General features: G+C 33.0%; 10 protein-coding genes and 2 long non-coding RNA genes across 16 annotated transcripts in view; 7 read left to right on the top strand and 5 right to left on the bottom strand.

Moving 5' to 3' along the window:
* Positions 1-4,128, top strand: part of LOC121119357 (uncharacterized) — a 6,787-nt gene extending 2,659 nt beyond the window's left edge. The window contains 4 exon segments of the mRNA XM_040714009.2: positions 1-994; positions 1,053-1,324; positions 1,326-1,655; positions 1,657-4,128. The exon segment at positions 1-994 is cut by the window's left edge and continues 1,230 nt beyond it. Coding sequence (XP_040569943.1) covers positions 1-994; positions 1,053-1,324; positions 1,326-1,655; positions 1,657-3,648 — 3,588 coding nt within the window. The 3' untranslated portion in view covers positions 3,649-4,128.
* A 754-nt stretch (positions 4,129-4,882) lies between these two features.
* On the top strand, positions 4,883-11,033 carry LOC121119376 (uncharacterized). The gene is made up of 4 exons (XM_071888646.1): positions 4,883-5,144; positions 6,418-6,558; positions 6,630-6,870; positions 10,596-11,033. The coding sequence occupies exons 1-4, from the start codon at positions 4,977-4,979 to the stop codon at positions 10,895-10,897; spliced, it is 852 nt and encodes a 283-aa protein (XP_071744747.1). The 5' UTR covers positions 4,883-4,976; the 3' UTR covers positions 10,898-11,033.
* LOC121119367 (tubulinyl-Tyr carboxypeptidase 2) lies at positions 10,945-12,562 on the bottom strand. Its single transcript, XM_040714019.2, has 3 exons — positions 11,909-12,562; positions 11,433-11,777; positions 10,945-11,368 (listed from the first exon to the last, which is right to left on the bottom strand). The coding sequence occupies exons 1-3, from the start codon at positions 12,065-12,067 to the stop codon at positions 11,039-11,041; spliced, it is 834 nt and encodes a 277-aa protein (XP_040569953.1). The 5' UTR covers positions 12,068-12,562; the 3' UTR covers positions 10,945-11,038.
* Positions 12,563-18,986: 6,424 nt separating this feature from the next.
* LOC121119338 (uncharacterized) lies at positions 18,987-20,329 on the top strand. Its single transcript, XM_040713981.2, has 2 exons — positions 18,987-19,349; positions 19,434-20,329. The coding sequence occupies exons 1-2, from the start codon at positions 19,037-19,039 to the stop codon at positions 20,195-20,197; spliced, it is 1,077 nt and encodes a 358-aa protein (XP_040569915.1). The 5' UTR covers positions 18,987-19,036; the 3' UTR covers positions 20,198-20,329.
* LOC121119345 (uncharacterized) lies at positions 20,270-25,184 on the bottom strand. Its single transcript, XM_040713992.2, has 3 exons — positions 24,775-25,184; positions 22,937-23,086; positions 20,270-20,489 (listed from the first exon to the last, which is right to left on the bottom strand). The coding sequence occupies exons 1-3, from the start codon at positions 24,914-24,916 to the stop codon at positions 20,374-20,376; spliced, it is 408 nt and encodes a 135-aa protein (XP_040569926.1). The 5' UTR covers positions 24,917-25,184; the 3' UTR covers positions 20,270-20,373.
* Positions 25,185-28,111: 2,927 nt separating this feature from the next.
* LOC121119321 (uncharacterized) lies at positions 28,112-31,531 on the top strand. Of its 2 annotated transcripts, none has more exons than XM_040713958.2 (3): positions 28,112-28,331; positions 29,075-29,911; positions 29,983-31,531. In XM_040713958.2, the coding sequence occupies exons 2-3, from the start codon at positions 29,102-29,104 to the stop codon at positions 31,159-31,161; spliced, it is 1,989 nt and encodes a 662-aa protein (XP_040569892.1). In that variant the 5' UTR covers positions 28,112-28,331; positions 29,075-29,101; the 3' UTR covers positions 31,162-31,531. The 2 variants fall into 2 exon arrangements, with proteins under 2 accessions (XP_040569892.1, XP_071744724.1); XM_071888623.1 differs by having other exon boundaries at positions 28,143-28,331; positions 28,436-29,911.
* A 3,563-nt stretch (positions 31,532-35,094) lies between these two features.
* Positions 35,095-36,536, top strand: LOC121119331 (NFU1 iron-sulfur cluster scaffold homolog, mitochondrial). The gene is made up of 5 exons (XM_040713969.2): positions 35,095-35,519; positions 35,584-35,704; positions 35,780-35,856; positions 36,167-36,310; positions 36,362-36,536. Exons 1-5 carry the CDS (start codon positions 35,235-35,237, stop codon positions 36,449-36,451), a joined length of 717 nt encoding a protein of 238 aa, XP_040569903.1. The 5' UTR covers positions 35,095-35,234; the 3' UTR covers positions 36,452-36,536.
* A 347-nt stretch (positions 36,537-36,883) lies between these two features.
* LOC121119312 (spartin) lies at positions 36,884-38,390 on the top strand. Its single transcript, XM_040713947.2, has 2 exons — positions 36,884-37,032; positions 37,105-38,390. Exons 1-2 carry the CDS (start codon positions 37,016-37,018, stop codon positions 38,216-38,218), a joined length of 1,131 nt encoding a protein of 376 aa, XP_040569881.1. The 5' UTR covers positions 36,884-37,015; the 3' UTR covers positions 38,219-38,390.
* LOC121119301 (uncharacterized) lies at positions 38,300-40,540 on the bottom strand. The gene is made up of 4 exons (XM_040713936.2): positions 40,266-40,540; positions 39,962-40,204; positions 39,761-39,892; positions 38,300-39,623 (listed from the first exon to the last, which is right to left on the bottom strand). The coding sequence occupies exons 1-4, from the start codon at positions 40,508-40,510 to the stop codon at positions 38,546-38,548; spliced, it is 1,698 nt and encodes a 565-aa protein (XP_040569870.1). The 5' UTR covers positions 40,511-40,540; the 3' UTR covers positions 38,300-38,545.
* A 4,410-nt stretch (positions 40,541-44,950) lies between these two features.
* Positions 44,951-50,378, bottom strand: LOC121119295 (uncharacterized). 3 transcript variants are annotated; one of them, XR_011780188.1, is made up of 3 exons: positions 48,973-49,729; positions 47,874-48,912; positions 44,951-47,809 (listed from the first exon to the last, which is right to left on the bottom strand). It is a non-coding gene; the product is annotated as an uncharacterized lncRNA (long non-coding RNA). The 3 variants fall into 3 exon arrangements; XR_011780189.1 differs by having other exon boundaries at positions 44,958-48,032; positions 48,082-48,912; positions 48,973-49,372; XR_005864730.2 differs by lacking the exon at positions 44,951-47,809 and having other exon boundaries at positions 48,319-48,912; positions 48,973-50,378.
* A 5,636-nt stretch (positions 50,379-56,014) lies between these two features.
* On the bottom strand, positions 56,015-59,296 carry LOC121119287 (uncharacterized). Its single transcript, XR_005864729.2, has 3 exons — positions 58,529-59,296; positions 57,494-58,384; positions 56,015-57,356 (listed from the first exon to the last, which is right to left on the bottom strand). It is a non-coding gene; the product is annotated as an uncharacterized lncRNA (long non-coding RNA).
* A 3,522-nt stretch (positions 59,297-62,818) lies between these two features.
* tzn (tenzing norgay) lies at positions 62,819-64,400 on the top strand. 2 transcript variants are annotated; one of them, XM_040713914.2, is made up of 4 exons: positions 62,819-62,923; positions 63,094-63,267; positions 63,458-63,875; positions 64,201-64,400. In XM_040713914.2, exons 1-4 carry the CDS (start codon positions 62,831-62,833, stop codon positions 64,323-64,325), a joined length of 810 nt encoding a protein of 269 aa, XP_040569848.1. In that variant the 5' UTR covers positions 62,819-62,830; the 3' UTR covers positions 64,326-64,400. The 2 variants fall into 2 exon arrangements, with proteins under 2 accessions (XP_040569848.1, XP_040569841.1); XM_040713907.2 differs by having other exon boundaries at positions 63,455-63,875.
* The last annotated feature ends 5,910 nt before the right edge of the window (positions 64,401-70,310 follow it).

Here is a 70,310-nt window from a genome sequence, read left to right as displayed (position 1 = left end):
CAACGTGTATCATTGGTTGCACGTCAAACTATAAAAAATCCATCTAGTTTAAAAACAAACGTTGAAAAACACACGCTAAAAAATCGTTCTGGACCCGTACGTTCCATTTCCAATCTTGTTCGTCCAACTTCGAGTTTTCGTAGAAATGCTCCATCCTTCGGATCTAATTCATCTGTTCATTCCTCTAGTTCCATTAGGAGTTGGGCGGAGACTGTAAAAGGATCACAAGAACCCGTAACGGGATCAGTTGATAACTTGACGGGTGAAGCTAAAGTAAAAAAATCAGCGAGTGAGGAGGAATATGGTTGGAAAACTGTCAAATCTAAGAGTCGATCCCGAAATTCATTGATGTGTTCTTCTCAAAATGCTCCCTTAGACAAAAAAGTCAGCTCCTATAATGCCAAATCACGCTTTAGATTACCATCTTCTGCAGCTTCTTTACCCTGTTTACTCTCTGAAGAGCCAGAAGATGATGAAAAGGAAAACAAAGCGGTTAATAATGTCAAAATCAAGAAAGCCAATTCCTTTAATAGAAAACCCGTTGTCTCGAAAGTGAATTCTTCAAACAAAGACAAATTAATGTCTTCTAATTCCTTAGGAAAAGTAAATGAAGGAAGTTTCTCGAATGAAAATGGTTGTGGAAAAACTATAGATAAAATTCAGATCAAGCAGTTAACTGAGGAATCTGTAAGAGCTCATAATGAGAGCCTCAATGTTGCTATTGCAAGGAAAGAAGTTGCAATAGCTGAAGCTGAGCAAGAAGAGGAATATTTGGTTCGAGAAATAATTGAAACAGAAAAGGCTGAATTGACTGAAGATACAGATGGAGATACAGATGTGGACAAGAGATCAGATTCTGCATCTTCGACGAATGAAGTTGTTTCTTCATCCATGACTGCAGCTTCTACCAATACTCCGCCTATTTCTTTCGAAGGTCTATCATGGGTTGAACAGATTGAATTAGAAGATCAAATGGAGTCTGCACGATATCCTGGTAAGTTATTTAATCATGTCTAGCATACATTTCATACTAATTTATATATTCACATTAGGCCGAGCTATTCAACTCCATGAGAAGTTATCTAGTCCTGCTCGAAAAAAAGAACCTCATGAGGCTTTCAAAGCACACCAAGAGAAACAAATTCGGGCTCAAGCTCGACGTTCAAAGTTTCAAGAAGAAAAAGCAGCTAAATTGTCAGCTTTAAATGATCGTATTCTAGAAGTGATGGCAAAAAAAGAACAGTTGATCAATGAGCGTTTGGAAATGATATTGGATAAAATGAAAAAAGCTGAAGTAAAAAGACAGGAGCATATCGAAGGGATAAGAAAAAAAAGCGCATGAAGAAGATGCAAAGCTGAAAGAAATTGCTTTTATCAATGAACTTCAAGCTCAAAATGCACGAATTGAAGTTATGGCTCATAATCAAACATCTGATGAGAAATGTGAGGGGCGCTTAGCTGAATTGGCTGAGGAAAGAGCTAAAAAAGCTGAGCAAAGGGAGGCAAAAGAGGCTCGAGCCGAGGAAAAAAGAAGAAAAATAGAACTCAAACGTATAAAGGATGTGGAAAGACTGAAAGAAAGGATACGTACTCGAGAAGAACGAATTGAGGTAGAGCAAAAGCAACTTCGTAAAGACAGAATCGAGGCAGCGAGGGGAAAAGGCACGGGATAGAGAGGAACGACTTAGCACAGTCAGAGCAGCTGAGCAAGATATGAAGGAAGAACTTCAAGAAAAGATTGCTTTGAAACAAGAAATAGTAGCTAAACGCCATAAAGAAAGACTTGAACTCATTCGGACCAAAGCCTTTGAATTGTCAGTTCAACGTGGACTCAAGGATGATGACTCATCTGTACCACGTCTTCAGCCGTATGACCCTAAGAAGAAATGCGAGATTTGCAGCGTTCTTATTCTAAATGAAGTGCAGTTACAATCTCATATTAGGGGGAAATTGCATACAGAAAATGTTAATAAGACAAATGAAGGTAGACTCTTATCAAAGGAAGAGATCCAAAACTGTAATATAACCCGAATTGTTGATGCTGGAGATAACGAGCTGGATCCCAAAATATATTTAAAGAAAGAAAGATCTAAATCAATGAAGAAAAAGGCTAAAAAGATTAAAAATCGGCTCTTGACAAGAGGTATTGAGTGTGAGAAGAATTTCAATAAAAACTCATCTTTTACTGCATCCTCTTCATCATCTCCTAATAGAGCAAAAATAGGTCGTGCACTAAAGGAAATTGAGAAACTCTTAAATTCTCAAGGAAAAGGCTCCTGGCCTAATAGTTCTTTATCGGGTCTCGACCGGTCTTTAGGGGAAATATCCAGGTCATTTGAAAAAAGAGACGCTTCTGATCAGTCAGCTTTTTATCATTTTCAAGGATTTTCATACCTAACAAAAATATTTAATTGTCTTGCAGAACAAAAAAACTCCTGCTTTATCCCACTTAAATCTATTTGTTGTGTGGCTAAAATATGGTCTGAGGCCTGTGTTGAGCATGATTCTAATACTGAATATGTTCTCATGTCCAATAGTTTAATTCTTATAGTGGAAATATTGAGAGAAAGGTTGGATCTTCTTATGCCCGAGGGCCTGGTAAAAAATGATGACATTGACAATGACTTTCATCATTTGCCTGATTGGCCAATTGTTGAGCCAGTAGCTCAGTCAATTTTAGATTTGTTAACGAGCTGTCTAAATGAATTGACACCTTTGGCCAAGCGTCGTCAGGGTGACAAGACTGAATGGATTGCCCGAATCCAAGATCAAATAACTTATATCATTAATATAGGTATTGTAGATCAACTCGCCGGATATTTTCACAAAGTTCAAGACTCCATTGATAATAAACCCGAAGTAGGTGAATTCATATTGTCAACACTAAGATTTTTATCTTCACTCATATCTGTCGTGGAAGAAGTTATTTTCCCTGACAATCCCACTGCGATTATTGAGGATCCTACTTGTTTATTTACTTCTCTACGATACACAGATTTAGTCGGCCTTGTATCTATGTTATATGGAATCTTGCTTCATCAGGATCGTCCTCCAAGAGATACTTCTGATCCCGTAATAAAACTTCCAGAGCATATCCTAAAAGTTGCCTTTGCAGCATCTCGTCTCCTTCATCGAATGGTTAGAACAAATTTAGAAATGGTTCAGGTTGTTCTTGGATCTGAAGGAATCTCCCTAGAATTCCGCCATATTGCAAGTTACTTACTATGGTACTGTTTGGCTCAAGAGGATCAAGTTGTTTTGTTACACGAAATCATTATTTTAGTTGGTTATTTTGCAGCAAGACATAAGGATAATCAATTGATTGTCAAATCAGGGAATCAGCCTTCGATTTTGCAACAGTTATGCATCCTTCCTTTTCCTTACTTTTGTCAACCATCCCTCAAGAGGATTTTATTTCCATCTCTTCTTGCTTGTTGCTATGAGAACAAGGAAAATCTCGGGATACTCGCAGAAGAATTAAATTGGGGGTTTATAGAGGATTTTATCAAAATCTCAGGAGGGAAAAACCACTTAGTTCAAATAGTTTTATGTAATCCCCTTCCATCGTCCCCTCCCTCTCTTCAACAGCACAAAAAATCACCTAGTCATACAAATGGGAATAGTAATATTTGTGCTGTTCAGGAATGAGCTGTTGAGTGAGTGAGTCTATTGTGCCTCTACTGTAAATAATTACCTAATAACTCATCATCAGCGTCTATTTAAAACATATGTAATTCGTACTTTTCTAATTTAATTCATGGGTTTTCTTTCTTTTTGTTCACATTTATTTTACCTCAATGAACTACTAACATTCCGAGGAAATATTAATTCGAGTCATTATGGCGGGTCGTTTCATAATTTACAATTTTGAGGCATTATTATTATTATTACTATTTCTACTACTCTATTTTTCTAGAAAATAAAAGAAAATATTATTCGGGGTAATTCATACGGATTCCATTATAATTATAATTTAATAAAATCTATCATGAATATATCTACTATTTTAATTATTAGTTATGAAACTTTAGATATCTTTATTTTATAATTAATTGTTTCTTTATGTTATATGTTACTATTATAATCATCCTCTATAGTTGTGGTTAAAATAAATCGATCATAATTCCATCGTTTTTAATTTTTTCTACTCTCTGTATTTTTTTATCCCCGTAAATAGCATCCCCATTACTCGGATCCGAAGTTAGAAAATCAAACATACTGCCTGCGTCATCATTTGTATCCTCTTTGTCCTTGTGAGAAGTCCATTTGGCACATTTAATGTTTCTTAAAGATGAGGATGATAGGAACCAATGATGACAATTGAGTTCTAGCTCTCGAATAACTTCTTTGCGAAACTCTCTCTCAGTTGACTCATTTGTCCAGAAAATGATTTTCCTACGTTGAATGGGTACTCTAGGTATGTGCAAAGAGTAAATAAGAATTGTACTTTTTAATTACATGATCAATATATAATATATACATATTTCTTCGAAATCGAGTTGAGCGTTCATATTTTTTAAATGTGGTTGCCTGGAGGAGTGAGGAGGACTTGGGCACATCTGCAATTTGTTTAAACACTTGTTGAAGGGATAAAGTATTATTTTTAAGTGTGAGTAAAAAACAAATAACTGTGCTGAATCGAAAGAGCATTTCAAATATTGACTGAAAAGCGCTTCCAAAGATAATATAAGTATGAATTTATTGAAAATGATAGCATTGTATAATGTAATTTAATATCGAAGGAAATAAATGTTTATCTTTCTGAGATGAGAAGTATCATTTAAGCCATTGTATGTGCTATTTTAATATTGAAATGTGTATGCGCTTACATGTTATACATACATAATATACCTACTATTAATTTCAACATGACATCTTTAAGGTATAAACCACCACAATCACAAAAAAGGCTTTCCTTTCATAAATCCTTAATTAATTATTAAGTTCAATTCATCTAGAAGAATCAAATATATAAAATGGATGAAAAAACACTTCGTAGATTTCGAAATTTGGTCTTAACTATGCCTAATAGCAGAGTAAAGTGGAGCCATTGGATTCAAAATTCAGATCCAGAGGAAACTCAACAGATTAAAACTGCTCTAAGGGATTTTTTATATTTGTTGTCTGGTGGGGAAACGAACAAGGTAATTAACCATCCCCTTTCGGGATAATGAAGTACTCACTGTAAGTTGCATAATATATCATCATTCTATTTAAGGTTTGAATTATAATATCTACTTTTTAATTTTAATCGTTTCATATTATAATTTAGATCTATTAATCTTTAGAATACACAAAAATTAAGTGTATAACTCTAAAAGAAGCACTCATTAAAATTAAAAGAAAAACAATAAACTCTACAGAGCGTTTTCACATGACGTCAGCATTGTTGATTTTGCCCCTTTTGGGGCTTAAACAACCAGTTTTTATAACAATGAAATCCCTTTTTCTATAATATTGAGAATAAATAAATGAACTTAAATCTTAACGTCTATAATTTTTTATGAATCGAATACTTAGTTTTATTATATATCTTAAAATACTTTAAAATGTATAAATAATATGTTAATGCACTCTTATTTCCGTGTTGTAGATAAAAATTAACGATTACAATGGAAATATATTACTCTCTAATTATCCACCTTTTCTCGTTCCGAAATCGATTTAAAGAAATTGTACAAATTTCCCTATTTTTAGTGCATACTACTTTATTTAATTCAAATATCAGTGTTTATCCTTTGCATCAAGTAGTTCTCATTACAAATGTTAAGTCTTTTTTTATTTATACAGCCATTTATGAAGATTTACTGGAAATTTGTCCATTTTATGTATTCAAAATATCAACTTTGAGCCACCAAAATGACTTCAATTATGATGCAACTTATAACGTCAGTAAAAATGCTCTATTATCTTATAAAATGAGCGTATGATCTAACATCGCTATAGCTTAAAATAATTATGAAGGAGAACTGTAGGTCACAAAATATCAAAATTTTAATGATTGGTTTATGAATTCATTATACATTTTCTTCCCCTTGTTAGTGCTCTGAATGTTGAATTAGTAATTGCTCTTTTGCAATAATCTGTTTCTTATTAGTTTATATAAAACTCAACAAATATTAAAGTTTTTCTTTGAATGAACAAAGTTTCGAACTTCATTTTAATAATTAAGTAAACTTGACCTTGGAAAAATGACATTTTTGATTGTGTTGCATGAGTAAATGATAATTTTACACCTACTCACTTGTAATTGTAATTTTAATATTTCTTAAACATGCTATATACATAAATGCACTTAGACACATACATGCAGTAGCTAAAAATTAAAACAATTGTTTTACTACAGACACCATCAAAAAACTAATTATAGCTCATTCCCTTTCGTGTATATTAAAGAGTTTCTTAATTAAATAATAGATGCTAGAAGATATTTTAAATGATGGAGAGAAAGAGGATCTTCCCATGGGAAATGGTAAAAAAAAGCTCGAAAAATTAAATGCAGTCATACGTCACTCGCCCTCTCTTAAAGCCTGGATTCATCGAGGATTAACGGACAAAGTAGTATATATATTCACCTCAATTAATTTATTATACAAAAAATATCTACCCCTTACTTTTTATCTGCCAAGAATCGTTTAGACATTGAAATCACGGCTCGTAGAGTACTGAGTTATCTCTCTGGTGGGCAACTTATCCCATTACTTCATGATATATTGTACCCAGAAGAGAAGGATTTACTTTCGGAGAGATATCAAGTGGCTCTAATACGTATTGGCGAAGTCATTCGACACATAAATCCCAAATCTAAAGGCGTTATACTTAATGCTATTAGACAAGCGGGCTTTACAAAGGAAGAACTTCGGGAAAAGGGTAATTTGCACTTTAAGAGTTATTAAAGGTTCATAACTATGGATCTATCATATTGTGCTTTTCTATAAGATATGTTACGGTCAATGTACAAAATGCCCGGGCAATCTATAAAATTCCCAGTAGAGTGATCAATGGCCATTTTAACATCATTTACGTAGTCAGGTTAAATGATTGTGGGTAATTTGATATTAAACAATTCATTGCTAAGCAATTTGCTCATTAAGGATTTGATTATCTTACAATTTCATTGCAAGCAATTTGATACTTAAGTTTATTTTCATTGAAATTTATATTGTATTAATAGAATCAAACTATTGTATCATAAGAAATTGTCACGAGAGATTCAATTCAATTTAGCAAAATATACCGCGGCCAACAGGTTGTTCAGATATACCCGTAAGGAGGATAAAGACCTGTCGCCACCACTATCCTGATTATAAAGGACCCCTTCTAATATATTGTAAAGAACCCCTGTCCAAGGGTACCGCAAGTGACCCACTGGTCCACAAGGTGGATCATTACCCACCGCCACTGTATCCTTGAGCATCAAGGACCCCTTTTGATTACCTATAATCCACCCCACCCACACTTTCTATGTGGGGGATCAAAACCTGATAAGAATGTATTGAATGTCTCCATTTGCTCTCTCATATGATTCCTGAGATTGTGAGTGATTGGGATTTTCATGGAAAAGTTAACTTGCACAACCCATTGGCCGATGTCTATTATTGACTATTTGAAGGGGGCCTTAATGCTCAATGAAGTGGTGATGTTGGCTAATAACCCACATTTTCGACCAGTGGCTCACTTGCACAACCCAAAGGGCTGGGTTGTATTAAAGGAAACGAAAAGGAGTCCTTCATTCTCAGGGAAGCGGTGGCAGCGGGTAATGATATAGTTCTTGAACCTGCAGTTCTTTTGCATAAGCCGTGGGTGGGGTGTATTATAAGATACTGAAAGGGATCTATGATGCTTAGAGAGTGGTGGTGGTAGGTAATAATACACCTTTTGGACCAGTGGTTGACTTGCACAACCTGTGTGCTGGGGTGTATCATAGGATATTAAAAATGATCTTTGATACTCAGGATAGTTGTGGCAATAGGGTTTGATCCCCCTTAGAGACCAGCTGTCCACCTAAACAACATTTTGGCCGGGGTATAATTTGCTCTTGTGACAATTTCTTATCTTTAATTGTCTGAAGACAATATAAATTTCAATGAAAATGTACTAGATCAGGGATGTCTAAACTTTTAATGTATGGGCTGCATTGTCACTTGAAATAATTTAATGGTATGCAGAAATTATTAAGTTAAATTTCTTAAAAATAGCTATATAAAACAAAACTATCGAATACAAATTTAAAACAATTTGAGACCAAATATAAAAGAGGCACAATTTTTGTAAGTATTATAAGCGTTCTACGCGTTTTAATGATATTGTAACAAAATTGCTAAAAAATACTACTTGGAGTTGAGAATGAGTAGTGGGCCACACCTATACATTAGGCCACAGGTTGTAGATCCCTGCAATAGATTATCAAATTGCTTCCAATGAAATCGTATCTTAATCAAATCCTTAATGATGAAATTGTTTGCAATGAATTGTTTATAATCAAATTACCCACAATCATTTCACCTGAAATTGTACATGAAGTTTAAATGACCATTGTCCTCTGTATTGGAAATTTGATAGATTGTCTGAGCATTTTGCACATTGCCCGTAACAATACACTAATAAGTAACAATGGGATAGAACTGTAAAAATAGATAGATACAATAGTCGTCATAACCGATTTAGCTATTTCAACAAAATAAATAATATAATTTTCTTAAATTTTCGAGAATTGAGCTATAATAGTATAAGTGATTATTTTAGAGTAGCCTAAGGCTTATAGAAATACAAGATTAGACCATCGGACCAAATAATAAATTTTTGGAAAAAAAAATCAGATATTAAATTTTCTAATGAAAAACAAAAATTCCTTAATCTGAGGCGTGGGCTACAGCTCCTCCAGCCACCCTCTGTGTACATCCCTCATTTTCTTGACTCACCGATATTTCCTCGAGTGCAGCTGTAACTACATGTTTTTCTTATAGCATCAGTATCACTATCAAATATTTTTTGAGTTTGGAGGTTGTGTCGTCTGTACAAGTTGCAATTTTTTCATCTAAAAAATGCATTTTTTGATTACAACATTCATCATTCTAATTACAAACTATTCATTGCTGCAATCATTTTATTTAGATCCATTAAAGCTACATGGTTATCATGTATTTGTGAGGTATATAACTCTAGGTATTTAAACTTTAAAATGTGCATCAGAATATTTATATTTTAGTCATTTGTACTAAATTAGCCAAAAATGACACCATTAATATATCACTCATCCATGGAATATTCAATTATTACATGATCCTCATCACAAGTACTGTAAATCCTTCATTTAATATTACTCATCTCATTTCTACGGTTTGCTAATACCAATTCCAACTTTAACAATATCCCAACATGCACACAACATTGAAAACTGTGAGGAGCATAAAACCACCTCTATTGAATTTATTCAAAAACAAATCAATCTGAGGATGATTTATATTTTCATCTATTGAAATGGTTAAATCATTTGATGAGCTGAGCCATCGAATTCTAGATTCTATAATTCCATGACTAAGCATACTCCTGCAACAATATTTTTCTCTTTTTTGAAAATAGAATAAACGATATATCTATCCACCAATAAAGTAAACAATATTTACAAGGCTTGAAATTTCGTTATAATCTGAGACATAAAAAATGAGATTTCGTAGAAATAAATTCAGCTGAATAATTTTGTAGGATATTAGTGCTTCTAATTTTATATTTAGAGAAACATATCTCATAAACCATGAATAACTAAGTTTATAGACAGTAAAAATGTAGCAAAAAACATATGAACAGAATTATTCTAGGTCACTTTGCCGGAAACATTATTGCCAGGAAGACACTTTGCCGAAAAAAATAATAAATATATTTGATCTTGAGTCATGTTGCAATAAAATGTCGTTATCGATTAGACTACAATAATGACGAACATATCTTAATAATTATAAGGTTAGATACATCTTCGTTACAAAGGAATGTTAATCAGGACTTTACCAGATACATAGGAGCTCCAACAGATTCGATAAAAAGATTGATTCTTTCGCATTGTCCATTGATTGATTTATTGACTTCTTCTCGATCTTCTTTAAACAATTTTTATCTTTTTAATTTGTTTGTTTGACTAACTATTGGACAGCTTTCATGATCTTTGTTCTAATAGTGGTTATAGCCAACTGTTGAAGCATCCTTATAACGAAATTAATCAATATATAATCATTGCAATTAGTGACAAATAATTAAACATTTTATGCTTTAAAATTGTTGTAAAATGCATGGAAATCCTAATTACATATGTAGTATTGCAGTATGAATCATCATCAATTATATTTATTATTTTTTGGGGGCAAAGTGTCTGTTCTGTAAAATAGTGGAAATACTAATAAAATAGTAAAGTGGCTTTCGGCAATAAGGTTTTCGACAAAGCGCCCGCTCACAGAGAAGATTGATGATAGGGGGGGGTACATCTTTAGGGTAAACAAAATAGGTTAGCCCTCCGTCACTCAATTACTCCCTGCTCAGACGTCTGTCATTATAACTAATTGTAAGATTTTTTTTTGAATAATTTATTTCTTACTTATAAAAAGGTTGGAAGTTTTCGACAAATCTGTGGAATGCCCGGAACACGTTTGGTAAAAATGTTTTTAAAAAGAGCATAGAAGTGGAAAGAATGCTTTCAAGTCAAACAATTACTAGAAAACTAGAGGAAGAGGATGAAGAAAGTCTGGATGAGGCTGCGACATTAAGACCCTACGAGCCAAACTGTTTTTATGATAATCGGAGATTTAAAATAATTTCCTCGAGACTATCAGCCTATTCATCAGAAGTTGAGTGTATCAATGAAAGGAGAAGAGATAATCCTCTTTTTCCTCAATTGAAGGGGAATTAAAATTAGCAATCAACTACGTATACATTTGACAAAAATACCTCATATAATTAACAATATCATTAGTAATAATGAAGCAGAATATTTATTATGATTTAATTGACAGTAAAAAATAAAACTATAAATATTTTATCACATAGAATATTAACGAATCCTTAAGGAGCTTTTAAGCCCACGAGAATATTTCTCAATCTTATTCCGCATCTCTGTTTCGTCTTCTGATGGTGGATATATAGTCATTCCCTTCCAAGGGATGGAACTAATTGAATATGGATCATGAGAGACTAGGTGCCCAATTCTCACCTTAAGTAATTTGTGACCATTATTTCGATAACTCTCCTCAAATTCATCAATAAGGTCAGCAAGTGAAGTGTATGTAAGACTTTTATCCATAAGATTATCTCTTCGACTCAGTCCTATTGTACCAAAACGATTACCAAGAGTTAATCCGAGCACAACGTGGTAAAAATACCTCTGAAAAACAAAAGTATGTAATGAAAATCATGGGATTTGAGGTCATTTTTTTTAGGAGGCAGACCTGATTTTTATTTATTTTCATAATCATTTCTGATTTGAAATTGAGCGGAAATCGCCCAAGAGCAGGAACGCCATTTGTCAAATGAACTGAGAGTATCACGGCCTCCATACATTTAATGGGGAGACCTTCTCGTATGATTGCCTTGGATGTTTCATTCAAGGTGATCATGGAGCTATTAGGACGTGTTTCGAAGAATTGTGTGCCTGTATGGTTGTATGTCAATTTATTGAGATACTCTTGAACCTTGTGGATGTATTGAACAGGTCTTTTGTGTATATTGGTGTGGGAAATACGAGGAGGATTAGGAAAGGGGACTTCTTGAAGCTGAGGAGCTGATTTAATCTCCTAAAATTAGAACATGATAATTAATTTATAGTATTTACGTAGATTTACTGTATACCAATAAAAATTTGAGCATATCATTAGCCAAATTATATACTAAAAGAACTTTTCATCCTCATAAAGGGATGGATTACCTCAAAAGATTGTTTACTTTCAGGGAACAAATGAGCTGCAAATTCCCAAAGTTCATTCCATGTTAAATCGTCGAATGGCAAACCTGAGCGATTGACCAGAAATCCAGGCCACTTGGATCCTGGTTGTCTCGGTGGTGGGCTCATTGTTCCTGGCATCATGCTTCAACTCCATAACCAATAAATCAGAATACCCTCTGACTTTTTGGGAGTATAATTATACACTCGCATAAATTGAACTTCAACCATCGTATTAATATATATATATTATAGAATATGTATTATGGATTGTTGATATAGATAAAAAATATATTAGTAGAGCAAGAGAAGGACAAGTCACACGACAATCCTTTCTCAACGTTTAAAAAAAAGAAGCTTAACGGGCATTAAAGCAACACACACATATATTTACACGAATGGAGGCCTTCTTTTTTGTTGTTATTCCTGTAGTTTTCTTCTATGATTTACCTATTGTAGTCATAATAAATATAATTTGGTTCCGTCCTAGAGCGTAAGTTGATCAAATGCAGTCTTCTCTCTAATTTACTTTTTAGTCCCTTTACGATCCACCCCTTAGTTACTTTATAGCTTCTCTTTGAATTGTAAATATTTTATGAATCATGTATTTCTACACATGAAAACTACAAATTCCCTATTGTAGAGGGGTTGTAAGGAACTAGAATCAAAAATAACTAAAGAAAAAATATTTGTTAGCGTGCATGGAGCAAAGAGTAAAGACCTTTTAATATCATCAAACTAGGGGGATTAATTTGATCAATAATGTTGCTTTTATTTTTCAACCCCCTCGGCATCCAAACAACTCTTCTACTAACTTCTGCGTGTTCAAGAAACACTCAGAGAAAAAGAAAAAGTTGAAGAATTTTTCTTTCATCGATTTAACACTCGATATCCTTTGGATGATATATGAATACAGGAGCGTCTGAAGGAAGGGGTGGGGGGTTTAAGCCTTTAGAACCTCTTCTTAATTTTTATGTTTATCATTCTATAAAATAAAAAAATTATAATTTAGTTTCTTTAGTTTAATTTTTTTTAAACAAATCCAATTCTCCGGTCACCCCAGTCATAGGCTCCTTATCTTATGTTGAGAGTTGATATTTTTGTAAAGGCAAAAAGAGCACGATGAGAAAGTGGGAGTGAGACACATGGTACTACTAAATTAAGTAAATTATTACTAAAAACGTTTTTCCTTTCCGAATTTTTAAAGGTAGTTTTTTCATTATAAACATTTATAGTCTAATTATGTTTGAGAAAGTAAATAGAAGTCAAGAAAAGCTTATAAATTATATTTAATTATGGCGATTAAATTATTTACATCTAATAAATAAATACAAATCAAATACATTGTATACGAAACATCTTTAAATTGGAGTTAATCTTCTTACTTATAAAACATTAATTTCTTATTACAATCAGTCAAATAATCGACTTGATTATATTTAATTTTGAAACATTTTCACGGTGTCTTACATTACTTATTTATTAAATGTTATATGAGAAAATTAAAAGTTAAACTGAAATAATCAATCAAAATCGAACTTTTTTTTATTAGATAAAATCTTTTGAAGTTGTAACATTAGGCGTATTTTTTATTTTTTGCTATAATAATATAAAACAATCTAAAAAAATATTAGTTTTTGTTGTGTCTTGACGAACGTTGAGGAACACAGACAATTAAATAAAGGAATCCAGAATGACCGAGAGAAATGAGGAGAGAAGAGACGTGGAGGAATAAAGCAACGATGTAATTTAATAGGAACACGTATATATTCTTATTAATATATGATCATTACTACTCTGACAAACATACATAATTCATGGCTATTTATAAGAATAATAATGAGGATAGTACTTTATACATATATTAAATAAAAATAATATATAAAAGATGAGAAAGGTATGAAAGGAGTCACGAATACATAACAGTTTCCATATATGATCCTTCATTTTACTAGATTTTTTTTTGTTTGATTAGGCACATTTTATAGGAACTTTATTCAAGATAACTTAATTAATATTTTATCTTCTGAATGCTGGAATATTATATATCAATTGTTACTTACTTTAATTTTCATCTCTATATTTATTTAATTTCAAAATATGCCTCTGAATCAAAATTATACTCCAAAAATCTTATTTTTTAAAAAAGGCATAAAAGGGCACTCCTAAATATATAGTAAGGATCTCTCTATTTTTTTATCTCAAGATATCGGAAGGTCTAAAAATTTAGACAAATAATAATGTTAACAAAACATGTAGACAAGGATTTTGCAAACCTTTTTTCGCTCAATATGACCACCTTCATAATCAATCACAGCCTTTACACGTCACCTGAAGGCCATGTAGGAGTTGATGACAAACTAATAACTATACCTTATAAAAACACAGTGCTTCACAGTTTGTTCGACCACCAAAGCAGTACAAGAGACAAACAACAAAAGCAGGTGAACTCAAATGAAGTGCATGATGTAGGCTGAGTCTCCATTTAACTTTCAATCATGTTCAGTTCTTTTAGAAAACGATTCAGGATGGTATTGTTGCTTCTTCCTTGCTCATTGTGAAATCAAAAGTATTTCCAGGGTTAAATGATAAAACAATATGCTACGCACCATAGTCACGCTGACCACGCTTTTGATATAACACATTTGACATTATTGAGATTGGGTACTAGAGACAGATTTCTACGGTTAATTTTTATATATTTATTATCTAAAATGAATTAAAATTTTATTCTTGAATATGTAAAAAGAATGTATTTATGTATTCAAATACCTACAGGGCGCGTGGACAAAATCTGCCCGCTTAAAAAAACAACTACTACAAGCTTGTTTTATAATATTCATTGATAAAATAAAAACGAATATCTTTATTAGGATATAGAGCAGCTATTTATTTTATGTAACCGCCGTCTGCAGCCAAATCCCGCTCAATGCGGCTACGAAACCGAGAACAGGCATTTTGGATCTTTTCTACTTCTATCTCACTGAATTTCTCCTTGATGCAGGTATTGAGAGACTACTTGGTGTTATGGGAGGAGCGGTTGGTCATGTTCTCCACCTAGGACCAGACAAAGTAGTCCAATGGGTTCAAATCCGGTGATGAGGGAGGCCAAGAGGAGAAGGGTACGAACGTAAAACCATTGCTTTTCAGCCATTCTTGCGTCCACTTAGCTTTGTGAGCCGGAACCGAGTCCTGCTGCCACCTCCACGGCCTGTCGCTAACAACAGACTTGATCCACGAAGATGTGGGGTGACATGACATGACCCTCACTTGACACGACCCCAAAGACCATGACAGTGGCCGGAAACTTGGTCTTCATGGCCCTCGGGACGTCTATGTTGTTCACGACAATCCAACGATGGTTCTGGGAGTTGTGGATTTGATCCTGAACAAAATTCTTCTCATCACAGAAGAACCAGAGCATGTTCGGCAACTTTGGGTTCTTCAAGATGTTCAGCAGCCTGAAGCTTTTGAGCAGCCGCAACCCTTGAGTCTTTTCAGTCAGAAGTTGGACTGTCTGATACCTGTAGGACTTGCACCTGAAGTCCTCCTTCACACAAGCCCTCACGGTCCCCTCGGCCACACCCAGGTCCCTCTCCATGGCTCTCATGGAACGCTGGGGGTCCTCGTCGATGATGTCCCTGACCTTGTTGATGAAGGTGACGTCCCGGACAATCCTGGTGCTCTTCTCCTCCTTCTTCTTCCTGTCAACAACGTCCGACGACTCCTCCAGCTGCTTCCTGAGACTTATAACCGTTCTAACTGGCATTGACAGAAGGCCAGAGATGTCAGCATTGCTTAATTCCATATGATCACTAAACATAATCTGAATAGCAACGCACCTACGATCTCTCTCACTGAACATAATGACTTTTCTTGGGCACTTAAAATGATGCTATTGCTACAAGTGGTAAACAATAACTAAAGCCTATGACCCGGAAAATTTTTTAACACCAAAAACAGACGGATCCGACATCAGCAGATGGAGTAATGTTGTCTTTAAAATGTGGCAGATTTTGTCCACATACCCTGTATATTTATAAGGGAAATGTATTTTTAAACTATATTTCATAATAAGTATTTTTTGGCGGCACTTCTGACACAGTCAAGAGACGCCTCAATGTGCTTCAGCACCCACTTTGAGAAACTTTGGTCTACACATGTAAGTAAGAACGTATAATGAACTAATTAGGTATTAGGGTCTGATATGTAATAAAACTAAACGCTAGAAACACTGATTTTGAATTTAGACAAGTCCTCTTATTTGTCAATCCCATTTTGACGACTAAGTACATGGGAGTAGTTTACCATTTCTCTTAGTCTGAATACAAAAAGGGTTTCTATTCTAAATAAGTTTAATTGTTTAGGGTCCCAAAATCTGCAATACCAACAACAATGCTGACGTTACTTAAAAATTCGAGGCCCATATGCAAGATTAACTCTCATTTAAAGAATACTTTTTGTTCCAAAATGATTAAATGTTTGATAGATCGAGACTTTGTATACTCAGGCAGGGGCGCCCGTAGGGGTTGGGATGAAGGGACTATATCCCCCCTCCAAATTAAGGAACTAGAAAATTTAATATTTGAAGTTTAATTTTGCGAACTTTTTTCCAAAAAATTCACATTTGAAAGTTAATTCAATTTTTCAGAGTAATATTATTTTTCTATGAATAGCTATGGATTTTTTCTCCCAAAAATTTAATATTTGAAATTTTTCTTTTAAAAATTAATTTTTAGAGAATAGTTATTAATTTTTGAATTTGTTTTTATAAAAGTATTGGATTTTGGAAATCAAAAAAAAAAAAAAATAATATTTAAGAATAAAAAAATTAATATTCGAAATTTTTTTCCACAAAATTTAATTTTCCAAATTTTTTTTTCGGATTTTTTTGCAAAAACAAAAAAATCAGGCCCCTACCCCAAAAAAATAATCCTGCGAACGCCACTATATTGATATGTAAAATGTACTTGTAAAAGTACTCATGAAAAACGTAGACTAAGGGTGAGGATTTCTTGGAGAGTTATTTCCAACATTATTAAAGCAAGGGTTGTCTGTTCATCGACGCCTAGTAATGCTGGGTACAACTGCAAGTAAAAATATATAAAAATACCTACGCCCACTGTTTTATGAAGGTATTATACGTGAATCAGTATTTGAACAATTTCTCAAAAATAACAAATTCAAAATATGTACTGTCGAGATAATTCAAAATCTGAAAATAGCATAGATAATATTATTTCATCGTGGCCAATCAAAAAAATGATTAGTTGTATAAAATTGTACCCTTTTCTTACAAGTTTTTTAAAATAATAAATAAAAAATGTTGAACAAATTCAAAGGACATAAATATGTACAATATTGCACATAGAAACACGTAGTTAAAGAGGGGATGTATGTAAAGAAAAACCTAATTATAGCGATTAGAAAAAGAAAAACGGTTGTTGCATGTGCTCTTTCTTCTTTTTTTTCATTATTTAATTAGTCGTGGTGTGTTAACATCTCCCCCCTAAAAGAAGGATTATATCCTATCTTTCCTATAAATTGATTTAAAAATGCATATTGAATTTAAATATAACTATAATATTTACCCTGTACTTATGTTATCTTAAATCTAGAAGGTTCTTCTCTTTATAGAAGTAATTCATTTTCTTCCTCCAAAATCATAAAACAGGCAGCTGATATTAATAATGTTTTTACTGTAGGTGTACCATATGTCTTGTTCCACCTTTTCCTCGTGCTCTTACAAAAACCCATCTCTAATTATGATATACTGCTACGTACTTTATTATTTTGTGAAGAAAAAACCAAGCACTTGAGGCATAATTAGTAATAATTCGGTATTTCCCATATATGGGTCACCATGCATTGAAGGATTAAAATGAATTTTGTTTGTTATTATTAGTGAGCGAGCCTTTAGATGAAAGTACAGATCCGTCATCCCAATATATTAAAAAATATATATATCAAACTCTTATTATTTTTCTTTCATTCTTGAGAAGGAAATCCGTTCTATGAATTGATATTAAGTATTGAGCAGTTGCGTGGAAGAATACTCATGAGGAACGAAGAGTAACACTGAGGATTTCTTGTGGAGTTATCTTCTATATTATTTAAGAAAATTGGTATTTTATCCTTCACCTAATTACCACGGACAATGCCGGTTACTACCACTGGTATAAAATTATTAATTTTGCCGCAGACGAAACCCTTTCTCTGGCGCTTTGTTTAAAAACTAATATAAGTAAACAACGCTGTTGCCACAATATCATTCAGGATAAGAACTATGGCTATATACAAATTTTGCTTTGGATTATGCACATATTCAGGTTCCACGCACTTGTGGAGGGCCAATAGGCAAAACTGAAATTTAAAACAGAAACATTTTTTGCTGCTATTTTATAGTTGTAAATTCCCAAAAAGTTGGGAGGGTTGCGCGGTCCCTGATGTTAACATTCTTTAGCCATCAATCAAAAATATTGATGGATGAGGTAAAAGCGTTTTATAATATTTAACATATTTGCCTCTACTAAATAAATCAAGCTCATTGAGTAATATTTGTGCAAATACTTTTCTATTTTTAGCAAGATAATTGCGTTAACTTTGCGTTGAAACCCTTCATAAAGTTACATAAAATAAGGAAATTGTGTTTTATTAACATTGTGTTCAATAAAGCGAAAATGAAAAAGGTTTTCTTTGTGTGTTGCAAATATTAGAAATATCCTTCATAATTATTCTTCATGTCAATCCTATAAATGGGGCTTCGATATTGATTGAGCTTTGTTTGATTTCTAATGATCTGGTGTCTTTGAATACATACATAATAATTTTCCTTGGTACCTCGTCTACTTATAATAAAATCAAAAATGTAATTTCCTGTCTTGACTGACTGGATTTTCCATTACTGCCTCATTTCTTTCTCATAGAGTCATACATAATACATAAATATCTCTTTTTAACCCTTAAGATCCTTACTGCTAACATCGTCAAAAGTTTATGCCTACAATCGAATTAATGTAATATTTAAATATTTAAAAAAAATGTTAAATACAAATGATTTTATTTTTAAGAATTAATTAAAACATTAACTAAGGAAAAAAGTAGGACATTATAATGAATCTATGTCCAGTTTTAGAGTCCCCTGATCAAAATTCTTTGTTAAATTTGAACATTCCAATTCCTGCGGATCTCCTAGGAAAAGTCCGTGTTGCCACTGTCAACTCTAATACACAAGTATCTTATAGGAGTATTGTGGACGATGAAGAAGTTCTCAAGAGGTCCAGCTCTTCTTATTTAATTAATCCCGATAATACCCAAATGGATATGAGTAATGTCTCTATAAGCCGAGGGAATCAAACAAACGAAACGCCACTTAAATCCATTTTAAAGTCTCCACATCAAGCCATCGGCGTACAAACAGATCCAAGTATGTGCTACATTTACATATTATAACTATATATTTAACCAATTAATAATTGATTAATTAATCGTTACTCATATAATTTTTGAGAGTTGAATGAAGTTAATTGTGGAAAGGATCGAAGGAGTGTTTGTGCAACGGGGAGGGAAGATAATATCTGTAGCTCCAACTTGAAGTCCTATTTACAAGGAAAGTCCTATAATCAAATTCGTAAAAGTGTAAAGGTGTCACGGAATTGTGAAACGGAAAAGTGTATTTTTAAATCCAAGCTTGCACCACCTGAACTGCCGCCACCTAGGTCTGAGAAATTAAGGAATCCCATGCAAGTTCCTCAGAGAGTTGAAAACTCGGTGTCCCAAGTGGAACTGAATAAAAAGTATAATGAACAAATCATAGGAGAGGAAACTCCAGTAAGGATACCTACCTCAACCCAAAGGCAACCTAGAAGAATTGTCCAATCACAACAGCCTCAACCAGATATTAAATTGTCTCCGATACTCAAAAGGAAAAAATCGAAAAAACCTATTTACAGATGCGCTTATGAGGTTGATGATCTAAACCCGTCTTATCCACTTAATGTCATCGAGTGTATAAAATATATTCAGAATAAAATAGCTACCGCTTCCTCCAAGAAAAAACAATCAGAGAACTTAAATCCTAAAATGGCAACAAGCTATCCAAGGACAACAACCTTAACTTACCCACATAAAGCTACTCATAAACCTACAAAACAATCATATCAAAATCGAAATATTGCAAGAACTGTGGGAGATTCAAACCCATTTACACCAAAGTACTCAACTACCGTTTGTACCAATTTATGTACAACACACTGTCAGCAAATAATAACGTAATAGAGACCTCTCATATCGTATAAAAAAATAAACAACTGGTTCAGCATCAAAGGATACTTTTCAAACCTAAAATAATTTTTTGAAATATAAATTATAATTCATAGAAATGAAAATAAATTCCTAAAACAATAATCACTTTACAGCTAATTACATCATCCATTAGGTATTGAAATAATTTACAAAAAATTTGGAAATAAGGGATTTGTCTCTCCCAATTTTATCTTGTCACAAACGTAAATATTTTCGAGTCCCATAAATATACACTCAACATCATTTCCCTCTTCATCGTGACCTAAATAGATGAAAATAATTATTTATTCGAAATTAGCATTAAATCTTCAAATTTCTCTGTATGAGTCAGTGGTTCTCAAAATTTTTACCGTGTGTAATAGGAGGTGTTGATCCCAAAATTTAAAGTACACGTCTAAATGGGATGTAAAAGCCTTCTCACATATTTGACATGTTTGCAGTAAAAAAAAAAGACGTTTAAAAAATAGAAAAGGAAAAACAGTTCTTGCATGTGCACATTCTTCTTTCTTGTTCATTATTTAATAGTGGTGTTGGCTTTTCCCTATAAAAAGAGGATTTTCACCTATCTTTGGTATAAATAGTTTTGAAAATCCATAATAAAACAAACATTTATGAATATAATTATATTTTCCTTGAACTAATGCTATTTTAAATGTAAAGGATTCTCCTCTTTGTAGCATTAATTCATCCACCCCGTCCCCCCAAAGTCATATAACAGGCAGCTGATATTAGAAGGGTCTCAATTCAGCAATACAATATGTCTAGCTTCCCCCTTATTTCATCCTCTTTTTTTCCCTACAAAATTGTTAACTCTATTCATATCAATCAATCTTCATCAATGTTTTAAGAATAAGAGAATAATTAATTGGCCCTAAATTAAAAATAATTCCAAAATAATTATATTACTTGAAAATTTCAAATGTTAAACGGAAGTACTCACCAATGATACTTTTGAAAATAATGCCTTGTTGAAGGCAATTGAACATTCTTCAAGAACTGGAGTGTATGGAACTCATTTTAAGTTCCATATTAAGGACAATCCCATTGTTTACTATCTGAGAAAAGATCAAAATCTTTTCGTACTACAATTATGACCAAACTTAACATACAATAACGGAGGCTTAATCTCCTTATAGAAATGGGATTCATATAAGAGTGCGAGGAGAAAGCGGGGATAAGACATATGGTATTACTGAATTAAGAACCTAGTTAGCATCATCTACCGATTAAATGATTTGAAGGATACTAGAGAAAAAGGAATCTGCTATAAAGATGAGAACCTTCTAAATTTGAAGTAGTATTAGTACCCCAGGAAATATTATAATTATATTTAAATTCATATATATATTATGATACATCCTTGAATCAATTTATACCAAAGATAAGTGAAAGAGCTTAGTTCAGAGGTAAATGTTAACACACCCACGACTAATTAAATAATGAACTAAAAAGAAGAAAGACCAAATGTATCAACCGTCTTTCCTTTTCAAATCAATAAACTTAGTTTTTTCTTTGCAAAGATCCCCTCTTTGCCTATTTAGGATAGTTTTATACTAACCACCTGAGGGAGCTCACGTACCATCAGTGGTACGCGTGCCAAAGTTTGAGAACCATTGTTTTATATTATTTCTCTCTCGTTTAATTGTAAATAATCCTGACTGTAATATCTTCTTTAAAAACTAGCATTTCCAGAGAATAGCACTCAAACTATTTAAAATTTCTAATTTAATGCTTTTTCAGTAGGTAAAAAGTGACTTAACAATTATGAGATTTCCTGTCAATGGACAAAAATCAAAACAAGGCATTATATTAGACCATGAAGGTCGCACATATCAACGTCAAACTATATTTATTTCCTTTTTCTTCTTTTTGCTTGACCTTTGTATATATATACACATATAGAGAGACAAATATGATATCCTAAATGAATAATTGTTTGCATGTACATTGTTAAAATAATACCTATATCAAATGTGTGAAAAATAGAGTCCAAGAAATTTATCACGAAATTTATACTTTATTGTATCACACAACCATTCCTCTGAAAAGAACCAGTAAAAGGCTCAAAATCAGTTGGTAGTTAGCAGTTCTTTCCAACTAAAGGGACTATTTGGTGTATAAGAATATCTCCTACGGCGCCCTTTATCGAATCAATACGTAACAATATCTAAATTTTAAACATTAAGAGGAAGTCGAATTTCTGGCAATAAGTATAATGAAATTTTAAGCTTCATTTCTTGTGATACAAACTTTGCCTTGAACTTAGATTTTTTAAATTTCATAATGTTTTTAGTCATAATTATTGTTTAAAGATCTTATTGAGTTTTGCCGTGATACTGCAGAGCCATGCATCTGCAGACGAGTCGTTCCTGTTGTTAAATAGTCCCTTATAGAAAGAGAACTTTCAGCTAGTGTTTAAAATTTGAGATTTTGTCAGGTTTTGATTGGATATAGGGCGCTCTAATGAGTATTTTTACACATCCAACAGTCTACATGACGATAACGCCGAGTCCCTATTCTATAATTGTTTGTAATTTTTCACAGCTAAACAAGAGCTCGTTCTAATTTCATCAATCAACGTACATAACACTGATTAAGAGAAAAGAATCAGAAAATTAACAGCTGAAATGCATTGTATGTTATTGTTTGTGAGGTAACTCCGTGATATGTTACATAATAATTGAAAATCATGAAGAGCTGCTGACTCGCCTAATATTTTATCTCCGACTGTGAGGGAAGTATATAACTTTTCCAATTTATCCAAAGTCAATCCATCTATCCATTCGTTTTCCATTTTTGTTCCTTTGTTCATTCCAAAAATGTTATTTTCAACAGGATTCCGCTCCTCAAAACCATCTCCTGGCAGCCATGATTAAAGTATATTATTATGTAAATAGTTAATTATATTTATGAATAATGATGGGACAATCCAGGGGTCGGCAATTCAAAATGTGTATTAAAATAGTCATTTTTTTAAAGGAAAAATAAATACATATAATAAATTTATGAGGGGTCGCCAAAATAATGAAAGTATAACAATCTAATACACCTTTTTTTAAATTTCTTAGTCATTCGCAACTCTAATATCTTTAAACTGGGAGGGTGATCCATGGAATCCAAGTACCCTTGCAATATATATTTTAAGCGACACCAAGCAGGGCCGGTTTTAAAGGGAGCGGGCCCGAGGAAGTTCCGTGACTATGTACAATGTTGCAACCCCTCTACGAATAAAATCTTGTTGAAAAAACGACGTTTTTTGTCAATTGTTTCTTTCTGTCACAATTTTGAAACTAACAATAATCGATAGAGCATTTTCAATGACGTCATAAATTACATCATAATTGAAGGAGATGTCATTTTGGGGGATCAAAATTGTTCAATTAATGTAGTAAAATAGACAATTTTGCAATGAGTCTAGATGAAACTTCATCAAATGACTTAGAAATCATAAAAAAAAATTGAATTAAATACTGCTTGATGTCAATAATAAACAGTTACATTTGAATTTAATCTAAGTAATATGTACTGACAGTCCCTATAAAATGGCTAGATTTGTACAAGATGATTTTTTTTTGTTGATCGATTAGGGACAAGAAAAGAAGAATATTTAAAAGAAAATTATCTTATTCTTTCCATTTTTATCTGCAACATCGAAATACGATTGTATAACGATGTTACAACATATTTTTAATACATTATAGGGTCAGATATATAATGCAACTAAGATTTAGATGTATAACATTTTTGTAGACAGTAAGGTTTAGTAATTTTATTTATTGGTACCATTTTGATACGATCTAATAGTTGACTATTTTTCCTTAATATTCATGAAAAAAGGGCTTCAGTGTTATTTAGGCACCAAAATTGCCAAAACCAAGAGTCCTCGAAAATGCTTTATAATAATTGTTGTCAATTTTTTTTTTTTTTTTTTTTTTTTTGAAAATTCTTCATCAAAATTGACCATTCTAAAAGAAAATCATAAAAACAATCCTGGGTCTAAATTGTCAAAGATAAATATGTGGAAACCTTTTCTTTTCTTTTTTTTTAAAACTTGAATTTAATTTGAACTTTTTGGAATCGATAAATTAAAAAAAATCAAACCTTTAATTAAAAAAAATATATATATTTATAAAGCACAAGGACCCTATTTCTTATCTTACATTGTGGGGACTGGGACAAGTTCCTAAACTGGAATTCAAAATTGTTTTAAAAAATTAAACAAGAATCATAATTTATTTTCTAAAGCACAGATCGAAAACAAAAGCAAAATGAAATTATCCTTTAAAAAATTTAAAATCAGTCGCCCAGGGGCGTTACAATTTATTCTGAAGATAACGACGTATTATTCTAGTGAATGCCAAATCGAAAAAAAAAGGTCTGAACTGTAATCTGTTTTAAAACAAATATAAGAACATTAATTAAGCTTATGAAGGACCTATTCATTCCTTTTTAAATAGACTTGAAAATCTGTAGCGTTGAGGTACTAAAATTTACAAATGCCGCTCCGCCAATCTCTACAAGAGAGATAAAAACATTCCAAAACGTACCTTCCAATCCATTTTCGTATACTCTCGGTTCATGGAATATACGCGAATCAATTTTACTCATAGAGCGTGACTCTACGATTCCTTCCTCAAGGATGAATATGGTAAGAAACATCATTTTCACTAATAAACACTGGATTGACATCTTTATAAATGTTAATGTACAAAATAGATTTTGAATTTTAGTAAGGTTATTTTTGAATATAATATATATCTAATACTTTACGAGATATTTGTCTACTCTGATATTATAAATACGGTAGTTTTTTTCTTTCTTCCTGATATTGAATAAATATCATTACTTATATAAGATATTTATAGGCTCTCTCATTTATCTAATAGATAATTATGTTTGATCAAAGATTTGGGGTTCTCCAAATATTTATGATCACTCCAAGTTGATCTAACAACTAGTTACATATTTAGTGCTTTTTTTTTTTTTTTCATAGATACATAATTAAGGTAGGGAAAAATTCGTTTCATTTTTCAAAAGAATCAAATTAAAACAAAATAGGTATCGAATGATTTTTGAGCGTATTAGTAATGAATAATGATACATATTAGTAATTTAGAAAAGACAGGAAAGGCAATAATAATATGCTCTAAATAATTATCTTATCTTTGAGGGAAAGATAATAAACTAATCTAATTGATTAATCCCAATAATGTAAATGGAATATCTTTCGAAGTGTCTAATCCCACAAATTTTCCTATCAATATTCCTCGAAATGACAAAAAAATGAATAATTATAATTACTTATTTATTCAGACAAACGAATATCTTCAAAATACATACATACATCTTTTTTAGAAAATAAGATAATATCAATCGAATTATTGTTCAAGTATCCCTTCCTCATTTACGTGAGGGAACAAGGATACAACTTCATTTATAGTAAATTGATGTTTCATGAGAATATTGATGACATCCTCCCAAGTAACTTTGTAAATCTGTTGACTCTGAGACATCCAGACTTGGTGTAGAAGGATGTGTATGATTAGTAGGATTTGTAATATGCCTGATATTCGTCGCATGTCTGATGCTTAAATATATATGTATGTATTTATTCACCTCTGGTGTTTGAAGCCAAACTACATAATTAATCTTAAGAGTACCTAAATTTGTAAAAAAAAAACATAAAAAATGACGACAACTTCCTTTGATAAAGCTTCCTTCAAGTGAATATAGAGTTTTTATGAAATTATTCAATTGTCCACTTTAAGCGCTTAATCAGGCTAGTACCCGTACAAAATACTACCTTGCTTTTTGTAACATGAACAATGTTTTTATTTTCCAAATATGTTATCATTATTCTTGAAGAGACTACATCTAAGTAGGTATGTTAAACAATTAAAAAATATAAATCAAATCAGATTTGAAGACAATAACCAATATTATTTGATGTCGCTTTTTCTTTTAATATCAGTCATGTCAATATTTTCTATATTCATTCAACAGCGACGGAGTAATTTGAATTTTTCAAAAGAAATCACTACTTCATTTTCTCTACTTCTTTAATTCTATAGTAGGATTTTTTTAACATACAATATCACAAAGATGGTTCATGTCAGCTTCATGAAATTTCGTCAAATAATAGTTGAAACATTTAAATATATGAGAATATTTAATAAATAAAATACTTTAAAAAATGATAGAAATTTATACCTAATGATTAATATTCATTCAATCTTGAAAAATATAGAAATAACTTCCCTCTCCTTCAACAGGTTAAAATATTAGAAATACTGTTTTTATTGTTAACATACCTACATCTAAGTACTAGTACGTGAAAGACAAAGAGTAACTCTGAGCATTTGATGCGAAGTTATAAATATAAGTCCTTGTCGGACAGTATAATTGATGATCGGTATCCAGTGAAATCCTTCCTATATCCTTTATGCAAGATACGGAGTGGGATTTGTGCTTATTTGCTTCATGTTCTAGCTGCTGAGAGCTTATATAATAAAGCTATATGATAGTTTAGCTGCTCTTCTCCCAAACATTCTTCAAATTGTCAGAATTAACATGTTGATTTTCGGTCAACTCTATAAAAAGTAACACTGCTAAATGCTAATAATCTCCCATTGTTTTTTGAAGAAACCGATCAGATTATGACACATAAATAATGTTTAGCAATTAATGACTCATACCCTGATCGGAATAATGAGTCATTACTCATTAGTCAAATCTGACTCTCTAAAAAAATAACAGGAGTATATTTAGGGGAGCACTCTAATTAACAATTGTTCAAACTGCCCGAAAATTAACGTAATAATCCTGACAATTTAAATATGTTTGGGAGGAGTGCAGCTTAGCCTGGGAGTAGACTTTAGTACTGGAGTGTGCATGATATTTTGCACGTTTAATATTGAAGAAGTTGTGACGTCCTCCACCCGTTTTAGCATGTTGTAAAAAAAACAGGTTGTAAAATTTGGCCTAGTGACACTTGTCCATAATTTGGTAGTTGCAACAAATATAATCATTATTATTGATCCTGGAAAAATTAGCTCTTGATAGTTGATACGATTTTTACAATATTGTCTGGTACGACGTCAATTTTTAACATGGAGTACCTTGCTGTATGTCTATTAATATTAATTAATTATCGACGGATAAATATATTATATGAGTAAATATTTTTATTTAGGTCACGCCAAGTCGTCTATAATGATATTTTTCATATAATTTAATAGTCAACATTTGTCACAAACAAGTTGTTGTTTTATTTATTGATCCAGTCATCGAATTCTAGATCTAGAATTCCATGATCCAGTGTATGAATGATGATATTGAAAATATTGAATCATTATGAGGAAAGTTTGAAACATACTCGAAATTCAGCACACCCCTATATTTTGCTTTCCAAATTTACTACGGCAATGACGTCAATCGCCATATATAAAATGTGTGATTTTTCTTTGTCATCAGAAATATATTCTTAAGTAAAAAAAAAATGGGAAGACTTTGATGCAATATATATTCATTTTTTTTGTACAAATTAGAAATTAACTATAAAATCCAGCATAGTTTAGTTATTTATATAATTATGTAACTCCAATTCATGAGGGAGGGGGGTCGTGAAGAGTAAGTTTGACGTCATTGCAAAACGTAAGAATGACAGTCATACCAACAATATTATATTTTACTTAATAAATTAATCGCTCTTATTTTAGAGTTTTAAAGACTTTGTTCGAAAAGTATCGGAATAAATATATATTCATTAAATTAATTGGAGGTAGTTATCATATTAAAAAAGAGAAATAAGAGTTGAAAAAGAGTTTTGCCTATGCTACCTTAAAGAGTTCGAACTCTTGGCCCGGAAAGTCCGTTGTATTTTTTAAAATCTAGGTGCCCATAACGCATTTGATTCGTTTGTTATTCTTGCAGACGATTTTTCTGTTACAATTATATTCATATTGGATTGATACAATACATTATATTTCATATTTACGATCGAGCTCAATTTAGGAGAGATTGAAGTATCCGTATATGAATTTGTGGTTGTTGTTGTATTTAAAAACTGAAGGATCTCCTGATTCAGAAGCTATGTGGACTTAAGGTGACTATAAATATTTCTGCTCTTACAAATCTTGCACTTGATTATTGGCTGTTAATAAGTTATTATATAATCAATTATAATAATTAAACACATTGTCTGGATAGGCAATATTGTGATTTGATGAAATCATGGATTGTTGAGGACTGTGAAACCCAGACCGATGCGGAATAGGATTTTTTTAAGTAATTCTTTGGTTGTGATGATGTCATTATGACGTCAGCAACTCTTCCCCCCTTTTTTCGCCGATTGAGGTCATCATTATCATATCCAATGCTTTAAAGTTGCCATTTTGAATTCTTCATTACCAATGACCTGAGTTGATGCCCCCTCTATCAAATATATTGTTAATGCAAATGCTATTTCCATATATATTATAGATTCAATCCAATCTAGACCCACGTTCATATTCTTTTAATTTCTGACTCCCCCCTCCTCAGGAACAGAGGTTTCGAGCATTCCAATTCATGATTTAATCATTTTAAGTCTTAGAAAAAATCTCCAATACTTTTTACCAAAAATTACATTTCTTATACATATACTCTTATTTTTCCAAATAAATGTACATCAAGTTTTTGTTTTTTGGCAACGTTTTATTTTCTTAGTTTCGATATTAAATAGATCGATAATAATGAATTATTATAAGTATATGATTATGCTTATTGGACTACCTTTTCATAATCATTTAAATCATGATATGTCATGATAATAATCATTTATATTTTTTTCCCGGTAACAATGTTTAGACTGAATTAGACAAAGAGTTAACAAATATGAGTACTATGAACTTAGAATACAATCATATCAAGGTGGAGGAAAGTGCGTCTCTACCAAACTTTTCTAAGTACAATTTTCTAGACCTTCTTGCCACTGTTGCGACTGAGACTCTAAAAAATGATAAGAGTCTACTTAATGTTAAAACTCGTCCGTTACGGCGTCCTTGTAAATCCTATACCTACGCTGACGTAAAAAAGATGCCTGGATCCTCACTTTTACGGCTATTTGCAATCCCACAAGTTGATGAAATGAAAAAAACTTACAAGTTTAAATGTCATCTAATTCCCAATGAATGTTCTAATATCGTCTCAAGTGTTGGGAATGAGACTCGTGCAAAAAATCAAATGAAAAATCATTTGTCGACTCATATTCGAGAAAAAAGAAGGGATTTTCAAGAGAAATTATTTTATCCGTTTTCTTCGGTTAAAATTGAAAAAATGGATTCGCCTCTTGTCACAAATGGTACATATTTGAAAGAGCATTCCTATTCATTGCTATCATCCTTTGGAAAACCTCCTCTGAATAATGATCATGATGACGAGCCTCAAAATCCAAGACCTGAGCGAAAGATAAATTATTCTGGATTTTTAGGACAAGATATTAAATCTAATTCGTCTCATTTTATGGATGTTGATGGCTATGTGAATCCACTACCACTTGTCAATGAACCAAAATCTGCTGTCCCATATGTAGGACGTGAAGTTATGTGTTCTGGATTCTCTGAGGATGCGAAAAATGGAGAAAAATCAGTTACTGAGAAAGAAAAAGAAGCTGCCACCATGGCAATTATTTTACTGCAGCTTAAGGTATTCACTATAGGACCATCTTTCTAATGTGAAATCATATATTTAAATTATTTATTTTTTAATGATTATAGGGTTCCAGTGTGCCCGTAGAAGATTTGATCTGCGATATTTGTATCCCCTCTAGAAGTTTTACAGCATATTCATCTCTACTCTCACATCTCAAGAGCCATACTGGAATCAAAGCCTTTGAATGTCAAGATTGTAGCGCCCTTTTTACACGTCAACATAGTCTAAACTACCATAGGCTCATACATGATAATCAAACCCGTTTTACTTGTGAAGATTGTGGCCGAAAATTTAGACACCCATCTCATTATAAGGAACATCGTCGTCGTCATACTGGTGAGCTTCCCTTTCAATGTGTTGACTGCTTACTTCGTTACAAAACAAGGAACACGTACAAAAGGCATTTGAGAGTCAACCATGGAAAAATATTAACATCTCTGGGAAGTGTTGTTCGTCTTAATGGACCTACAGATAATAATGACTTAGAATTAAACGAAATGTCTAATACTAATGTAGTGAAGAGTAATAAGCGACTTAAGCCTCCTTCAGATGGAGACGGTGGGTCAGATTCCTCTTCTTCGTCCATAACAGATGATGAAGAAAAATTAAGTACAGTCCAGGATGATGAACCTTTGCCATTAACCTTGACATTCAAACCAGTCAAAGATAATAAAAAAGAGCCTCCAAGAAGTATAAATTCCTCATCCCCTGTTCCTAACTTTGTCTCAGATCCCCCATTGGGTGCCATTACCCCTAAAAAGAAAATAAATACAGCTATGGTCTCTAATGGTGTCACAATTTCCAAATATTCTGACATTCTTTCATCAAATATTGAGAATAAAAATATGAAGTCCTTTCGACCCTCTTCAAAGTCTGCCTTTAAAACCCCTGGAGATATATATAAAAGAGTCCGAAATAATGTAGAAATTCGTAAACTTATATGTTTTGGTCCAGAGTATACAAAGGGTGTGGTGCCTCCTCCTTCATCCCCCACCTCCTCTTTATCCACCCCTTCTAAAGCACACAGTAATACATCTCAAACTTCTAAAGTCAAAATCCTACAAGAATCTGTAGAAACCAATAATAAAACATCGGCCATACTTGCAGAAATTGATGGTAAAAGGGTTTTACTAATTCCTAAGAATGAACAAGTGGTTCCCACACCTGTGTCATCTGAAAAGCCCAAAAGTAAACTGGAAGAATGCCTTTTGTATGGTGTACAACGTGCCAAAAATTCTGTTTGAAATAATGGGAAAATGAATTCATAGAATACTTCCCTACCAATATGTATATGGTCCATCGACAAAAAATAAAGAAATTAACTTACTAATAACCTTCTCATCTATCCTTTTAATTGTCTATTAATAACTATGTAACATAACACACACTCGTTCAAACAACAGCATCAAATTTAATGTACATGTCAATAAATTTTGTACCTTTTTCTTAATCATATATATATAAATAAATAGCTTTTTAGTTTATATATATATATAAATAGTTATCTATGAAACAAAATAGAGTTTAAGAATATATATAGTATGTATAATTAATTGTAAGAAATATGTGCATTCATCCATTTGTATTAAATATAAAAAATACATTAACACTCAAGTTTTTTGAGTTATTTTTTATTAGATATTCACTAGAGATGTCAGATGCATCGGAATCGGTCTGTTTTGAAGCATCAGAATTGGCTCGATAATGCTGATTCCATTGAGATCTATGCATACTTATTTAAAATATATAAACAGCATTAAGCAAAAATCTGACTCCTGAGCAGAAAAGGAAATTAACCTTTTTGAACTTCAACTTAATTTATGAAAAAGAGAAAATTAAATTTTAACCCAACTTTCTGGATGGGATTTTAAAGCTATGTAGTTGAATTTCAAGTTTCATTAAAGTTCCTTTTTTTAAGTAATACATAACAATGTAATCATTATTTTTTATTTTGGAGAAAAACAAACTGTAGCCCAACGAAATACTTCGGATACTCAAACCATCATGATCATGTATCCGAAAATGATGTAATTACCAGGCCTGGGACATTTTGTCCAAGATATAAGAAGACGGTTGGTCATCTTAAATGTAATATTATACTAAAGCTTTGCTTTAGTAAAACCAAAGGCTGGGAAATATAATTTTTATATTTAATATTTGTATATGTCCCAGATGAAATACATAAAATAAATAATATTCTTTATGGTCGAATCAGTTAAGTTATTCTAAGACGTCACTTATGATTCATGGGCACATGACCTTCTTCATAATTCATATTAGCTTTTTATTTAGTAACACAAGGAGTACAAGGCAGAAGCACTGGAGACATAATTCAGTCAGTTGTTGACTGTAGTTTTTTTTTTACTTCATTGTTCATCAATGTTATTAGAATTAAGTTAGGCGACAAAAAAGTCGTGGGGCAAACTAAGGACTACTAGAAGAAAATGAGTAGAGACAGAAAAAAATCAGCGGACAGCTACAGTCCCATTTTTATGTTTTATTCTTGTGAAGTTATATTTTACTGATGGAATTGTCTGTTTTTTTAGGGCATGGAAACTCGTATATTGTTGTTCTTAGCCTAAAATGCAGGAGAAGGTTACACGTACGAAGACTGGAAAGCTTAGTCCATTCCTTTATCGTAATTTCCCCTTGAAATGAGGATGGGATTCTTCTTCAGAGTCCTCATACAAAGGAGGGATTCAATAAGTCAAATTTAACTATCAAGTCCCAGGCATAAAACGCAATTCATTTCATGGGTAGATGATCCCATTCAAGAGGAAGGACCCTCTTATTTTGATACGGTGGAATTATAGGAAAGACCCTTCGATGCATCAAATATATCCCTCATTCAGTCATTTATTTTGTAGAGGCATCGACAGGATTCAGGATCCTCATCTAAGTTTTCATACGACTTGATTAACATTCAAATTGGATTCACACAAGTATAGAGTTATTTTTCAGCAATATCTACACTGATGCTGTTCAAGAGGAATACATCTCAGCTTCTAACCACACCATTAAAAAATATCAGGTTTAGAAGGACTCGACTCCTACTCCACTGCACATCGGGAACTCATATCCATAAATTAATCCCTTAATATGATCATTAGTATCTCTGAACTTAGCATACTCAGTCTGGATTATGTAAGATTGTCACTTAGTATTCCTCAACTTATTTCCTCCCTTCGGACAATCTACCTTCACGGATGTTAAAATTTGGTTTTAACTTTTGAACAATATAATATTTAAATTAAAAATAAAAAAATTCATTCGCAAAGGAAATATATTTTTTTTATTATTAATTTAGCCCTATTATCACATTCGCCTAAACTGAATTTAATTTTTCTACGACTTCCATTCTCCTGTGTAGTTCTATATCGTTTAAAATGAATGTCATCGTTCATTTTTCAAACGAAATTCTTAAAAAAAAAAAAAAAAATGCTGTATATACGTGAAACTCGAGGAAAAATTTTGTCCCTTACATTATGTCCATTTTTACAAGCATATTCCAAAAGTTCATTTTGTTTTGGGTATTCTAATATTTTTGCAGTTAAAAGTTGTGAAAACCATGAACTTGCATCGTTTGATTTTGTTAATAATGACTTGGCCTCTTCGTTTCGATTGACAATAATACTTAGGTTATGAGCCAACAGACATATTATAAATGTAAAATTGGATGGACATACAAGACTACCTCGATTTATTTGATTGATAAATGTATCTCTGTTTTTAACATGGTTCGGATTATTATCATCAATTTGGACATTAACTTTAGGAACACTTGTCGACTTAATGAGGAAATTAATGCAATGTTCGCAATTGAGGCTTCGCGATACATTTCTGGTAATATATACAGCCACAAAGTAAAGCAAATTGCCGTCTTCATCAATTGATTCTAATGAATCTTCAGCGATGACTTCGAGGACCTTTCCGAATTGACTTCGCTCAAATATAGTATGTCGTCCAAAGCATTCGTTTGTTTCCTTAAAATTCATTTCTGAGAACTTTACCAATGACTTTTGTCTAATAATTTTCTCAGCCTCTAAAAACTAGCGGACACTTAGGTAATAATTTCCTCCTCCCATTTGTCTGTAAGCTCCAAATCTCCGCTCTCATTTGTCAGTGCCAATCTTTCCGAGGAGAACATACATATTTTTATCATGAAGACTTGTAGCTGGAACTTTTGAAGAATCTCGCTATTTAATCCCCACGTAAGGGAACACATTGTCTAATATTCACAATATTCCACCATCTCCTAATTATTTTGAGAAACTGTACGGGTTTTCGAGACTCTCCATTGTTATCTTCATTAGCAAAGTGCTCTAAAGCAGCCACAGTGCTATCATGAAAAAATCTAATGAAGATAAGAGAGTCCTCTAGCCATGAAATGAATTGTGTTTCATGCCTGGGACTTGATAGTTAAATTTGACTTATTGAATCCCTCCTTTGTATGAGGACTCTGAAGAAGAATCCCATCCTCATTTCAAGGGGAAATTACGATAAAGGAATGGACTAAGCTTTCCAGTCTTCGTACGTGTAACCTTCTCCAGCATTTTAGGCTAAGAACAACAATATACAAGTTTCCATGGTCTAAAAAAACATAGACAATTCCATCAATAAAATATAACTTCACAAGGATAAAACATAAAAATGGGACTTTAGCTGTCCCATTTAAACATTTCTGTCTATATCCCTTTTGTTCTAGTAATCCTTGGGGAAACATAGCATTTTAAAGTATCCCCAATTCTATCCGGAGGAGCACAACCTAAAATCACGCAAGCTTTTGTAGTGAAAGCCATCATTTTTGATGATAAATTCCATTAGATGAATAACTTCAAATAAACAGTACAATTATAAAGCTAATTTGTACAAACCCAATCTGAAGTTACACTTTATTTTTGAAGGGCAAATTCATCCGTATAAATAATTAGTTTAATTATGTTTTTAAAGTTTACATTAGAAAAATCTTTAACATTGATATATCTACATTGATTTTGAGTTGTTTATAGTAAGTCAATGCATTTTTTTTTGCTCAAAAACAATTTTTTAGGATTTCAAAAATTATCCTAAAATAGAAGAGTTACTTAAAATACCACGAGAGGTTGAGATAAAACTAAAAAAAAATCGTCTAATAATTGTACAAAGTTCATATGAGTTGACCAAGTGGAATTTATGAACAAAAGGATTTTAATCACCACAACAGGTTGCGTGATTTGAGCTTATGCTCCTCCAGAACGTATTCGAACTCATTGTCCATACATAACTTTATAATAACAATAAATATTAAGTAATTATTGTCCATTATATTAACTTGAAAATGATGTTGAGTGGAAGAATCGCCCTGGCCCGAAGCTTGAATGTCTTTACCCAAAGATGGTTCTCCACGGTACCTGGAACGCCAATGTATATCCGTACTCAAGAAACGCCAAATCCACAATCTCTTAAATTTCTTCCAGGAGTTCCTGTTCTGGAGACAGCCGGATCCACTATAGACTTCCCGCAGCCTTCAGCAGCTTTTTGTTCTCCTCTTGCTAAACTTTTATTCCGAGTCGAGGGTGTTAAAGGAGTCTTTTTCGGCCCGGATTTCATCACTATCACAAAAGTAAATAGTAAATTCAGTGGGTTTACTCTTTTTGGAGTAGAGTAATATAGTTACTCATTTGTAGGAAGAAGAGGTAAATGCTGAGTGGAAACTCATGAAGCCTCTCATTTATGCCACAATTATGGACTTTTTTGCATCAGGTCTACCTATAGTGAACGAAGATGCTAAACCACATAGTGATACGGGTTTGTTTCTCTCACCAAATAATTAGATTCTATTGCTTTCTATTTTATTATTAATTTTCCATATTTTTTTTTTAGAAATTCATGAGGATGACGATGATACTGTGGCAATGATTAAGGAATTATTGGACTCTAGAATTCGTCCTACAGTTCAAGTAATTTATAAGTCTTTACTATTAACTATAGATATATTACAATAATTGCAAATCAAAATGTTGTACGCCAAATTATGAGTCTTAAGTTTAAAAGTTTGCCATAGCCATTATACCAATTGTAAGCCACATATTATATTGATGAGGTCCAATATTGTGGCTCTTAACTCAAGCTAGCAAAATAACATCATGAAATCCCCTCATAATTTATTTTTTTAGCAAATAGCTATATTAATTCCTCTGAATCCAACTGCACCTTTTGTAAAAAATAAATGGATTACTAAATGATTAAATGGTTATTATTCTTTATCAGGAAGATGGTGGTGATATTGTCTTTATGGGTTTTGATGACGGTGTTGTTAAATTAAAAATGCAAGGATCCTGTACAAGTTGTCCTAGTTCCATAGTGACTCTTAAAAATGGTGTGCAAAACATGCTTCAATTTTATATCCCTGAGGTAAGAAGAATCTATCCCCTCTTCTCAAATTGATTTTTGTTTATTAAATAGGTTCTTGAGGTGGAGCAAATCTTTGATGAGGTGGATGAAGTTTCCAAGAGTCAATTTAAAAAATTAGAAGAAAAGTTAAAAGATGACTGAAATCAATCCTAGTATTTATTCTATAGATAATACAACGCAATTCATTCTTTATACAATTATAAATAATATCATGTCAGTTAAATCATTTTACATTTTGTTGAGCTTTTTTTTTTTGAGTATTCCATGGAATTGAATGCTACTATTTCTTTAGAAAATGATCCGAACTTTCTGGATATTTCTTATTCGTTGAGTTAGAAATATGGGCAGCGACTGGATTTATGATTATTATTTTACCAAGTTTTTATGTTGTTGAATGGGGCAAATACCTTGGTAGCTAGCTAGGTCCATTTACTTTCTTCAGAAAAAAACACGGTGTGGGGGGGGGATCACGCTTCTTTTATTATTTACGAAAAAAAGAGGCGAATTTCATGAAAACGCAAAAATATTATTAAGTAATTCGTTACTCTTTCCCCATTGGTCCATGCAACTTTTTTTTTTTTTTTTGAAAAGGAATGTGACGTCAGAACAGGGCCCAACCTTTGAAGTCTGAATATGATATCATTTTAATTTTGAGCGTTTATAACTAATACCATATCTGCAAGTGGAATTGAAAGGTACGTCGAGATGGATAGTCCCTACTCGTAAGTACCTTATTATCACACTGATTTCCAAGACAATAATGAATGATTGTATGGCTGTTTTTATCCACTTAGACACTGTATGAAGGATTTAGATGTGTTCCAGGATGAGCTGAGCAAGGATGCGAGCGTTTATGAACCTCAAAAGCCTGCACAGGAGATTTTCCGTCTGGAACGAGTTCAAATCTTTTTCATTTCCTTGGATGGACGAGTGAGTACGTTTTCGGAGCCGTCGGATCTCCGGATTTACCAATTCCAGGAGCCTTCGAGTGATGAGGAATGGCATCCCGTATTCATTCAAGCTGGAGGTTGGACTCACCCACTCATTCCTGGAGCATCTCCTGTGCTCGAAGCCTCCAATGGAACCCTCATGTTTCCAGATGTCTACGCCCAAGAGGGAACTGCATCCGTTGGTATTCTTTTACCCGAGGAAACAGCTCCTGAAGTACGATCCCAACTCATCACTATTCTTGAACAGCACACCGCACTCAAACATAATCCATTTGTGCAAGAGGAATTTGCCAATTTGGGCAAGGTCGGAAAAGCGCTTCTAAAAAGTGCGGAGCTTCTTTCCAAAGGAATAGAAAAGGGTGCAGAAAAGGCGTCTCTTCTCATTGATAATTATGGAGAGAAGCAGACCGGTAACCTTTCCGTCCAAGATACTGAAAACTCTGGCAAAGTCAACCCTGCGCTCAAGGTCACTGCAAAAGGCGCTAAGCTTGCATCTACAGCCACTGTTAAAGTGAGTGGTTTTGTTGCCAATAGAGTCTCAAAGTTGAGTAAGAAATTAGCCTCACATTTGGCAAAACAAGCTACACCCTCATCTCTAACACAACATGGATCTGATAGTGATATGAAAAATTCTTCATCGTATCAAACGCTTGTTGATGCTGCTCGTGGAGGACTACTTGCCTATGGTACTGTCTATAATACACTTGAAGAATCAGCTAAAGTGCTTGGCTCAAGTCTTCAGACAAACTCTGTTAAAGTAGTACAATCAAAGTACGGAACAGAGTCCGCGGATGTATTTAACGATTCAATGACTGCAGCTGGAAATGCTGCCATGACTTACATGAATGTTCAATCCCTTGGTGTCAAAGGTCTTGTTAAGAAAACTGCCAAAGAAACTGGAAAGGAAATTGGGAAAAATGTGGTCCTTGGACAGTCCACCGGTCCAAAAGACAATTGATACCATTGTTATGTCAAGTTCCTACAACTACCATAATATTTCCGAGTGTAAAAATAACTTTTATCAAAACCACCTTTGATATTAATTTGTTGAATGTATATAAAGATATAATTTTTTCAAAGAAACACGCATTGTGTAACATACGAATAAACTGAAATGAATTTTTTATAAATATGCATCTGCATGAAACTAATTTGTAATTCACGGGCAGAAAGACACGATTGATTTTTACAGAATGAAAGCTGTGATTTGGAGGGGAAAAGTAGCATAATTGAATACTAAAAGGAAAACTGGGAAGTAATGACAAAAAAAAAAAACATAAGTAATTTAATCAGAGATTGTGATGGTTGTTGGAACATTTTTACTTCTAAGGACGGTCTTTTCTTTGGATTGAGCATTGGGTTCACAGTTTTGATTAGAAATATAATCTGGCAGGGAAATGTCTGAGAGAACTGAATAGGAAGATGAGGACGATGACACTCTTTTTCGCGGAGGCTTACTGGAGGCACTCTCATTATTTGAAGTACTTTTCGTCGGGGAAAGAAGTTTTTTTCTCTCCCTCTTCAGTCTCAACTTCTCCTTCAGAATACGATCCCTTCTAAGTCGAGCCTTAAGCTGCTGTCTTAACCTCTTTTCTCGTTCACGTTTACCCTCTTTTCTAACAACTTTTTTTTTGTCAGTCGTGTGTTTGCCGTTGTCTTCAAGAGGTTTCTTCTTGTCACCCATTTTAGCACTAGTTCCGTCGATGACTAAATTTTTCTCTAGTGATTCTATTTCATCTAGGACTTTATTATATTCCTCTAGTTGTTTTTTTATTTCTTCATCATCATCTGGACGAGCAGAAAGACGCCTAAGTTCTGCCTTTTCTTTACTAGAAGGAGATATATCCCTGTCATACCTTGAGCGCTTAAGGGAGTCGTTTTTCGGTGTTTTATTTTTTGTGTCCCTCCTTACATAAACCCCCTTGGAGGATTTGCTTTTCCTACTTCTGTCATGGCTGGAGTCGGTGTCAGAGGAGTCTGATGACGAACTGCTAGAAGATTTAGAACGCCTTTTCCTCCTCGCTGAACTACTTGAAGCTTCTTTCTTCCCTCGTTTTCGTTTGGGAGACGGAGACCTTGAGCTACTATCATCACTAGAATTGGAAGAACTGCTATCTGAGGACGACGATGAACCAGAAGAAGAATATGATGAAGATCCGGAGAAAGAACGTGATCGTGTACTCCGAGATGAACTTCTATTAATGGAATGATTAGGTAAAGCACCATTACGCCTCATCCTTAATAGTTCTGAATGAGTAAGTCGAGGTGCACTTTCAGGTACATGTCTCAAAATCACAACAGCTCTACGATGCCTCACATCCTCAGGCCGAATACAATGAGTTATCCCATCCGCTGCAAAGCCCCTAAGAATACAATGAATCCATTTAATTATCTTTTCTATTGGAAGTATTGAATTCGCATAGTGTGAATGTAAAAATCAATTCATGAAAGACTAACTTTGATGCTGTACATACGTAATTATAATAAGGATGTAACTTACTCCATTGATAAAACAGTGCCTCGTCCAATTGGAACTCTAAGAATAGGATGGGATATCCTCATGGGTCGAAAGTTGAAGCGACATCCAAATGAAAGAGCTGATTCGCTAAGAAAGGATGCAGTAACAATAGGCCTAAAGAAAGAGAAGAGATTGTAATGAGATTCTATGATGGAGAGATATGAGATAGATATGGAAATGGACCTATCAAATATCTGAGGAGGATCAATATGAGAAACAATGCAACCTCCAGGGAGATAAATATTGATAACAGCGGAATTGACGAATCCCTCTCGAATGATACCAGCTTTGACCATGGGCCTTTCAATGTAATCATGTATCCAGGATGGGATGGGATCCACCTCCCCTTTGGGATAGAGCCTCTCGTTCCCAGGACCTCTCCTCTCCATTTGATTTCCATAGACGTAGCCTTCCCCAAAAAAGTATCTGTTTAAATCAAGAGCATCCGTTTAAGGTCCTAAAGGAATCAAACATTACATCAACATACTTGATCCGTAGAGGAGAGCGATCTACTGTGCATGGCTTGTAGTCTCCTCGCTCAGCCTTTAGAACCACCTTTTCAATTTCATTCTCGATCCTGCGACATGCATCTCCATCGTATAACTTATGGGTTTTGACACCAGCTCGCACTTTTTCCCGTATTCGATCCTCGGAACCATCTCTTCGTCGATTCGGATGGGGAGAAGATGAGTCCTCAGAGGAGTAGCCACTGCGATATCTCCTTCGCCTCATCCTTTGAAGGCCAAAAACTTATTTAAAATGCAATTCTAGTCCCCCCAATTACAATTTGGAATTCCTCTCCCCTTCCCATTTAATCAAGTAGTGTTTTCAGTGTTAGAGCAGCTAAAAGTACAAGTGCCACTTTTCACTTTTCAGACTCGAATCCATCTCTAGCTAGTCTACATACAAAATAGACAATTCTAATAGTCAGATTTCTTTCCTTTTCTTCCTTCCTTCCTTCCTCCTTTTTCATTTCTTTTCCTCACTCTCAAGCCAGCTCTCTTTCTGCTCCGCTCCTTGCCTCAGCTCCATCTCCCGGCCCTCTTTTTCCTTCTTGCAGAATCTTCTCTCTATCACTTTACTCCCGCCATAGGTTCCAGCTTTGCAGCTTTTCTTGCTAGCCTTAAACCATGTGTCCATGTACAATTATATCCTTTTGACTATAAATACGACTTCTTGTTCCGTGCAAGATACTTAGATCTTGGTTCTGTGGTTATAGTAACGTCTTAATTATAATTATTTATAACTACAACTCTTTTCATAGCTAGATGTCTCATAGTCATTGTCAAGGATGTTCAAAATACCATCCACCGGTATGCTAAATAAAAAGAAACCGAAAATTAACGTTGTAACCCTGACAATTTGAAGAATATTTCGGAGAAGAGCAGCTCAACTGTCATGACGTTTTATTAGATTAGCTGTGAACAGACCTGAGAGTGTCTGTAAGTAAGTGAACACAAATCCTACTCTGTATATATTGTAAAAACATTGACTTTGAAGTCGATCCTAAATTCTAGTCTTACTCAGGACATTTAAAAAGGGGGACTTATTACAGAATTTGACTTTCCTCAAGGTCTCCACTATTGTATCGTGTCAGCTGTCGATGTCTACTTCTATTTAGTCATCCATCCTCCTCATTTAATCCGGGTTTCAGGAAGATAGGAATCCTTATTTCCACTATTAAAGTGATAGAAAAATCGTCTCCTAGGTCAGACTCTCATCTAGCAACTCTATCCATGCTCCTTTGTTTCAAAGAATTGGAGTCCCAAGTTTTCTCTGAGCCTGTCTCAACAATGTACATTCTTGATTCTACAATTTAACAAAGTTTTAATTTTATTAAAGTAATTCAATCCCATTGAGGATCTTCCACGTCGTAGTGAAGCATATGAAGCTAATAGCGGATTATATGGCCAGATATATAATACGACACTTTCTGTCTCTGTGTCGTTGCATATCCTACTCAATTTCGACTGGAATTGATAGACCCCCAGGTTTTAAGGCTGTAGATCTTTCCAGGAAGTTTCACTAATTGAGTGGAGTGTAACTTCAGATGAACAATACGTTAATCTCTGTAACATCTACTTTGTATTGCCAAACTATGTCCCAGATAACTTTATAATTTGTGGGGTTACTTTCTTTTCACAACATTATCCGGGTCCTTCGTAAAAAAAAAAAAAAGTACCCTATGTTTCTCCTGTACTGGTAGGTCGGGTTCGAAATAGACAGACAAGTTGTAAGGTTGTCCGACTCCCGCGACAGTTTTACCATGTTGTATAATTTTATAATATTGCTATTTTTTAGATTTATATTAAATAATTATTTTACTTTATCTTTCCATGCATGGTTTGAGATGTTTAATTGTCGCCTTTTAATAATTTTATATAACTTCCTATTCATCGCCTTTTCTTCCTAAATTCATGATGATGAGTATCAGCAACATCTCTCTCTCTCTGATGTTTCTTCTGAATGGTAAGGAACTGGTTCTAAAGACATGGTAGCCGTTTCCCGAGGAATGACTTTATCCTTTGTGGCAGGATCGATCTCAAACGGGAGATTGACACTCCTGAGTCGGTAGTACACTCAACTCAGGGACCGTCAACGTCTGTTCTTGATTTCTAGCGCGTCAACATTGATTGGTTAATTTAGATATTACCATTTATTTTTCAGCAACGTTAGACTCTAATACAGCAATTTGTCTTATTGAGTTTAAAATTTTTCTTCTATTTGTTAAGCTTAGTGTTGCTGAAGTGACAACGGTGTCCAGGTTTTTTATGTACTTCAGTCATCCTTGTTAACATCCATGAATTTTTCTCTAATGATTCATGTTTTAGGATTAATGTATCATCCTTTTTGATTGAGTTGGTATAAGACTTTAACCATATTCTAGTAATATTTTAACATTGACATATTCTTGTCCAAAAACCTTTTATGAATTGTTTTCTTGACAACCACATGTTACCGTAGGGTAACGTGGGCAAGATTGATTCATTTGGAGTGTTTATTACACCCTTTTGACGACCATGTATCTGGATGTTTGGAGTAATAGCTGTAGGTGATCCTGATCGGAAACTCCCAATTATTATTGATGATATTTTTTTATTTCTATAATTAAAGTTTCTAAAAGAAATCTTAACATATCCATATGTGATTCCTTTTTTTTTAAATACTTATTCGTATGGATCATTTTTGATAATCTATTGTTGCAATAAACTTGTGTATTTTTGAATGTAAAATTAATTGTACAATTTGTGATAATAAACAAAATGTAAGTTGGTGATTAGTTATTTTTTGCAATTGCGTTGAAATTCTTCCCGCAATTCTGTTTTTAATAGTCATTTTAAGTATCATTTACTAATGATAGATGTTTTGATTTAACTTTAGTCAGAACCTTTTTCCACACAGCTAAAGCTCTGTTATAATTATTGCTCATTTGATGACCTTTAGCATTAAGATCTTTCCATGGCATTTCAACAAACCAGCATCTTTGTGAGGAATCATACACTACCGTACCTTTCATATGTTGAGAATAATATGTTTCAGCAATCAGAAATTTGCAACAGTCTTTTAACTTTAATACGATAACTTCTGTAAAAGTAATATATTTTAAATGATTTTTATACTTGGGATTGAAAAGTATTGATTGAAGTGGTTCTCCAACTTCATTAATTGTAGTAGCTGCCATAAGTTCAGTCACATATATGTTGTCTAAACTCATTAAATGAAGTATAACATACATTTCTCTAGATGCAATAGTTAGATCATTTATCTGCAAGGTTCATTCACAGAATGTTGGGAGGATCATTAAGACCCAACTTTTTATTAGTCTCTTGTTTTATAAGAGAGATATATTTGAAACAGTCAATTAGTGTTCTTACCTTGACTACTTTTTTGTAAATGGATTCACTAAATAATAAATAATAGTGTTTGAAATACATGTGTATTTAATAATATTGGTGTGATCAGAAAGAAAAGTAATTCTTTTGAACATTAAAAATTGTGAATTAGAATGAGCTGTTTTTACATTCTTTGTGGAGTTATTTTTTAACATTAAATATCTACTTTTCTACATTATACATGGAATTCTTTTTATCTAAATCATATTAATCTTTAACGGTTTTAGTAGTATGGTTTCTAGGACATGTTAAAAATAAAATGATCTCTCGCACCATAATGGCAATGACAAAGATCGCAGTTCCTTTTAAAGTAATACCCTATTCTATATGTAATGAGACATTTAAAATAAATCCTTCAACGGATATACTTAAATTATTTTGTAGTTATTTTGAGGGCTTTGGGATATTTGGGTGTAGATTATGCGTTCTACAAATCATACAACTTATTGTATAAATGTCTGTTTAATTTAAATTTTGATCTCTTTATTTGTAGCTGCTTCTTCCTCCGGGGTTGAATTAATGGGAGTAGATTCTTGGAATAACTTCCAAGGCTCGGAATCCTCAACCGATATCAGAGTTGAATGTTTATCTATTTCATTTTTTGGAAATTTGATGGTATTTGACTTAAATCAAGGCTTATTTCTATATTTTCCTCATCCATTCGAGGATTCTCTTTTTCTTTCTCCTATGTCCATAATGGACGGAGAGTTTTAGTCTCTTTGCTTCTTCCTCCAAGGTTAACTTGGTGAAGTTATGTCCTAGAAATATATCTTAAGTTTCAGAACTTTCAAAAAATCTCGGGGTTGAATGATTTTCTTCATCTATTTTTTGATTTATAATATTTTTCTATAATATATAAAGAAAAATATAAGTTTGAATTATTATTTCAGGTTCCAAACAAAATAATTAATATTTTTTATCTTATTGACAGTATTTGAATTGAATAGATCCATAACTTTGAAGATGTCGTTCAATGAGTTATATTAATTCGTTTGTGTTTAACACAACTCTCGATATAATTAAAGAATATAAATTGGTACACAATGAGCTCTTTAAGCCTCAACCCCTGCGTATGGTTTTATAATGGGGCATATAAGCTTGAAATACCACACTACAATCCCTTCCTTTAATATACTCAAATAAGTCTGACTGAATCTGTGTGGTGTTACAATGCATTTTTTATGCTTCAAAGCCCACGCGTTGGTTTTATAATGCACACTTTAAGCTTCAAATACCATACTACAGTCCTTCGTCTAATACCTATGAAATGAGACTTTAATTTTTTTTTTTGAACGTTTATTTTTAAAAAATGGTTACAAATTTAATTTTAATGTATGCGCCTTTGCTAGCCAAACACTTTTTTCCCATCTTTCAGGCAATTTATGGATGCCTTTCTAAAAAAATTATTCGTCTTTGGCTGCAAACTAGCCATCGATCCATTTTTTGGCTTCAGCGTGAGAATCAAAGCGTAAATCATTGAGGGGTTGGTCCATCGATGCAAACAAGTGATAATTGGAAAACGCCAGGTCTGGTGAGTAAGTCGCATGAGCAAGAGGTTCCCAGTTGTACGATTCAACAAGCTTGCGGGTGGCTATAGAGGGATGGTGTGTTGTCATCAAGAAAAATTACCTTTTATTAACTGTCTTCATATTTTGGGCGTTTTTGGGGCATAGTATGGTTCAAATCGACCAATTGTCGTTGGTAGCGATCATCATTAACAGTTCAGGTTGTAGAAGGTCACTCATACTGTATGACACCACACTGGTCCAAGAACACATATAACATTCCCTTTTTTTGCGAAGTGATCTGGCCTTGCCGCTACGGTCAACATATCATCTTTTTCGTTTCGGATTCTTGAAATAGGCCCACTTTTCATTGCCAGTTTGGATTCGATGCAAAAACCACTTCCTTTTATGCCGGGCGAGCAGCCTTTCACAAGTGGTTTTTCGGTTTCATCTACCGATCTTTAAAAAATTTATCTTTGCTTTTAATCGTTTTCCAACGGTCAACACCCAATTGTTTTGTGAGCTGTTCTTGTATTTGGCCATCATCTTCATCGAGTAGTGCTTGCAATTCGGCGTCTTCCAACTTTTTTTGTGGCCGGCTTCATTTCTCACGTCAAAATGACCACTTTGGAATTTTTCAAACCATACGAAGCACTGTGCTCTGCATAGAGCATGCCCACCGTAAGCTTCCACAAGCATTTGATGGGCTTGAGAAGCGTTTTTCTTCAATTGGTAATAGAAAATAAATGATGTCCACACATTGTAGTTTGTAAGCACAAAATTAGACATTTTTACGAGCGAAAAAAGTGCGTTGTTGAATGAATCTATACAAACAATGAATTAAATATTGTTGACACATGTCGAAATAAGCATTTATATTTTTGGAACGGCTTATAATTTCTAACTGGCAACACCTAGGGACCAATAGCCAAAAGTCTCATTTCCTTGTTCCTCCTATATATCTACCGATTTAATTATCTACAAAATAATCGGCAATGACTCTTGAAATCCACAGGAAATGTTTCTGTGAGGATCTCAAAAGTATTTATAATTTTATCAGGAGGTAGGAAAGATATGTAATCTTAATTTTAGTTAGTATATCCTCGTTTTCAATATAAATTTGTCGTACCCCTGACTTTTGAACTTTCCTAAAACTACAACTAGTAATAAAGGGAAAACATCCTTAGTTGTAGATATAGTATTTAGTTCAAAATCAGCTAATACACTGATGGGATTAAATACAACTCCATATGTGTTCCTCATTGATCCATCCTAAAATCTACTGTATGTCTCACGAATTTTGTTTGAAAGAAGTGCATATACACATGGAATTACTGTTTCCATGACAAGTACGTCTACCGTAAATAATTGATAAAAAATAATAGGACTAACTTTAAAAGTTACATTCACAAATCAATGAGGATATCTGTTCATTATTTCCATGCTCTTTTTAGTTGAATAAATAATTATTGGATTTTCATCCATTGATCCAGAATCTCCTCTGTTTATAACTCTAAGGTTGACTGGGGTTTCAAATCAACGCCTAGGCTCTGGTGATGGAGGAGTACAGTTATTTTTCTTTATTCGTCTTATGGTATGTACTAAATTTATAATTTTTCCTAATGATATGTCCCAAGGTAGAAATTTTTTCAAAAAAAATTAAACCCCCAGAATATAAAGCTGCGGACGCCCCTGATAAGGAAAATCATTCAAACATTTGATGAATAATGAGAAATACTATTTTGCCAAAATTTGATAAATACTGGAATATAGTATTTTAAATGTAAATTTCTTGCGAATTGATAAGACTTCTTAATGAGTAATTCCTGGTTAAAAAAAGATGAATACTACCATAAGAAATTTTTTGAAAGTGCTAATTTGTATAATTAATTAGCTCTTAAAGTTTTGAAAACCTAAATAAATCATTTTTTATCCTCTAAACTTTTCCCCACGATTTTAAAAATAAGTTCTGCTTTACAGACGCATGATGCATTCCTTTTTTTGGATATCAAATCATTATAAAATTGGGAATGGGTTCTATCGGTAGCAGAGTGCAAGAATATATCCCTTAATTGAATATTGCGGCGGTGGAATTTAAACTACCTAGACGCTCAGGCTTCACCTGTGCAACCTGTAGTTCAGGTTAAATTAAACATGCCTTGGGGCCCAACAGTTCGCCTACACAACCTGTGGGTCAGTGTGTATTATAGCATAATAGAAGGGTTCCTAATGCTTAGAAATGTGGTAGTGGTGGAGTTTAAACTGCCTTGGGGCCCAGCACTTCAACTGTACAACCTGTGGGTCAGGGTGTATTATAGATTGGAAGGAATTCCATCCTGGCACTTTTCTTCATCATTCAATAGTTTCATTGTCTGAATATAATATAAAATTGCAACGAAATTACTCACAATCATATTGCTTCACGATGGTATTACCCACAACGCTTTTGTCTCACAATGATAATGTACAAAACGATATTACTACGCAACAATATTACCCCATCGTTTTTGTCCGCAACCTTTTTACCACAATCATTTCACCGGACACCACAATGAAGTACAATAATACGATCTCGATATAACGCATTTCTATCCTATCAACTGGATAATATTCAATATATTCATTGCTGCTACCTTGTAATAATATTTTTTTAATTTTGTAGATCTTTTTTTTTGTTTTATATTAATATGTAATCACCGCTTTTTTGCTCTATCGCCCCCAAATTGCCCCTTTTTACGTTACCACCCCCGACATCATAGCACCGCTCCAGGGGCCGGTATCACCCACTTTGGGAAACGCTCATCCAGATCCTCTTCATATTCCATAAAAAAATTTGATTACTCATTCTAAATATAACTAAAGAAAAGAGTTAAGATCCAATTCTCAGAGCCGTATCTGAATCCACCTATTCAGTGTTCAGATCAAGTCCGATGGTTCCGAGTACAATTCCTCATGCTCCGAATCCATGGAAAAATAAGGTAGGGAAATTAGAGGAAAGAGAAGGTGCGGATGAAATTGCAGTTGTCTCATCGGTCTAACGTTCAAATCAGTGTGATTAACTCATAAGTTGGAACTTTAAATATAAAAATAAATCCTTTCCAATACTTATTTAAATTGTTATGAAACTTGACGACATCCTTGCTTGATACTATATATAGAATAATAAAATCTATTTCAGAACTAATTACTTAACAGACTAACATTCATTTGCATAGAGTATATATTAATAATAATCAACTATCTGCATGTAAGCTTATATCAATATTTCTTATGAATATTATCTAATTTGCCATTTTATTACATAATATAAGAGTGATGAATAAAAGAATAGCAATGACTAAAAGTTATAGTATCCATATTTTTTTTACATAGATACATGAATAATAAATATTAATTTGTAAATTGACCAATCTGTCTATTTTTTCTTAGATTAGCACTTACGTTCATCAGTTTGAGCTTTTTATTAAGGTAGTTTATTCTAATTTTTGTTCTTGTTTTCACAAAGGATATGATACTTCTTTATGCCAGTTAGGATATAATTCAATTAGATGATTATGCAGCCTTTCAAATACGTTTGGGTTTTTGTCAATTGTGTCTTCATGGTTACAATGAAAAGATTTGAAATGACAAAATTTCAAAAACTCACACGAAGGGATTGCAAGGCCTCCCTAAGAGACCAATTCAATCCAAGGAATAGACATTTCTTCATAAAATCGTAACTCCCATGTCTTTCTCCCTAGATTTGGATAAATGTCTTATAATTTTTTTCCCAAAAATCCTAAAATATAAGCCAGACCCTGATTTGAACGATCATTGGAAACTTGAGATGATTCTTCTGTAGCTGCTGTAATTACTTTTTCGGTTTCAAGTGTTTCAAGACGACCAGAATATTCTTAAGTTTTCCTATGAATCAATTGCATCCTTATCATACTCTTTTTCTTGTATATTTAAAAAGAAAAGATAAGAAGTGACTCGTTATTGATTTTATAACTATTTCACCATCATCCTTGGTATTTTGAAATAATGATTTTGTTGAACAAATTGAGATTAAAATTCCCTATTGAAATGGAAGCAGAACATTTTTCCTCATCACTTTCATGGACTAAACTAACCGCTCCATTTCGTTCAAAGCATGCTTTTTTTCTTACAAATGTATATCAAACCCACAAGAAAGTTTTCTTTTTTTGCTGTATGATCTACTAGCATTCATAATATTAAACCAAGCTCTTTCCTTTCTTGAGTTTATTTACGAATATCTCTGGAGTATTTTGGTTCATCTGAACTGGGAGAAGTAAAGGAAATATGGAGTGAGGGGACTGCATCACTCATGAAATAAAGAAGAATATTTCGGTCAAAACCCGGCTTTAAATGACTTCGGAGGCCAAAATATCATAGAAACATGCTGAATTATTTTAAACGTCTACTTACAAAAATTTCAGACTGATCTAGTTTACCATTTTGGATTCCATGGGTGATATCAGCAAAAACAGATTTATAAATATATATAAGGTATGAATACTTAAATAACAGTTGTTAAGATATTATTGATATACGATATAATGTATCTATATATTTTTTTGGAGGGAAGTACTTCACAAACTTCTTGGGAAGCTCAACGTTTATCTTTGACCTAGGCTCCTGCTCACGCTGAAAGGGACCTGGACTCAGTATTTATCTTTATTCTTATCCAGATTGGAATTTGGTCACTATGTAATCTGTTTCGCATAGGGCTGCAATAGTTCAACTTTTTGATAATTTACAATCATTATAAATAAAGAAATGTTTTTAACATTGATGTTGGCTTCCCACTTTCAGAACAGCTGGGAATATAATGATTTCCTTAAGTCCAGAGTAAAGAATGATAAAATTTAAAAAATTATAAGTATAACTTGATTCTGCGTAACATTCTTGAGTCTACATATTTGGATTTGATATTCATATGTAATCCAATTCATGCATTTAGGTTACGTATAGCTTACAATCCACACATATATTTGACAGTAGCGTTTTAAAAGAATGTTCTTTAGTAGTGTTGGATCGGTTCTAGGACTTATTTACTATTCAGTTTTTTCTTTTTTGCCCTCCCCTCTTCAGTCTTTTTCTTCTTGGTGCGATCCTTTTTACCATTCATCTCCTCAGCGGTCCTAAGTACGGATTAAACAGTATTTCAATCCTACGTATCTTTTTATTTTTTTACTTTTTTAACTCCTAGCTAGGATTGAAGAATATAAAAACGTAGAAAATATTAAATTATAGCTATAAGTTATAAAGTATAATAATAAGTTCTAGCCACACATCTCTTACTTTAAACTTTAGCCATTTTGTCTCTTGAAAGAATATGTTGAACAACTGAAATGGCATAGTTAGTAACTACGCCATTTCAGCTGTTTTTAGTTACCATAAAAGACCGATAGGGACCTATTCTAGGAATGACAAATTTTATTAAGACTGGACTATATTCTTTTTAGTATTTGTTTTAGTCCGATCTAACACTATTCTCAGGTGCTTAGGCAGTGAAACGCAATCCTTTCTGCCAACATCCTCAAGTGAAATTCTTATGAATATCCGGTTGTAACAGTTAAACAAATTTCATGTTTAACATAACTTTATATTTTGTCTTAATTTATTGATCTACATATTCGTACATGTTCATATTTCAAGACAGTAAAGGATGTGGATTTCTAAAAATAAAGCACAATAATATTATGAATACTAAAAAAATGACATAGTAACAGATGTGGGGCTAGATATTTTCATTTGGATTTACATCAAGGTTACCCCATCATGTAATTGGACTTGCTAGAATTTTCAATCTGATGAATTGTAGCAACTGCTGGGTAAGACAGGCATATTTTGACAAAACCCACAACCACTCATAGTCTATGACGTCACTATTGCTATAATTATCAATTTAATATATCGTACCGACTGCTGGGCAAGAAAAACAGACTTTGATAAAACATGCAACCACTCATTTTCTTTGACGTCAATATTAAAAGTGTGGTGGAAGTCAAACGTTAGTAGTAAACGCGTTATGGTATAACCTTGTATTTCTATTAACCTTGGATTTACATTATATCATGTTAGTGTTGGATCCGTCTTAAAAGACTGCAGTCCTATCAGTCCGTTCCAAATAATATTTTGGACCTTATAGCTCTTTTATGGTAACTAAAGACATTCAGTCCAAGGACCGATCCAATAATAATCATAAAAAAATTCAAAAAAAGGGCGTAAAGCATAAGATATCAAATGATTATAAAACAATTATTAATTTTCTCACAAACATAGGCGAGTATTCATGACGTTATTCGTGATGTTTGTAAGTACTTTAAACGCATCTAATACGCGTCTAATAATTTGTATATTATACAAATCTAGTTCCAGCTTCGTACACAAGGGACGAGTTTGAATAACAAAAAGGAAGGGTGATGAAAAGATATTAATTCGAAATTACCTGGAAAAATGGGGGGGGCAAAGTTATCTAGAGAGTCCCTATATATATATAGTTTCTTGTGTCAAATGTTTTCTTCTAATAATTTTCTCCTTTTCATAAGTAATTTTTATCTTTTTCGTCTATTTTCGGAATAAATCTGGGGGCGCACAACGGTTATCTCACTGTAAAACTAAGGAGTTTAACTTTAGCAAAGAATTACATCTCGTGCAATATCATTTTTTTAAGCACATAAAGCTTTTTTATATATAAGAAAAAAAAGTATATTTCATAAAAAAAAAATTCACTTAATAAAGAAACCTTACCGGACAAAAAGGGGGGAGTAAATTTTTTTCTCAGAGATTTTTTTATGCAAACGGATTTTTATTTACCATTCGCAACTTTTGATGGGTCAGAATGCGTGATTGCTCAATTTTGGGCTCCCATGATATCCCCTAATACTCATGATTCACTGCCTAACATTCGGATTTAGGTACATTGGCCGTAAGCTATTGTGTCGCAGGACATTTAGCCTTAAAGCAATTTTGCCTAATGGATATTTTGCCTTAAAATATAAATAAATAATGATAAAATTATGCCCAACATTTCAATACATCCATAATATAAATAAGAATAAATTATCTCAGATCCCTATTTTTCAATACTTTGATTTCTCTCGATATATATATTTTCTCTAGGGTTGTACCGCAGTATCGGAATGGGATCAATACTGCCGATTCCTCCAATACCTATTCATATTTATTTATATAGACAATTTGAAGACAATATTACGGTTAGAAATCAATGAAATAGCTAAACTAGACGACGCCATTCAGACAAATTAAAAAAAAAGTAAAGAAGGGGGAAGTAAATATAAGGATTATACAAATCATTCACTGAAATAAGGACAAAAAATAGGGGATTAACATATCTGGACATATGTTACCTATGTAAATAAGGATTAATGTTTGCAGAGTCCCTCTAAACTTAGTTATATTTCATAAAAAATATTTTCATTTCTAACCCCACAAGTAACTATACAAACTAAATTTTTCGCAGACATAGATTCTTCATGACTTTATTTGAGATGTTTGGGAGTACTTTACATACATTTGTATATTGTACTTAATAAAAAAGGTAACTTCATCGGATGATACCCTAGAAAACCAAGAAATCAAAGCATACGCTAACAGTGGATTCTTCTGTATTGAAGTAGATATGGAAGATAAACCAGACGATGAAGTAAATCAATTTTTTGAACTTGGAGTCCGTTTTGACCTACACAGGGATCAGGAAGGCTTTATGAAGCCTAATACTATCACCCCAGCCTCAGAAGCGGCGGAAAGGCTCTTCAGCAGATAAAACTAAATTATTAGAGGTACAAGATGAGGATATCTCATCAGCATTTCGAGGAGCAACTTCTATTTGTGCACTAACAAGGTGTTTCAATAATAATAGTATTAAATTATAATAAAAATATAAGAATATTTTAATGAATGAAATAAATCAGCTACACTCACTCGTTCATTACAAAATAATCTCTACAATCCATGCCTTATTATATTATAATAAGTTCCGTTTTTATATCTTATTTCTTATGTGCTAAATAGTTTATTTAAGTAGCTGTCATGACGTTGTATTAAATTAGCCTGCAAGGAGCTATGAAGTAAAGCAAATAAACTCAAATCCTACATGGTGTTACCTCCCTTATACAAAAATACCCTCTTTACTTAGTTGTTAGCTGTCAATTTACTCATCTCACTTTGTATGTCATAGCTATTTCATAATTTATCCTTTTTGAAAAATAAACAAAGTAATAAGCTGTTTTAAACTTATGCTCCATTTCCAAAAGGACGGGAGTACAATTTCTTGTTAATCCATCGTCATGTCAATCATGTATATATACAATTAGCCATGTTATTATTATGAAGAAATGAAGCAAATAAACTCAAATCCAACTCAGTATCTACCAATAAATTGGTATTGGCTGATGAATTACTAAGATGCGACCGTGGCGCCGAAACCATAAGGGATATTGCCCCCTCCCACTTTTGATGAACTTTTATGAAAATTTCTAAAATCAAATTGAGCTATGTACCTCAATTTGTTCCCAAGTCATGGTCGATTATGCATTTTTTTACGTTTTGTGTTACCTGGATTGTATCCTCTCACAATTTAAAGGCTTCTTACTTTGACACATTACCTCCGTAACAAGTTTGATCAAAATCGATCTGTAACTTTTGCCGTAATCCTGTTGACTTACAAACAAACAGGAGTTTCGTTGGTGGAGGTAAAAATCAATACACTTCTTCTGTTAGTGAATAAAGCTTTAAAACCTACAGCAAATGCATTATTAAGGTTCAAGGAGACTCATTGACTAAGTGAAAATCTTTGCAATTATTATAATTCGATTCATTTGAATTAAATTACCTCTCTATTATAAAAAATCATCATGGGAAATTAATTAATTATTCTCTATTAAAGAAGGAAATGAAATAGGTAACTTTCCTTACAGTGAAAAAAGAGAAGTGAACTTATCTATATCCATAATTTAATTTTTTTTTTTAGTCGTCAGAATAAGGGAAAATCCCCTTTCTAATAATATGTTCTTTCTCAAATTCAACAAAGAATTTTTTTAACCTTTATTTAGACCGCAAATCATTTATAAATAGAATTATCTAAAACTTTCTGGCGAAGATGTATATACAAAAATATAATTAAATATTATAGCATAAAATTTCTTCACCATAGTATTTTCTGCAAAGTCCGAAAATGTCTTGATGCGTTTGAGGAATGATATCTTAAGATATCAGAGGTCCAGTTCCAAGCACCTTTGATCGCCCAAGAGATCTTCAATTCGAACACTCCATATCTTGCCACCGCCGAAATTAAAATAGCACGAATATCTTCTGCAATCACGGGTTTCCCTACAGTTATATTAATGTTATATTTATGTATGTTGATTAATAACAACTTTTAAATTATATTTTTCTTGTGAATCTAGGTTTGTTACAATAGAAATATGGATAATGTTCTGATGATTTCAGTGTTTATAATGTTAATTATATTATAATTCGTTTATTGATAATAATTGATAATTTAAAACAGGGTGTACATAGACTCAATGTCATGGATTCGAAGGATATTTGCCGATTATAAATACATTTTCTGTGTTCCATTTCATCCATTGATGGAACATTGTAATGATGATTTTATTACATTTTACCCTGGGAGACTGTTGTAAGATTTAAATAAACAGATTGAGAACTCGAAGTAAATTTATGTTTTTACTTTATTTATATATATCACAAAAAAAAAATATATATATATATTAGTGATTCTATCAAACCCTTAGTATTTTTAGATTTATATAGGTCCATTTTTATTAGGATGTACTCTATAACTTTGAAATTATGTCTTTTGTGTATAATTATAGCTACTTTATTTCAAACCATATTCAGCAAAATTTATTAGGACTGAATTTCAAAGGTTCATCTATAATTTTTGTATATAGTTTCAATCCAATTATAATTAAATACACAATTTTAATTACTTTCAGACCCACTCTCAAAAGGAGTAAGTCCCCTCTTTTATATTTATAAGACTGGGCCCATAAAGATGAATTAACTCTCACAGGTGTTTTATATTTAGCATACTGGAATCAATGGTTTTTTGTTTTTGTTAGTGAGCGTTCTAGAGATTAGAGTATTCATTAGTTATCCCAAGGTATATAAAACAATGTCTAGGTACTAGAAAAAACGAACAGAGAAAAATATATTAATTAAAGACATTTACACTAACTCTGTAAATTCTGTTATAGGGTCATACTCATCCCTATATATATATAAATAAAAATAGAACTGTAGTTGCAAACTGACCACTGTTTTTTTCCTAAACTATTTGAAGTATTTTTTTTCTTGAAGCGATAACATGTAAACAGTGATATCTGATCAATAGAGTTAAATAGTTTATAATGAAAAAAAGAGAACGAGGATAAGGCAAGAGCGAGACATGTAGTAGACCTGATGTAAGTAAAACCCTTTTTACTATCAGCTGCCTGGTATATGATTTTGGGTTACTAAAATGAATTACTGCTTTACAGAGAAGAATATTCTACATTTAACATTTAGTGCAGGGAAAATATTATAATTATATATAAATTAATATATATTTATTTTTAAATCAAATTACACCAAAAATAGTCAATAATGCATTATTCAGAGGGAAACTCATGGACGTCTCGAGCACCTGGACAACAGACTAGAAAACGCCTGTTCCAAGGGCTGCCTTTGAAGAAGTTCATGAATATGTTATTTTCTTAATAAAAATATATTAATACTGTTTTTCAATACAGATTTAAAGAGTTTTTTTGAAATAAAATCTATACTGTTTATTCATAATAGGAGAATTAATAAGAATTCACGACTAAATAAGCTGCAATATATCACCAATATAATTTACATTAATTATTTCAAAAACAGATGCCCACACCAGAAATATTAATTGTCATAACTTAAACATTATCAGAAAGAAGTTCGGCAACCTTTCTAGATTTGAGTTTGTCTTCGGATGATCTTTTTCTCTCGGATGTTGTCATTGAGTTGAAAAACCCAAATTTTTGCCCATCACGTTGAAGAGGATTTGTGAAATCTTACCAAAAATGATTGACCATTTGTGATCTCGATGACACACAGTATCAACTATTGCCTCGATTGTAGTTTCGGAGCTCTAATTTGACTCTTTATGGTGAATTTCTTTGATATGACCAAAGTTAGGGTGTAATGATGATTTAATTCCTAGACGGGTTCAGGGGAGTGCTGAAGTATTCTTGCCTTTGGAAACTGTTCTAAATATTTTTTATAATTGTGGACAGGGTCGAAGATGAAATATGTTTTTTTATTGATGTTGTGTGGGTGAGTAATTGAAGTCTGGAGCTCACCACCACAAAGAAAATGTGTGAAGAACTTCCTATTGACTGGGTGGTTATCAACTACAAGTCTCTGCGGTAACTGCAGTAGACAGAGTTCTAAGATACTTGGTACATGGAACCTTTAAGGTAATTTGACTCGAAGATTTGATCGTAGAGTCTTATACTGACATTTTGCTATAGAATACAAACCGACTTAAGAAAAGGTAAAAATCTCCTTCTGTTGGGGTTCTTGAAGAGTTATGTCATCTGTTCTATGACGGAATACAATTTTGAAGAATAAATTGGCTCCAAGTCTGGGGATGCAAATTATTTTATCGATATGTTCATGATGATTTCATAAGTCTCTTCATTATTCAAGAACTATTTTTATCCTAAATACTCATCAATGTTGATAACTTCAGTAACTGATTTGATGACATTAGTCTTTGTTGTAAGACAGTGGGAGACTGAACTATTGCCTAGCGTATAATGCCGATGAAAAATTCGAAAGGTAATGTCTTCCTGGATTTCAAGGCTAGCCTTAATATCAAGGCCCCTGCCTTCAGTCTCTTTGAGCTTAACAAGGGCCAATTTGGGGATTTAACAAATATAAACCCCGACGGTCATGTTTCAAATAGCAACTTATCATACAGGTCGTTAACGGTTAGTGCCTCTTCTTTTCCAAACATTTTTGAGCTCCAAGGCTTCCTGACGCTCGTTTTCGAGCTCGAGTCGTAGGCCACTAGTAGATACTAAGGGGGGTCTAGGAAGAGGTGGAGGAGAAGAGAGATAAAGTGGAAGGTTTGGCCACATTCAAGGCACAACATCCTTTTTCAGTTTCCTGAAAATTTAAATAATTCATTTAAGTATATATATATGTAAATCCTTGAATTAGTTCTATATTTTCATTTTTAAATAACTTTGACTTTTATCCAGAGCTTGAACCTGTTTTTGAGCTTGTGCAACTAAGGGACTTACTTTAGTTCTAGTTGCCAATTAAGTTGACGACCAATGCCCTGCCCTGCCTTTGTTCAACGGAATGATTGGTATAATCCAATTTTGTGAAATGGAAGCTGCACAAATCCTTAGTAATTTTCTATTTCTTTGAATTTACTTTAAGATCAACTTTCTGTCTTGGAACAGTCTTCTTCCATTTGGATTCAAGATCCAGATTAGGAGGAACATTGAAACCAGGAAAACTATGGTATAAGATCTTAAGATTCTTGGGGATGCAGTAAAAACCTTGACTGCATCCAGAGTCACAGCACTTCCATCGCATTACCTTAAACTTAACAGTCCCGATCAGAATCCTGCAGCTATAAGAATAGAAAATGGATCTTTCATTATTGAAAACAATTACTAATCAATTTTAAAAACAAGCCGTGTCTTGGAGCTGGCGCGCTTTTTTATTCATCTACATATAGTCCAGATAGCCCTAGATGTCCATGGATAAGTTAACACCAATGGCGACCGATTAAATAATGAATAAAACTAAGAAAGAGGATATGCAACAACTGTTTTTCCTTTTCTAGTTTGAAAAAATAGTTTTTTCATTGCATAATACTCAACTCTACTAATCATTAGAACAGGTTAGAAAATTCACTCTTCAGTTTGTCTTCTCAAAAAACAAAACATACACTCACAAATATTGGGACGAAAGAATGTTTCGTAATATCATTACTCCATGTTAATTTTTAAGTAATCACTTGTAACGTAAAATACGAAGAGTAACATTCAGTATTTGTTGAAGAGTTATTAGTTCAAACCCTTGTTGAATATTGGAGCAGAGGTCACCAAACTACGGCCCGTGGGCCAGATCTTGCTTGTGACTTCAGTTCATCCAGCCTGCCGACGGTACTTGAATTTGTTCTATAAAACGTATGGAACACAAAACATTTTGATAAAATATAAATTTGAATATGATGTTCGGATACTAAAAGATCCGAACTGCTATGTCCCTTAAATTTACTATAGTTGTAGTATATTTTATGTGTATTTAAATTGTTATCTTACATGTATTTCAAGAAATATATATTCAGTGTACATGTCAGACCAGCAGGGAGCCACACTCATTTTTTTCATTTTCATTTGGGTATCTACAATTACGGATCCTTCCCGTTCTTTCTTTTTTCAATTCCGTTTTCTTCACCCGTCATTATGGATGTTAAAAAAAAGAAAAGTGTATACCGAGTGTCTGGTTTCAATGAAGAGTGGGGAGTAAAGTATTTCTTTCTGAAAACAAAGTACAAGAAAGCCTAATATGTAGCAAAATTGTTGCAGTTTTAAAATAGTATAATCTTTGGCGTCACTTTGAAACAAAACATTTATCAACATATTTAATATCTTCTGAAAAATTCGTTCTGAGAAAATGAATAGAATGAAATGGGATTTAGAAACTCAAAGAAACTTCTTTAAAAGAAAGTTTGCTGAAAATGAATCTGTTACTGTTACAAGTTACTAAACAGAATCATTATCATTATTTCTTTATATTAACTTCATAGCTACTTGCAGATAATTTAATGAAAACAATGTTTGCTATTTAAATATAATAATATGATGTTTCTAAAACACATTTATTAAAACTAGAGTACATTTCCCAACATCCTAGTTTAGTAGATTCTGTAATTTATTCTTATAGTTCTTTATTTTGGGATTTCTTCCCTTGTCCCTATTCTATACTTCACTCCCTATCTATACATATATATCTTCGGTACTCTCATACTAAAGTACTCCGCTAGGGGTAACATACATATATATACAACATCCCCCTTTTTTTATATAAACAATCCATCTTTTCTTCTTTCAAAACTCCACCTTTCGTACTTGTGCCAGAGTTCTGACGTAGGTTTGCTTTCCTATACTTACGCTCACCCTCCTTCCATTTCTCTTTTCGATGTATCCCTCTCTGTTTAGGTCTGGTACCTTGACGATGTCCACTCTCTTCAAGTTTATTTTTCGAACCACTCGATGATGTTCATTATGATAATTTTCACTAGCCTTTCGTTGCTGTTCCTCAAAATTTCTCAGTTCCTCATCATCCGCCCTCCTTATAATCCTTGGCACCTTTGTTCTTACCTCCCTATTAAAAAGGAGCTGAGCAGGTGATTTTCCATTTTGCAATTTTTTGTACGCCAGTAACGCGTCATCTTGATTTTTTTTCAAAAAGTTATTTACGGTTTGCACGTCTCTTTCAGCTAAACCATTCCGGTGTGGCTGTTTTGAACATGAAAAAGTCTGATTAAACCCCCACTTCTTTGCAAAATCCAAAAACTCCCTACTCGTAAAACATGGCCCATTGTCTGAAACCAACGTCTCAGGAATACCATGTCTAGCAAATACTGACTTCAGTATTCCTACTATTGATGTGGACTATTGACTCTTTAGCTCTTCATTTCGATGTATCTACTGTAATATTCCACTCTTATAAGATACTCTTTTCTTTGAAACATAAATAAATCACAAGCAACAAGTTTCCATGGTCCTGATGGCCGCTCATTACGTATCAAAGGTAACTTCCTCTTGCTTTCAAACTCCGCGCACTTTCCACATGAATATATCGTCTATTCTATTTGTCGATTCAACCCCGGCCAGAATACACTTTGTTTTACTTATGCCCAAATATCCTTCATGCAACGGATGTAGTATATCACACCGTAATTCCAAAGTTATTACTATTCTCTCTCCGTAAACAACTAAATTAACCCAACGAAAGATGTTATCACGATATTGATAAAATGGTCTAATTTCCTCTGGAATTCGGTTAATATTTTCTTTCTCTACATATTCTAAAACTTTCTGCTCCAATCCTTTTGTATGACGACGGATGACTATCGTTTGAGTCATCCTTCCCTCTTCTACTCATAAAATTCGCTATATGTTGCGTTTCTCCCGAAATGTACCTAATATCATAATCGTACCTCTGCATACGTAGCATAAATCTCTGCATTCTTAGAGGCAAATCTGGTAATGGTCTTTGAATTTTCTTGAAAAATTCTTTCATGCGGCTTGTTTTTTTATTAGGAACAAACTTTGCAATTGGATTTACCATTCCAAATATGATCTCCTCTGCCACTTTTGTCGGCGATCTTGCCTCTTGAATTGCTCTTATTCTTCCAGGATCAACCTTGATTCCATCCGCTGATATCACGTAGCCCAAAATTTTTACTTCAGTAACTCCTTGGATACACTTATCCTCATTCAGCTGGACTCTATTTCTCTTTAGAATATCTTGTACTTTCTTTAGCCTGGTATCGTGGGACTCCTTATTAATCCCAGTGATCAAAATGTCATCGATATGTACATACACGCCTTCAACAGGATCTAATAACTGGCATAGTTTCGCCTGGAAAAACTCTGGCCCACTCGAAATTCTGAACGGGAGACGATTGAATTTATACCTCCCTATGGGGGTGATGAATGTAGTGAGGAGACTACTTTCTTCCTCTAAACGAATATGATGTAATCCTATAACTGCATCGAACTTTGAAAAATAACTTCCTTTTATTCGAGCTATTATGGTGTGACACGAACCTATTGGATACCTATGAATCCGAGTATATTTATTCAGCTTTTGATAATCCACACATAAACGTATTCCCACAGCCTTCTTGACAACTACAAGAGGTGAACACCAATCCGTTGGGTCAATAACTTTTTCAATAATACCATCATTTTCTAATTTTTTTATTTTCTCTTTTAATAAATCATACACAGGTATTGGAACTTTCCTTGCTACCAATTCGGCCCATAGGATTGCTACTTTCCTTAGTTCTATTTTATATTCCCCCAGAATATCCGGAAATTCCAAATTATCAATAGTTATTTAATTAATTTTAAAACCATGGTCTCTTTACATTTCAAAAAATTACTCTTCCTTTTAGTTTTCTTTCTCCACATTCAAACTCAATCCACGATCCGTTTCCATTTCTATTAAATTCCCATCTGGACCTCATGCTGGTCCCACATTTTCTATTGTTTTTACTTTCAGTGTCTTTAAATATGCTTTCGAAAACACCGTAATATTAGCTCCTGTATCTACCTTTACTTTGACAGGTATCCCATTGGCCAACATGGTAATGTACCATGCCGTACCACACACTTTCTCCTCAATGGCATCTAGAAAAAACTGCGAGGAAGTGTTTATCTCTTCAATATCTGGTGTTTCATCCACTACCTCATCAACTGTTCTGTTTTTATCCTGCTTTCTCCAGTACATCCTTGCGTAGTGTCCCATCTTTTCACACTTTCGACACTTTGCCTTGTATTTTTGAGCTGGGCACTCTGTTTGTTTGTGCTGTTCCATAGCTCCCCACCATCTACAAAGCTCTCTTTTCTCTCCGTAACTTTTTGTCATATCCATTTCTAGACTGTCCATCTCTTGGGATACGCACCTCATTGACCTTAATTGTTTTTTGTTTTTTTTCTCATAGTCTCATTTCCTTTAGGCATAGATCTAATGTCAGTTCTGCCCTAGGCAGCAGTGTCTTTTTTAAATCTTCTTGCGAGCCCAGTATAGAGAACACCAATTTGTCCCTCAAGTTTCTTTCCTGCTGAGACGCAAATTCACAATTGGCAGGCATTAGCCTAATCCGCTAATAGAAATCTTCCCAACTTTCTGCTTCTCCTTTCCCTACGGACCAGAACATATAGGACTCAAATATCACATTCTTTTTTGGATTAAAGTATTGCTCGAACTTTCCCCTGACCACCTCGTACTTAAATCTCTCGGCGTCTGATAGTTCAAAATCTCTATATATTTCCAACGCCTCCTGTCCTACTGTTGAAAGGAATATCGATGCCTTAACAGAATCTCTAATATCTTGAAAACAGTTCACATAGATATCAAACTTCATTTTGAACTGTTCCCAATTATAGGCCGTATCCCCTCTCACTACCAGAGGAGCTGGAGGCGGTATCATTGGGTTCATAGCCAATTTGGAGTCAAGGAATACGTCACTGCTTCCTCCTCCATTATCCAGGATACTTTATCCCACTTCTGACTCCATGTAATACATTCTTATAGTTCTTTATTTTGGGACTTCTTCCCTTGTCCCTATTCTATACTTCACTCACTATCTATGCATATATATCTTTGATACTCTCATACTAAAGTACTCCACTAGGAGTATACATATATATACACCAGATTCTGAGTGGTTAATTTTATTAACTGTGATTGATTAATAATAGAAAAAGGTTTCGTGATTATTATATAAAAATATCTTCCGTTTTTATATCTAATTTGTTATGCAACAATTATTATGTTGTTGACATTTTTTAACACTCACAGCAGTATTTTGATCCTTCCAAAATAGAATGTCTTCTTCCGCCTATAAGCTTGTTCGACATGGATTGAGTGGGATTTCTATTGAGATCCTTCCAGCCTTCAAGGATAACTACATGTACATGGTATCATTTTTTTACAACATTATTATTTTTGATTTATTGATCCTTCAAAGATCAATTTTTGGATAAATATATTTAATAAATTATAGTTATAATAACTTCTACTTTCAAGTGATTTCAAAATATGTATAACGCTTACTTCTACTTTACTCAAAGATCCTTCACTTTTTTAGATCATCGACGAGAAAACACAGTCTGCTGGGATCGTGGATCCTGCAGATCCAAATCTTGTTGCAAAACGCGTCAAAGAGTGCAATTTAAAATTGACGACCGTTTTGACTACACATCATCATTGGGATCATGCCAGTGGAAACTTGAAAATTAAGGAGTTTTTTCCTGAGATAAAGGAATTTTCATAGTCTTCTTCTATGAATATGAAATTTAAGCAATTTATCCCTAAAAATATTATGATTAAAATGTACGTTTTATCTACATATATCTGGAATGTTCGATAAGACATTTCGTTAAAAAAATCTTAATTGAAATGCATAGCATATAATATCATAGAAGAAGATCATAATTTAATTTTCAAAGAAGATCTATGGTGGGGATGATCGCATTGAGGGCCTCACGGATAAAGTATCTGACGGAGATATAATAAATATCGGGGATTCTAAACTATTTTGCCATTTTACACCTTGCCATACACAGGGGCACATCTGCTATTACTTTTCTGGAGTAGAGCCCGCTGTTTTCACTGGAGATACTCTTTTCCTCGGAGGATGTGGGCGATTCTTTGAGGGCACAGCTCCAGAAATGCATAAAAATCTTATAGAAATCCTTGGAAGCCTTCCTAATGAAACTAAAGTATACTGTGGTCATGAATATAGTCTTAGTAATCTTAAATTTGGCGCTCATGTTGAACCAAACAATAATGTCATAGCGGATAAAATCAAGTGGTGTAAGGAGAAGAGAGAATTGGAAGTTCCAGAGCCAACAGTTCCGTCTACAATCGGTAATGCCATACACACTTCCTTCAAGTCATATTGTTAGAAACGTATTTGATTTTTAAAATTTAAGAATATTTCATTTTAATGTTAGATATTATTTAAAACTCTTTTTTTAAAGAAATGCCTCTTCTTTTTTGCAAAGTCATATTTTATTTATTTAAAAATGCCTTATGTATGGAGTTGACATAATATTTAGTTATTTAATCTTTTTCGTGCATTTTGACTCGGTTTTCTTGAGTTCTATATACCGATCTATTGTTTTCCATTTTTTCTTTATAGTTTTATATCTTTATATATTATTATTGTATTAATTATCTCTTATCTTTGCAGGTGAAGAAAAGGAAATCAACCCATTTATGCGTGTCGGAGTTGAGTCTGTAATGAAACATACACATACCTCTGATCCTATTGAAACAATGAAGGCCCTACGATCCGAAAAAGATGATTTTAAATAATAATAATAATCATTCGAACCACGTAATGTACGATTTTTGAGTTAATAAAAAGTATAATATATAAATAAATTATTACTTTTGGTAGTATTTCATTTAGTATATGTAGTCGGAGCCAATATCGCCAAAGTTATATAGTAGTAGTAATATTTATTATCCTATGAATGGCATATCATCCATGGTGTCCACAACGCTATCCGGTATTTTCGCCTTAAAAAAGATTTTGCCTCAAGCATATTTCGCCTTAATATATAAATAAATGATGATGTTTATACGTCGATATTGTATGTTTTTGGTTGATATTGATGTTTCCTTTGAATTTATTAATCAAAAAGTGTCATATTTATTACTTTAAAAAGCATTAAATGGTTGTTTTCTGTCAAAATAATAATGAAATTATGCTCTTTTCTTATATTATGCCTGTAAGACAATTATTGAGTATTTTCCATAATGAATAATCAATCATGTCTAATTATAATTAATTAATAATGAAGAAGTGACTAAAAATTATTCTATTCAAATCGTTATCGTTTCTTTTTTATTATACTAATTTTATTACCTATTTTTTCTCTGGTTCGAATTAATTACATAGTGAGATTTCGATAGTATGTTTGGTTTGAAATTCTATTATTTCTATTATTTTATAACAGAAAACAAACATCTAATGCTTTTTAAAGTAATAAACATTACATATTTAGATTAAAAAAGTCAAATGGAACATCCATTTTGACTATAAATATACGATAAAGACGTATAAATCTTTATTTATTTATAACTAAGGCAAAATACCCTTGAAGTAAAATGGCTTTAAAGCTAAAGTACCTGGCGCTATTAAATAATTTGTATGTACATAGTCAAGTAAATATTATGTACGTACAGGGTGATTCAGAATTCTATTTCTATGAACTTTAACGTTAATAAATTAAGAGTACTGTTTGTAGAAATTTCATTAACGAAATATTCCAACAGGATGGGCCCCCAGCAAGTTGTTATAAAAAATGGGCTATCACATTAAATGATATATTGGTCAATTGTGGGACGATATTAAGTCTGGTTAAAATGTGTTATGTATATCCCAATATAAATCATAATCACTGTGTAATTTGGGGCATGCCCCCCTCCCTAGATTTTCTATAAACTCAAAATTTTCCAGATTTTCCAGCATTTATGTAGTGAAACCTGTTTAAAAATCATAACTATGTCACTTTTATCTGTATATGTTGTGTACAAGTTGCAATAAAAAATGAGATGAATAATTTTAAAGGAAGGATATAACTAAGGTCTAAGGTACTGTATCATAAAGGTGTGTCGCTCACGACTTTTATAATTGGACAGAAGTAAGCATCTCATTTTAATGACGTCACATAAGTGTGGAAAACGCTAGCCCGTTCTTGTATTTTACTCTAAGATTACAAGGAATCTAACTTAAAATTCAAGATTTTCTATATGCAAACTGGGTTTGGCACTATATAAAGGGGGAATTACATTTTATTTTCATACTATACCCTCATAAGTATGAAAAAAAAAAAAAAAATAGATGAACATCTATCTACATTAATGAAAATAATACGGTAGACAACTATTACTATTAGTTGCCTTGTAGTTGTGAGTTTGAACAACCGCATTTAATCATTTGCGAATATTTTTCAATTTTCTTTGGATAGGGATATACACCATTATCTTACTATTATGTATAGTTTTATGATAAAAGAAAAACAATCTTTATATTGAATAAATCAATTATAAATTAAAATAAGTGGATATTATTTTTTCTTAACATGAAACGCTCATTTGAAAAAAAATAAACTTACAACTAGATCTTAATTTGTTATTTATGTTGATCTTGCGAACAGAACTAAAGATGATGCATTGATGATAAATTGGACAATTATTAAGGAGATCAGAAGTCACAAGTCACCTTGATATGAAGAGGTACCTGCACAATGAACGATCTTTCCACTATGAGATCAACAGAGTCAAACACTTGTTCATTTGATTTCACCTTAAGAGTCGAGATTCCTTGACCAGACCATTACACAGTGAAGAGAGTTATATTATCCACAGCCTTGATAAATTCTCAATTCACGTTGTTAAATTTATATTACTGTTTTAATTTTTGAGTGAATACAACATATGTGACGTCACTCAGCTCAGCCAATCAGAATGCAGACGCTAACTGACACACCTATATTGTCCACTACTTCGGATATAATGTACTTGGGATGATGATCGTGCGATAATAATTGAATATGGGTTATCGATATAGTAATGGTGTAATTTTGACTATTTTAATAGAAATTACTACAATATAATACATTGGCTAATAAGTCCCGGGCTTAGGAAAGAAAACAAGTTTTTTTCCTAGCTTTTTAAAAATTATTATTTATATTTTATTCTCATTATGGAGTGGAGTCCTCATAAAACTTTTTAAGCCATTGCTTAGCTTGAACGGTATTTTTTCATTTCAAGAAACAGTGAAAAATTACAACACAAAACTGTTTTTGATCCATTGTTTAGGAAATAACAAAAGTAGCGTAATACTTATAACAATAACTCACAAACTAAAGTACAGATGTGATTAAATTTTTGATGGCTGTCTTTTAAAGGTACTAACTGAATATGAGGAGAATAAAAAAAAATAAAATAGCATCATCTAGGTGTGAGCCCGGGACGCATTAGCCGCCCATGTGTTAGTTATTATGTAGTACATTATAAAATTAAAATGCTCACTGTTATATTAGTTATAAATACGCAAAACATTTTAATAGATCAAAATGAAATTATCAATTAATAGCTGGTAATTAGAATGACCAATGTCGTGATTAAATAATGCATTTTATACAAGTTGCAACTCATACAGACATTGCAACTTGTAAATACAAGAAACATATTTAATGTACTGGCTGAACTAATCTTCGTTAGTAAGTTTGGGCATATTCAATGCCAAAAATCTTACTACAATTTTTCAAAATACCATAAAAAATTGTGGATTTACCATACATATATTTTTTTCATTTGTCATGGAAAAATATGAAGGAAACGTAAGAGATTTACTACAGTCCTAGTTCACTTTTTATTCATTTCTCCCTTCCCCCCTACTTTAATCCTTTACTGCCTGAATGTTATCTAATGAATTAAAAATGAAAATTCTCATTTGTATAAACTTTTATAGGCATCAGGATACAAAATAAATGAGAAAACATCAAAAATAATTTTTAATAAGAAAAATATATTAACAAGACATTGAGATCGGAATTAGGTAGAAGATAGAGCCTTAGAAATTAATGCTACACCTATTTATTTAAAAGGAGGCTTTGAAGTTCATACATGCGGTAATGGGTTAAACAGAGCAATCTACTGTTTATACAAAACAAGGCCTTTCTTCTTGTTAAATATGATTATATTCTGCTATGAAAATGATGTTCTGATGTCTGCTTTTTTTTCAAGCCTACTTCGACAGAAAAAATATATCATAATCAAACATAAACACATTCATCAATATTGATTATGGAATGCACTTTCGTCTGATGAGTGCATCAAACGTGAAATGCATTTTAAACTTTTAAGCAAAAAGCAAACAAACTTGATTTTATTTAAGTTGGTATAATTTGGATTTACCCCTTTTATTATTTTTGAGGTTACATCTAGTGTTGGGCCAGTTTTTATTTATTCGGTCCAGTTCAGTCTTAGGACCGGCCCTATCAGTCCTTGAAACAGCTTCTTAAGGCGTTCGGTGCTTCGGACTGTTAGTACTAGAACTTGTTAAAAAGAAATAGTTGAGTAACGTCATCAAAGTCCGAACTTTATAATTTTATGGACTGAATTGGACCGGGCCGTGAGTGAGCTGGAGGGGACTGCATGCTTCAGTCCTAAATAACGACTGATACAACACTATTTGTGGCGTAGTCTTTAAAATTATGATGGCTTCTGAATTTTAAATCTAAAGAAATGGAACATTCTCCATTCCTTAATAAATAAGTATAAAAGTAATTTTTGAGGGTTTGGACAAGTTAGTACAATATTTTTGCTTGAGGTGAAGAAATATAAAATGATGCAGATGATTTGCATGTAATGTAATTAAATAAAGCAAATCTGACGATTTTTTAAGACTTTTCTTCTATGAATTTGATTTTGAAAATCTTCCAAAAGAAGACCTTAGCCTAAAAAATCAATATTTTGGGTTGCTAGCCTATTTGAAGTTAAATAACCAATGCAGTCGAAATTGTTCGACTTGAAAATTTTAATGATTGACGAAGCAATATATCTGGACACATAGAAGAGAAGATTGGGTTTTGAGCGAAATCATCATTAACTTTTACAGCCTGCCGGACGAGTTATAGCACTGTTTTCTGTACTTTAGAAACGACTCTTCAATGATAGAGTTGACGAGGGATCCCTTCACCTCTCCATATCTACAACTTCCCAAAGGAAGCAGAAGACATCGAAGACCAGTTTCTTGACCTGGGGCAAGAATCCGTCGCATACCCTGCTTTTATTTGGAAAAGTCTAAAAGCATTATGGGCCACCATGGTTGGTTAGTATCCTAGTATTACTCTGGCGGCACTCGCACTATTGGTTGCATTTCCCTCAACCTACCTGTGCGAGACGGCGTTTTTGAGGATGGTTGAGATCAAAATCAAATTGCAAAACTGCATGTATGCGTCTAGTGTTGCATTTGTGTATATTTTTTTATGGGCCAAATAAATTGAGAAAACACAAAAAGAATCTTAATCAAATAATATGTACTTTTTTTGCCATGTGATAACTGTTATAATATAATATATGCAAACCAAAATGAAGGGCTGTAAAATGGCATAAAAAAGAAAGCGTATATTTACGTTCTAAACACTGCATGGGTTAAAATCGAGTTTGTCAAATACCAATTCTGTGGTGGGAAATGGAAAGGTTCTCCTCTTTATAACAGTAATTCATTTTCTCCCTCCATAATCAATAGGAAGCTGATATCAACAAGGGCTTATTAGCATCGGGTGTTACAGAGAAACTGTCTAATGTGATTACATACAATTCCACACATTTGGTTTATGTGATTGGTTATACGAAATGCTCAAAGTAATATGTCGGCTAACCAAAGGAAGATTAAAAGATCAGATAAGTGATCACATGAGATATGTCGATAAATGTTTGGAAGCCACTGGAGAACACTTCAATTCGAAAGGACATGAGAAATCGAATATGAAAGAGCAAGATCTGATGCTGATATGGTACAGTTGCTTTTGATTCGAGAAAAAGGGTGGCCCAACCAATCCCTGTCAAAAACACACACTGGAATGAATAGACATTGAATGGGACATTCATTAATTTACTGTAAAACAGTTTCGTTTAAAAATAAATATAATTATGAATATATGTTATGTTACGATCCTGTCAACGAAAAATATTTCGATATTTTATTATTAATACTACTCGTATATATTATTTTATATATTCGTAGTTTTAAATTTTAATGATTTTATTTTTTTGTGAGAATGTAAGAGTATTGTTATATTATTATTTCTGAAGAGGTCTCCAATGGAGACAAAATCAATTAAATGTAACTGATCCTATAAATATCTATGTTTTATTGTGTTGGTTTAGTGAAGTCCGTCTTCTATATAATTAACAAGGGTCTTAATTCCGGAGTGTCATATGTATCGCTCCCGCCTTTTCCTCGCGCTCTTACAAAACCCCCCATATCTAATGATATAACATCCAACGTATGCACCGTTTATAGTACTCCCTGATGTAAATCATATCAGTATTTTTGATACATGAAATAATATTATAGTCATATAATGAAATATTGCAAGCGTGTGCGTATAACAAGAGCACTTCTTCTGTTTGTTTTTGTTATTGGTCTCATATATATATATATATATATATGTACATTAGACCTGCGATTAGACAATGATTAACGAGGTCAGAAGTCAGTAGTTCCTATCACAGATCTTGATGTGGATGGGCTAAGGTTAAAAAAATATAAAATTTGAA

This window comes from Lepeophtheirus salmonis, chromosome 1 (genome assembly GCF_016086655.4).
Source record: "Lepeophtheirus salmonis chromosome 1, UVic_Lsal_1.4, whole genome shotgun sequence".
Classification (NCBI taxonomy): Eukaryota; Metazoa; Arthropoda; class Copepoda; order Siphonostomatoida; family Caligidae; genus Lepeophtheirus; species Lepeophtheirus salmonis.
This window is presented reverse-complemented; position numbering and strand designations above follow the sequence as displayed.

Coding starts and splice junctions, on each gene's coding strand:
- LOC121119376 (XM_071888646.1), top strand. CDS start 4,977: ATGGATGAAAAAACACTTCGTAGATTTCGAAATTTGGTCTTAACTATG. Junction 6,559..6,629: donor ATCGAGGATTAACGGACAAA/GTAGTATATATA, acceptor TTATCTGCCAAG/AATCGTTTAGACATTGAAAT. Junction 6,871..10,595: donor GGAAGAACTTCGGGAAAAGG/GTAATTTGCACT, acceptor ACTTATAAAAAG/GTTGGAAGTTTTCGACAAAT.
- LOC121119301 (XM_040713936.2), bottom strand. CDS start 40,510: ATGAGGCGAAGGAGATATCGCAGTGGCTACTCCTCTGAGGACTCATCT. Junction 39,893..39,961: donor CCTCCTCAGATATTTGATAG/GTCCATTTCCAT, acceptor CTCTTTCTTTAG/GCCTATTGTTACTGCATCCT. Junction 39,624..39,760: donor GGCACTGTTTTATCAATGGA/GTAAGTTACATC, acceptor TTGTATTCTTAG/GGGCTTTGCAGCGGATGGGA.
- LOC121119331 (XM_040713969.2), top strand. CDS start 35,235: ATGATGTTGAGTGGAAGAATCGCCCTGGCCCGAAGCTTGAATGTCTTT. Junction 35,705..35,779: donor TAAACCACATAGTGATACGG/GTTTGTTTCTCT, acceptor TTTTTTTTTTAG/AAATTCATGAGGATGACGAT. Junction 36,311..36,361: donor TTCAATTTTATATCCCTGAG/GTAAGAAGAATC, acceptor TTTATTAAATAG/GTTCTTGAGGTGGAGCAAAT.
- LOC121119321 (XM_040713958.2), top strand. CDS start 29,102: ATGAGTACTATGAACTTAGAATACAATCATATCAAGGTGGAGGAAAGT. Junction 29,912..29,982: donor TTATTTTACTGCAGCTTAAG/GTATTCACTATA, acceptor TAATGATTATAG/GGTTCCAGTGTGCCCGTAGA.
- LOC121119338 (XM_040713981.2), top strand. CDS start 19,037: ATGAATCTATGTCCAGTTTTAGAGTCCCCTGATCAAAATTCTTTGTTA. Junction 19,350..19,433: donor CGGCGTACAAACAGATCCAA/GTATGTGCTACA, acceptor ATAATTTTTGAG/AGTTGAATGAAGTTAATTGT.
- tzn (XM_040713907.2), top strand. CDS start 62,831: ATGTCTTCTTCCGCCTATAAGCTTGTTCGACATGGATTGAGTGGGATT. Junction 62,924..63,093: donor AGGATAACTACATGTACATG/GTATCATTTTTT, acceptor TCACTTTTTTAG/ATCATCGACGAGAAAACACA. Junction 63,268..63,454: donor AGTTTTTTCCTGAGATAAAG/GAATTTTCATAG, acceptor TAATTTTCAAAG/AAGATCTATGGTGGGGATGA.
- LOC121119367 (XM_040714019.2), bottom strand. CDS start 12,067: ATGATGCCAGGAACAATGAGCCCACCACCGAGACAACCAGGATCCAAG. Junction 11,778..11,908: donor AAAGTAAACAATCTTTTGAG/GTAATCCATCCC, acceptor TTCTAATTTTAG/GAGATTAAATCAGCTCCTCA. Junction 11,369..11,432: donor TGAAAATAAATAAAAATCAG/GTCTGCCTCCTA, acceptor TTTGTTTTTCAG/AGGTATTTTTACCACGTTGT.
- LOC121119345 (XM_040713992.2), bottom strand. CDS start 24,916: ATGTCAATCCAGTGTTTATTAGTGAAAATGATGTTTCTTACCATATTC. Junction 23,087..24,774: donor ATACGAAAATGGATTGGAAG/GTACGTTTTGGA, acceptor CATGGCTGCCAG/GAGATGGTTTTGAGGAGCGG. Junction 20,490..22,936: donor AGTCGGAGATAAAATATTAG/GCGAGTCAGCAG, acceptor TCATCTATTTAG/GTCACGATGAAGAGGGAAAT.